The 72089-nt window shown below is 41.6% G+C and overlaps 1 long non-coding RNA gene across 1 annotated transcript; it reads right to left on the minus strand.

Moving 5' to 3' along the window:
- Positions 1-33327: 33327 nt before the first annotated feature.
- LOC137015403 (uncharacterized) lies at positions 33328-35638 on the minus strand. Its single transcript, XR_010893961.1, has 3 exons — positions 34925-35638; positions 34144-34212; positions 33328-33737 (listed from the first exon to the last, which is right to left on the minus strand). It is a non-coding gene; the product is annotated as an uncharacterized lncRNA (long non-coding RNA).
- Positions 35639-72089: the final 36451 nt, after the last annotated feature.

The raw sequence follows: 72089 nt of genomic DNA on the forward strand, positions 1-72089 counted from the left end.
TCTTTTGTTTGCCATGAAGGCTGCCATTTTAGGGGGTGAGGGGAGTTGTTTGCCAGACCTTGTTTAACACAATCCCTATTTATGTTGACATGTTTAACTAAAGCAGAATGATTTAGTGTTTGAAATTGGATGTTTCCTGTACTTCCGAGTTTATATCATAAGTCAAAGAGTTTGAGCATGTATGATGTAGCAAAAAAAAAAAAAAAAAAAAGATATTTTAAAAATTCTACATACCTGTATATTTTGAGATGCAAAAAGGTTCACTTTCTCCTAAGCTATCTGCAGTAACAGCAGTGACACAAAACATGTAATTGACTCCAGCAGTCAGATTAATAATGTGATGGGAAGTGTTAGTAATTTCTGATGCATTTCCAATTGTTTTATCACCAGTCCAAAGAAGTTTAAAGAAAGATCTATTTCCAACTGGTTCTTGCCATGTCAGAATCACAGATGATGTTGTGATGTTTGTTACTGCGAGATTCCTGATCATATTTGGCACTGTGTGGGGGGGAGGAAAAGTAAGTGATAAGTAACTTCTTTACAGAATTTTCAAATACACCAGAGCTCAGTGAGTCTGTGAGCATAAGATGCTGCTGTACAGTGTTCTACTCAAAGCAAAAGGGTGAGGCTTGATCCCCTTGAAGAACATTAAGAAAACTTAGGGAGATGGAGGGGAAGATGTAAAAACTAGCCTGCCACAAAATTTCTGTCAACGGCCCTGTCTATCCCCGAACCAGCACTTGGTGCCCTCATGCCTACCCCAAAAGCCTTACTTGACGTAAACACAGGTATCATTTTTCCGTTTATATAATCCATTTCTCTTTATTTTGAACTGGTTCTGTCTAGTATGACAGACTCCTTGGTTCCACTCATTTCATTCATAGCTCCACATTGTCATTCACTTCCATTTAGTATACAACCTTCACCGGCTTCACTGGCTTGACCAGAGTCACTGTGGTTCTGTTTCTTTGACTCGGCCTAAGATTTCTGATTTTCCGGCACTGCTTTAGCCCTTCAAAACCACAACTCCTTTTCTCTACAATTCCTTGGCTCTACTTTTGTCTTCTACCTTCCGGAAACCACAGCAGTTCCTTGTTCCCCAGACTCCATCTTGGTATATCAATCTACTGGCTCTCCAATACTTTGGCTTCAATTGGGTACTCCACCCACCACCCCCACCCCCCATTTTCACCTTGGTCTTCAGTCACACTGGCTCAGCCTCACTCTTCCAAATTTCCCAGGATCACCTTGGATCTCTGAACACCCATCTCTGTCTTTGTTTTTGGCTCTTCTGGTTCCACCCTGGCCCTTCGATCTTTCTGCTCTCCCTCATTCTCCATTCCCTCCAGCGCACCAATGTTTTTTTTTATTTCTCTAGAGCTGTGATTTGTTCTCCTTCCATGGCCCAGGCCCTCCCTCCCATTACTGCCACCTACAAGCAATGCCCACCTGAACTGATTTATTTTGTTTGACATGCAGGCTGCCATTTTAGGGGGTGAGGGGACTTGTTTGCCAGATCTTGTTTAACATAATCCCTATTTATGTTGACAAGTTTAACTAAAGCAGAATGATTTAGTGTTTGAAATTGGATGTTTCCTGTACTTCCGAGTTTATATCATAAGTCAAAGAGTTTGAGCATGTACGATGTAGCAAAAAAAAATAAAATAAAAAAATTCTACATACCAGTATATTTTGAGATGCAAAAAGGTTCACTTTCTCCTAAGCTATCTGCAGTAACAGCAGTGACACAAAACATGTAATTGACTCCAGCAGTCAGATTAGTGATGTGATGGGAAGTGTTAGTAATTTCTGATGCATTTCCAATTGTTTTATCACCAGTCCAAAGAAGTTTAAAGAAAGATCTATTTCCAACTGGTTCTTGCCATGTCAGAATCACAGATGATGTTGTGATGTTTGTTACTGCGAGATTCCTGATCATATTTGGCACTGTGTGGGGGGGGGAGGAAAAGTAAGTGATAAGTAACTTCTTTACAGAATTTTCAAATACACCAGAGCTCAGTGAGTCTGTGAGCATAAGATGCTGCTGTACAGTGTTCTACTCAAAGCAAAAGGGTGAGGCTTGATCCCCTTGAAGAACATTAAGAAAACTTAGGGAGATGGAGGGGAAGATGTAAAAACTAGCCTGCCACAAAATTTCTGTCAAAGGCCCTGTCTATCCCGGAACCAGCACTTGGTGCCCTCATGCCTACCCCAAAAGCCCTACTTGACGTAAACACAGGTATCATTCTTCCGTTTATATAATCCATTTCTCTTTATTTTGAACTGGTTCTGTCTAGCATGACAGACTCATTGGTTCCACTCATTTCATTCATAGCTCCACATTGTCATTCACTTCCATCTAGTATATAACCTTCACCGGCTTCACTGGCTTGACCAGAGTCACTGTGGTTCTGTTTCTTTGACTCGGCCTAAGATTTCTGATTTTCCAGCACTGCTTTAGCCCTTCAAAACCACAACTCCTTTTCTCTACAATTCCTTGGCTCTACTTTTGTCTTCTACCTTCCTGAAACCACAGCAGTTCCTTGTTCCCCAGACTCCATCTTGGTATATCAATCTACTGGCTCTCCAATACTTTGGCTTCAATTGGGTACTCCACCCACCACCCCCACCCCCCATTTTCACCTTGGTCTTCAGTCACACTGGCTCAGCCTCACTCTTCCAAATTTCCCAGGATCACCTTGGATCTCTGAACACCCATCTCTGTCTTTGTTTTTGGCTCTTCTGGTTCCACCCTGGCCCTTGGATCTTTCTGCTCTCCCTCATTCTCCATTCCCTCCAGCGCACCAATGTTTTTTTTATTTCTCTAGAGCTGTGATTTGTTCTCCTTCCATGGCCCAGGCCCTCCCTCCCATTACTGCCACCTACAAGCAATGCCCACCTGAACTAATTTCTTTTGTTTGCCATGAAGGCTGCCAATTTAGGGGGTGAGGGGAGTTGTTTGCCAGACCTTGTTTAACACAATCCCTATTTATGTTGACAAGTTTAACTAAAGCAGAATGATTTAGTGTTTGAAATTGGATGTTTCCTGTACTTCCGAGTTTATATCATAAGTCAAAGAGTTTGAGCATGTATAATGTAGCAAAAAAAAAAAAAAAAAAAAAAAAAAAAAGATATTTTAAAAATTCTACATACCAGTATATTTTGAGATGCAAAAAGGTTCACTTTCTCCTAAGCTATCTGCAGTAACAGCAGTGACACAAAACATGTAATTGACTCCAGCAGTCAGATTAGTAATGTGATGGGAAGTGTTAGTAATTTCTGATGCATTTCCAATTGTTTTATCACCAGTCCAAAGAAGTTTAAAGAAAGATCTATTTCCAACTGGTTCTTGCCATGTCAGAATCACAGATGATGTTGTGATGTTTGTTACTGCGAGATTCCTGATCATATTTGGCACTGTGTGGGGGGAGGAAAAGTAAGTGATAAGTAACTTCTTTACAGAATTTTCAAATACACCAGAGCTCAGTGAGTCTGTGAGCATAAGATGCTGCTGTACAGTGTTCTACTCAAAGCAAAAGGGTGAGGCTTGATCCCCTTGAAGAACATTAAGAAAACTTAGGGAGATGGAGGGGAAGATGTAAAAACTAGCCTGCCACAAAATTTCTGTCAAAGGCCCTGTCTATCCCGGAACCAGCACTTGGTGCCCTCATACCTACCCCAAAACCCTACTTGACGTAAACACAGGTATCATTTTTCCGTTTATATAATCCATTTCTCTTTATTTTGAACTGGTTCTGTCTAGCATGACAGACTCCTTGGTTCCACTCATTTCATTCATAGCTCCACATTGTCATTCACTTCCATCTAGTATACAACCTTCACCGGCTTCACTGGCTTGACCAGAGTCACTGTGGTTCTGTTTCTTTGACTCGGCCTAAGATTTCTGATTTTCCGGCACTGCTTTAGCCCTTCAAAACCACAACTCCTTTTCTCTACAATTCCTTGGCTCTACTTTTGTCTTCTACCTTCCTGAAACCACAGCAGTTCCTTGTTCCCCAGATTCCATCTTGGTATATCAATCTACTGGCTCTCCAATACTTTGGCTTCAATTGGGTACTCCACCCACCACCCCCACCCCCCATTTTCACCTTGGTCTTCAGTCACACTGGCTCAGCCTCACTCTTCCAAATTTCCCAGGAACACATTGGATCTCTGAACCCCCATCTCTGTCTTCGTTTTTGGCTCTTCTGGTTCCACCCTGGCCCTTCGATCTTTCTGCTCTCCCTCATTCTCCATTCCCTCCAGCGCACCAATGTTTTTTTTTATTTCTCTAGAGCTGTGATTTGTTCTCCTTCCATGGCCCAGGCCCTCCCTCCCATTACTGCCACCTACAAGCAATGCCCACCTGAACTGATTTATTTTGTTTGACATGCAGGCTGCCATTTTAGGGGGTGAGGGGAGTTGTTTGCCAGATCTTGTTTAACATAATCCCTATTTATGTTGACAAGTTTAACTAAAGCAGAATGATTTAGTGTTTGAAATTGGATGTTTCCTGTACTTCCGAGTTTATATCATAAGTCAAAGAGTTTGAGCATGTACGATGTAGCAAAAAAAAAAAAAAAAAAATTAAAAAATTCTACATACCAGTATATTTTGAGATGCAAAAAGGTTCACTTTCTCCTAAGCTATCTGCAGTAACAGCAGTGACACAAAACATGTAATTGACTCCAGCAGTCAGATTAGTGATGTGATGGGAAGTGTTAGTAATTTCTGATGCATTTCCAATTGTTTTATCACCAGTCCAAAGAAGTTTAAAGAAAGATCTATTTCCAACTGGTTCTTGCCATGTCAGAATCACAGATGATGTTGTGATGTTTGTTACTGCGAGATTCCTGATCATATTTGGCACTGTGTGGGGGGGGGAGGAAAAGTAAGTGATAAGTAACTTCTTTACAGAATTTTCAAATACACCAGAGCTCAGTGAGTCTGTGAGCATAAGATGCTGCTGTACAGTGTTCTACTCAAAGCAAAAGGGTGAGGCTTGATCCCCTTGAAGAACATTAAGAAAACTTAGGGAGATGGAGGGGAAGATGTAAAAACTAGCCTGCCACAAAATTTCTGTCAAAGGCCCTGTCTATCCCGGAACCAGCACTTGGTGCCCTCATGCCTACCCCAAAAGCCCTACTTGACGTAAACACAGGTATCATTCTTCCGTTTATATAATCCATTTCTCTTTATTTTGAACTGGTTCTGTCTAGCATGACAGACTCATTGGTTCCACTCATTTCATTCATAGCTCCACATTGTCATTCACTTCCATCTAGTATATAACCTTCACAGGCTTCACTGGCTTGACCAGAGTCACTGTGGTTCTGTTTCTTTGACTCGGCCTAAGATTTCTGATTTTCCGGCACTGCTTTAGCCCTTCAAAACCACAACTCCTTTTCTCTACAATTCCTTGGCTCTACTTTTGTCTTCTACCTTCCTGAAACCACAGCAGTTCCTTGTTCCCCAGACTCCATCTTGGTATATCAATCTACTGGCTCTCCAATACTTTGGCTTCAATTGGGTACTCCACCCACCACCCCCATCCCCCATTTTCACCTTGGTCTTCAGTCACACTGGCTCAGCCTCACTCTTCCAAATTTCCCAGGATCACCTTGGATCTCTGAACACCCATCTCTGTCTTTGTTTTTGGCTCTTCTGGTTCCACCCTGGCCCTTGGATCTTTCTGCTCTCCCTCAGTCTCCATTCCCTCCAGCGCACCAATGTTTTTTTTATTTCTCTAGAGCTGTGATTTGTTCTCCTTCCATGGCCCAGGCCCTCCCTCCCATTACTGCCACCTACAAGCAATGCCCACCTGAACTAATTTCTTTTGTTTGCCATGAAGGCTGCCATTTTAGGGGGTGAGGGGAGTTGTTTGCCAGACCTTGTTTAACACAATCCCTATTTATGTTGACATGTTTAACTAAAGCAGAATGATTTAGTGTTTGAAATTGGATGTTTCCTGTACTTCCGAGTTTATATCATAAGTCAAAGAGTTTGAGCATGTATGATGTAGCAAAAAAAAAAAAAAAAAAAAAAAAGATATTTTAAAAATTCTACATACCTGTATATTTTGAGATGCAAAAAGGTTCACTTTCTCCTAAGATATCTGCAGTAACAGCAGTGACACAAAACATGTAATTGACTCCAGCAGTCAGATTAATAATGTGATGGGAAGTGTTAGTAATTTCTGATGCATTTCCAATTGTTTTATCACCAGTCCAAAGAAGTTTAAAGAAAGATCTATTTCCAACTGGTTCTTGCCATGTCAGAATCACAGATGATGTTGTGATGTTTGTTACTGCGAGATTCCTGATCATATTTGGCACTGTGTGGGGGGGAGGAAAAGTAAGTGATAAGTAACTTCTTTACAGAATTTTCAAATACACCAGAGCTCAGTGAGTCTGTGAGCATAAGATGCTGCTGTACAGTGTTCTACTCAAAGCAAAAGGGTGAGGCTTGATCCCCTTGAAGAACATTAAGAAAACTTAGGGAGATGGAGGGGAAGATGTAAAAACTAGCCTGCCACAAAATTTCTGTCAACGGCCCTGTCTATCCCCGAACCAGCACTTGGTGCCCTCATGCCTACCCCAAAAGCCTTACTTGACGTAAACACAGGTATCATTTTTCCGTTTATATAATCCATTTCTCTTTATTTTGAACTGGTTCTGTCTAGTATGACAGACTCCTTGGTTCCACTCATTTCATTCATAGCTCCACATTGTCATTCACTTCCATCTAGTATACAACCTTCACCGGCTTCACTGGCTTGACCAGAGTCACTGTGGTTCTGTTTCTTTGACTCGGCCTAAGATTTCTGATTTTCCGGCACTGCTTTAGCCCTTCAAAACCACAACTCCTTTTCTCTACAATTCCTTGGCTCTACTTTTGTCTTCTACCTTCCGGAAACCACAGCAGTTCCTTGTTCCCCAGACTCCATCTTGGTATATCAATCTACTGGCTCTCCAATACTTTGGCTTCAATTGGGTACTCCACCCACCACCCCCACCCCCCATTTTCACCTTGGTCTTCAGTCACACTGGCTCAGCCTCACTCTTCCAAATTTCCCAGGATCACCTTGGATCTCTGAACACCCATCTCTGTCTTTGTTTTTGGCTCTTCTGGTTCCACCCTGGCCCTTCGATCTTTCTGCTCTCCCTCATTCTCCATTCCCTCCAGCGCACCAATGTTTTTTTTTATTTCTCTAGAGCTGTGATTTGTTCTCCTTCCATGGCCCAGGCCCTCCCTCCCATTACTGCCACCTACAAGCAATGCCCACCTGAACTGATTTATTTTGTTTGACATGCAGGCTGCCATTTTAGGGGGTGAGGGGACTTGTTTGCCAGATCTTGTTTAACATAATCCCTATTTATGTTGACAAGTTTAACTAAAGCAGAATGATTTAGTGTTTGAAATTGGATGTTTCCTGTACTTCCGAGTTTATATCATAAGTCAAAGAGTTTGAGCATGTACGATGTAGCAAAAAAAAAAAAAATTAAAAAATTCTACATACCAGTATATTTTGAGATGCAAAAAGGTTCACTTTCTCCTAAGCTATCTGCAGTAACAGCAGTGACACAAAACATGTAATTGACTCCAGCAGTCAGATTAGTGATGTGATGGGAAGTGTTAGTAATTTCTGATGCATTTCCAATTGTTTTATCACCAGTCCAAAGAAGTTTAAAGAAAGATCTATTTCCAACTGGTTCTTGCCATGTCAGAATCACAGATGATGTTGTGATGTTTGTTACTGCGAGATTCCTGATCATATTTGGCACTGTGTGGGGGGGGGGGGAAGTAAGTGATAAGTAACTTCTTTACAGAATTTTCAAATACACCAGAGCTCAGTGAGTCTGTGAGCCTAAGATGCTGCTGTACAGTGTTCTACTCAAAGCAAAAGGGTGAGGCTTGATCCCCTTGAAGAACATTAAGAAAACTTAGGGAGATGGAGGGGAAGATGTAAAAACTAGCCTGCCACAAAATTTCTGTCAAAGGCCCTGTCTATCCCGGAACCAGCACTTGGTGCCCTCATGCCTACCCCAAAAGCCCTACTTGACGTAAACACAGGTATCATTCTTCCGTTTATATAATCCATTTCTCTTTATTTTGAACTGGTTCTGTCTAGCATGACAGACTCCTTGGTTCCACTCATTTCATTCATAGCTCCACATTGTCATTCACTTCCATCTAGTATATAACCTTCACCGGCTTCACTGGCTTGACCAGAGTCACTGTGGTTCTGTTTCTTTGACTCGGCCTAAGATTTCTGATTTTCCGGCACTGCTTTAGCCCTTCAAAACCACAACTCCTTTTCTCTACAATTCCTTGGCTCTACTTTTGTCTTCTACCTTCCTGAAACCACAGCAGTTCCTTGTTCCCCAGATTCCATCTTGGTATATCAATCTACTGGCTCTCCAATACTTTGGCTTCAATTGGGTACTCCACCCACCACCCCCACCCCCATTTTCACCTTGGTCTTCAGTCACACTGGCTCAGCCTCACTCTTCCAAATTTCCCAGGAACACATTGGATCTCTGAACCCCCATCTCTGTCTTCGTTTTTGGCTCTTCTGGTTCCACCCTGGCCCTTCGATCTTTCTGCTCTCCCTCATTCTCCATTCCCTCCAGCGCACCAATGTTTTTTTTTATTTCTCTAGAGCTGTGATTTGTTCTCCTTCCATGGCCCAGGCCCTCCCTCCCATTACTGCCACCTACAAGCAATGCCCACCTGAACTGATTTATTTTGTTTGACATGCAGGCTGCCATTTTAGGGGGTGAGGGGAGTTGTTTGCCAGATCTTGTTTAACATAATCCCTATTTATGTTGACAAGTTTAACTAAAGCAGAATGATTTAGTGTTTGAAATTGGATGTTTCCTGTACTTCCGAGTTTATATCATAAGTCAAAGAGTTTGAGCATGTACGATGTAGCAAAAAAAAAAAAAAAAATTAAAAAATTCTACATACCAGTATATTTTGAGATGCAAAAAGGTTCACTTTCTCCTAAGCTATCTGCAGTAACAGCAGTGACACAAAACATGTAATTGACTCCAGCAGTCAGATTAGTGATGTGATGGGAAGTGTTAGTAATTTCTGATGCATTTCCAATTGTTTTATCACCAGTCCAAAGAAGTTTAAAGAAAGATCTATTTCCAACTGGTTCTTGCCATGTCAGAATCACAGATGATGTTGTGATGTTTGTTACTGCGAGATTCCTGATCATATTTGGCACTGTGTGGGGGGGAGGAAAAGTAAGTGATAAGTAACTTCTTTACAGAATTTTCAAATACACCAGAGCTCAGTGAGTCTGTGAGCATAAGATGCTGCTGTACAGTGTTCTACTCAAAGCAAAAGGGTGAGGCTTGATCCCCTTGAAGAACATTAAGAAAACTTAGGGAGATGGAGGGGAAGATGTAAAAACTAGCCTGCCACAAAATTTCTGTCAAAGGCCCTGTCTATCCCGGAACCAGCACTTGGTGCCCTCATGCCTACCCCAAAAGCCCTACTTGACGTAAACACAGGTATCATTCTTCCGTTTATATAATCCATTTCTCTTTATTTTGAACTGGTTCTGTCTAGCATGACAGACTCATTGGTTCCACTCATTTCATTCATAGCTCCACATTGTCATTCACTTCCATCTAGTATATAACCTTCACCGGCTTCACTGGCTTGACCAGAGTCACTGTGGTTCTGTTTCTTTGACTCGGCCTAAGATTTCTGATTTTCCAGCACTGCTTTAGCCCTTCAAAACCACAACTCCTTTTCTCTACAATTCCTTGGCTCTACTTTTGTCTTCTACCTTCCTGAAACCACAGCAGTTCCTTGTTCCCCAGACTCCATCTTGGTATATCAATCTACTGGCTCTCCAATACTTTGGCTTCAATTGGGTACTCCACCCACCACCCCCACCCCCCATTTTCACCTTGGTCTTCAGTCACACTGGCTCAGCCTCACTCTTCCAAATTTCCCAGGATCACCTTGGATCTCTGAACACCCATCTCTGTCTTTGTTTTTGGCTCTTCTGGTTCCACCCTGGCCCTTGGATCTTTCTGCTCTCCCTCATTCTCCATTCCCTCCAGCGCACCAATGTTTTTTTTATTTCTCTAGAGCTGTGATTTGTTCTCCTTCCATGGCCCAGGCCCTCCCTCCCATTACTGCCACCTACAAGCAATGCCCACCTGAACTGATTTATTTTGTTTGCCATGAAGGCTGCCAATTTAGGGGGTGAGGGGACTTGTTTGCCAGATCTTGTTTAACATAATCCCTATTTATGTTGACAAGTTTAACTAAAGCAGAATGATTTAGTGTTTGAAATTGGATGTTTCCTGTACTTCCGAGTTTATATCATAAGTCAAAGAGTTTGAGCATGTACGATGTAGCAAAAAAAAATAAAATAAAAAAATTCTACATACCAGTATATTTTGAGATGCAAAAAGGTTCACTTTCTCCTAAGCTATCTGCAGTAACAGCAGTGACACAAAACATGTAATTGACTCCAGCAGTCAGATTAGTGATGTGATGGGAAGTGTTAGTAATTTCTGATGCATTTCCAATTGTTTTATCACCAGTCCAAAGAAGTTTAAAGAAAGATCTATTTCCAACTGGTTCTTGCCATGTCAGAATCACAGATGATGTTGTGATGTTTGTTACTGCGAGATTCCTGATCATATTTGGCACTGTGTGGGGGGGAGGAAAAGTAAGTGATAAGTAACTTCTTTACAGAATTTTCAAATACACCAGAGCTCAGTGAGTCTGTGAGCATAAGATGCTGCTGTACAGTGTTCTACTCAAAGCAAAAGGGTGAGGCTTGATCCCCTTGAAGAACATTAAGAAAACTTAGGGAGATGGAGGGGAAGATGTAAAAACTAGCCTGCCACAAAATTTCTGTCAAAGGCCCTGTCTATCCCGGAACCAGCACTTGGTGCCCTCATGCCTACCCCAAAAGCCCTACTTGACGTAAACACAGGTATCATTCTTCCGTTTATATAATCCATTTCTCTTTATTTTGAACTGGTTCTGTCTAGCATGACAGACTCATTGGTTCCACTCATTTCATTCATAGCTCCACATTGTCATTCACTTCCATCTAGTATATAACCTTCACCGGCTTCACTGGCTTGACCAGAGTCACTGTGGTTCTGTTTCTTTGACTCGGCCTAAGATTTCTGATTTTCCAGCACTGCTTTAGCCCTTCAAAACCACAACTCCTTTTCTCTACAATTCCTTGGCTCTACTTTTGTCTTCTACCTTCCTGAAACCACAGCAGTTCCTTGTTCCCCAGACTCCATCTTGGTATATCAATCTACTGGCTCTCCAATACTTTGGCTTCAATTGGGTACTCCACCCACCACCCCCACCCCCCATTTTCACCTTGGTCTTCAGTCACACTGGCTCAGCCTCACTCTTCCAAATTTCCCAGGATCACCTTGGATCTCTGAACACCCATCTCTGTCTTTGTTTTTGGCTCTTCTGGTTCCACCCTGGCCCTTGGATCTTTCTGCTCTCCCTCATTCTCCATTCCCTCCAGCGCACCAATGTTTTTTTTATTTCTCTAGAGCTGTGATTTGTTCTCCTTCCATGGCCCAGGCCCTCCCTCCCATTACTGCCACCTACAAGCAATGCCCACCTGAACTAATTTCTTTTGTTTGCCATGAAGGCTGCCAATTTAGGGGGTGAGGGGAGTTGTTTGCCAGACCTTGTTTAACACAATCCCTATTTATGTTGACAAGTTTAACTAAAGCAGAATGATTTAGTGTTTGAAATTGGATGTTTCCTGTACTTCCGAGTTTATATCATAAGTCAAAGAGTTTGAGCATGTATAATGTAGCAAAAAAAAAAAAAAAAAAAAAAAAAGATATTTTAAAAATTCTACATACCAGTATATTTTGAGATGCAAAAAGGTTCACTTTCTCCTAAGCTATCTGCAGTAACAGCAGTGACACAAAACATGTAATTGACTCCAGCAGTCAGATTAGTAATGTGATGGGAAGTGTTAGTAATTTCTGATGCATTTCCAATTGTTTTATCACCAGTCCAAAGAAGTTTAAAGAAAGATCTATTTCCAACTGGTTCTTGCCATGTCAGAATCACAGATGATGTTGTGATGTTTGTTACTGCGAGATTCCTGATCATATTTGGCACTGTGTGGGGGGGAGGAAAAGTAAGTGATAAGTAACTTCTTTACAGAATTTTCAAATACACCAGAGCTCAGTGAGTCTGTGAGCATAAGATGCTGCTGTACAGTGTTCTACTCAAAGCAAAAGGGTGAGGCTTGATCCCCTTGAAGAACATTAAGAAAACTTAGGGAGATGGAGGGGAAGATGTAAAAACTAGCCTGCCACAAAATTTCTGTCAAAGGCCCTGTCTATCCCGGAACCAGCACTTGGTGCCCTCATACCTACCCCAAAACCCTACTTGACGTAAACACAGGTATCATTTTTCCGTTTATATAATCCATTTCTCTTTATTTTGAACTGGTTCTGTCTAGCATGACAGACTCCTTGGTTCCACTCATTTCATTCATAGCTCCACATTGTCATTCACTTCCATCTAGTATACAACCTTCACCGGCTTCACTGGCTTGACCAGAGTCACTGTGGTTCTGTTTCTTTGACTCGGCCTAAGATTTCTGATTTTCCGGCACTGCTTTAGCCCTTCAAAACCACAACTCCTTTTCTCTACAATTCCTTGGCTCTACTTTTGTCTTCTACCTTCCTGAAACCACAGCAGTTCCTTGTTCCCCAGATTCCATCTTGGTATATCAATCTACTGGCTCTCCAATACTTTGGCTTCAATTGGGTACTCCACCCACCACCCCCACCCCCATTTTCACCTTGGTCTTCAGTCACACTGGCTCAGCCTCACTCTTCCAAATTTCCCAGGAACACATTGGATCTCTGAACCCCCATCTCTGTCTTCGTTTTTGGCTCTTCTGGTTCCACCCTGGCCCTTCGATCTTTCTGCTCTCCCTCATTCTCCATTCCCTCCAGCGCACCAATGTTTTTTTTTATTTCTCTAGAGCTGTGATTTGTTCTCCTTCCATGGCCCAGGCCCTCCCTCCCATTACTGCCACCTACAAGCAATGCCCACCTGAACTGATTTATTTTGTTTGACATGCAGGCTGCCATTTTAGGGGGTGAGGGGAGTTGTTTGCCAGATCTTGTTTAACATAATCCCTATTTATGTTGACAAGTTTAACTAAAGCAGAATGATTTAGTGTTTGAAATTGGATGTTTCCTGTACTTCCGAGTTTATATCATAAGTCAAAGAGTTTGAGCATGTACGATGTAGCAAAAAAAAAAAAAAAAAAAAAAAGATATTTTAAAAATTCTACATACCAGTATATTTTGAGATGCAAAAAGGTTCACTTTCTCCTAAGCTATCTGCAGTAACAGCAGTGACACAAAACATGTAATTGACTCCAGCAGTCAGATTAGTGATGTGATGGGAAGTGTTAGTAATTTCTGATGCATTTCCAATTGTTTTATCACCAGTCCAAAGAAGTTTAAAGAAAGATCTATTTCCAACTGGTTCTTGCCATGTCAGAATCACAGATGATGTTGTGATGTTTGTTACTGCGAGATTCCTGATCATATTTGGCACTGTGTGGGGGGAGGAAAAGTAAGTGATAAGTAACTTCTTTACAGAATTTTCAAATACACCAGAGCTCAGTGAGTCTGTGAGCATAAGATGCTGCTGTACAGTGTTCTACTCAAAGCAAAAGGGTGAGGCTTGATCCCCTTGAAGAACATTAAGAAAACTTAGGGAGATGGAGGGGAAGATGTAAAAACTAGCCTGCCACAAAATTTCTGTCAAAGGCCCTGTCTATCCCGGAACCAGCACTTGGTGCCCTCATGCCTACCCCAAAAGCCCTACTTGACGTAAACACAGGTATCATTCTTCCGTTTATATAATCCATTTCTCTTTATTTTGAACTGGTTCTGTCTAGCATGACAGACTCATTGGTTCCACTCATTTCATTCATAGCTCCACATTGTCATTCACTTCCATCTAGTATATAACCTTCACAGGCTTCACTGGCTTGACCAGAGTCACTGTGGTTCTGTTTCTTTGACTCGGCCTAAGATTTCTGATTTTCCGGCACTGCTTTAGCCCTTCAAAACCACAACTCCTTTTCTCTACAATTCCTTGGCTCTACTTTTGTCTTCTACCTTCCTGAAACCACAGCAGTTCCTTGTTCCCCAGACTCCATCTTGGTATATCAATCTACTGGCTCTCCAATACTTTGGCTTCAATTGGGTACTCCACCCACCACCCCCATCCCCCATTTTCACCTTGGTCTTCAGTCACACTGGCTCAGCCTCACTCTTCCAAATTTCCCAGGATCACCTTGGATCTCTGAACACCCATCTCTGTCTTTGTTTTTGGCTCTTCTGGTTCCACCCTGGCCCTTGGATCTTTCTGCTCTCCCTCAGTCTCCATTCCCTCCAGCGCACCAATGTTTTTTTTATTTCTCTAGAGCTGTGATTTGTTCTCCTTCCATGGCCCAGGCCCTCCCTCCCATTACTGCCACCTACAAGCAATGCCCACCTGAACTAATTTCTTTTGTTTGCCATGAAGGCTGCCATTTTAGGGGGTGAGGGGAGTTGTTTGCCAGACCTTGTTTAACACAATCCCTATTTATGTTGACATGTTTAACTAAAGCAGAATGATTTAGTGTTTGAAATTGGATGTTTCCTGTACTTCCGAGTTTATATCATAAGTCAAAGAGTTTGAGCATGTATGATGTAGCAAAAAAAAAAAAAAAAAAAAAAATATATTTTAAAAATTCTACATACCTGTATATTTTGAGATGCAAAAAGGTTCACTTTCTCCTAAGCTATCTGCAGTAACAGCAGTGACACAAAACATGTAATTGACTCCAGCAGTCAGATTAATAATGTGATGGGAAGTGTTAGTAATTTCTGATGCATTTCCAATTGTTTTATCACCAGTCCAAAGAAGTTTAAAGAAAGATCTATTTCCAACTGGTTCTTGCCATGTCAGAATCACAGATGATGTTGTGATGTTTGTTACTGCGAGATTCCTGATCATATTTGGCACTGTGTGGGGGGGAGGAAAAGTAAGTGATAAGTAACTTCTTTACAGAATTTTCAAATACACCAGAGCTCAGTGAGTCTGTGAGCATAAGATGCTGCTGTACAGTGTTCTACTCAAAGCAAAAGGGTGAGGCTTGATCCCCTTGAAGAACATTAAGAAAACTTAGGGAGATGGAGGGGAAGATGTAAAAACTAGCCTGCCACAAAATTTCTGTCAACGGCCCTGTCTATCCCCGAACCAGCACTTGGTGCCCTCATGCCTACCCCAAAAGCCTTACTTGACGTAAACACAGGTATCATTTTTCCGTTTATATAATCCATTTCTCTTTATTTTGAACTGGTTCTGTCTAGTATGACAGACTCCTTGGTTCCACTCATTTCATTCATAGCTCCACATTGTCATTCACTTCCATCTAGTATACAACCTTCACCGGCTTCACTGGCTTGACCAGAGTCACTGTGGTTCTGTTTCTTTGACTCGGCCTAAGATTTCTGATTTTCCGGCACTGCTTTAGCCCTTCAAAACCACAACTCCTTTTCTCTACAATTCCTTGGCTCTACTTTTGTCTTCTACCTTCCTGAAACCACAGCAGTTCCTTGTTCCCCAGACTCCATCTTGGTATATCAATCTACTGGCTCTCCAATACTTTGGCTTCAATTGGGTACTCCACCCACCACCCCCATCCCCCATTTTCACCTTGGTCTTCAGTCACACTGGCTCAGCCTCACTCTTCCAAATTTCCCAGGATCACCTTGGATCTCTGAACACCCATCTCTGTCTTTGTTTTTGGCTCTTCTGGTTCCACCCTGGCCCTTGGATCTTTCTGCTCTCCCTCAGTCTCCATTCCCTCCAGCGCACCAATGTTTTTTTTATTTCTCTAGAGCTGTGATTTGTTCTCCTTCCATGGCCCAGGCCCTCCCTCCCATTACTGCCACCTACAAGCAATGCCCACCTGAACTAATTTCTTTTGTTTGCCATGAAGGCTGCCATTTTAGGGGGTGAGGGGAGTTGTTTGCCAGACCTTGTTTAACACAATCCCTATTTATGTTGACATGTTTAACTAAAGCAGAATGATTTAGTGTTTGAAATTGGATGTTTCCTGTACTTCCGAGTTTATATCATAAGTCAAAGAGTTTGAGCATGTATGATGTAGCAAAAAAAAAAAAAAAAAAAAAGATATTTTAAAAATTCTACATACCTGTATATTTTGAGATGCAAAAAGGTTCACTTTCTCCTAAGCTATCTGCAGTAACAGCAGTGACACAAAACATGTAATTGACTCCAGCAGTCAGATTAATAATGTGATGGGAAGTGTTAGTAATTTCTGATGCATTTCCAATTGTTTTATCACCAGTCCAAAGAAGTTTAAAGAAAGATCTATTTCCAACTGGTTCTTGCCATGTCAGAATCACAGATGATGTTGTGATGTTTGTTACTGCGAGATTCCTGATCATATTTGGCACTGTGTGGGGGGGAGGAAAAGTAAGTGATAAGTAACTTCTTTACAGAATTTTCAAATACACCAGAGCTCAGTGAGTCTGTGAGCATAAGATGCTGCTGTACAGTGTTCTACTCAAAGCAAAAGGGTGAGGCTTGATCCCCTTGAAGAACATTAAGAAAACTTAGGGAGATGGAGGGGAAGATGTAAAAACTAGCCTGCCACAAAATTTCTGTCAACGGCCCTGTCTATCCCCGAACCAGCACTTGGTGCCCTCATGCCTACCCCAAAAGCCTTACTTGACGTAAACACAGGTATCATTTTTCCGTTTATATAATCCATTTCTCTTTATTTTGAACTGGTTCTGTCTAGTATGACAGACTCCTTGGTTCCACTCATTTCATTCATAGCTCCACATTGTCATTCACTTCCATCTAGTATACAACCTTCACCGGCTTCACTGGCTTGACCAGAGTCACTGTGGTTCTGTTTCTTTGACTCGGCCTAAGATTTCTGATTTTCCGGCACTGCTTTAGCCCTTCAAAACCACAACTCCTTTTCTCTACAATTCCTTGGCTCTACTTTTGTCTTCTACCTTCCGGAAACCACAGCAGTTCCTTGTTCCCCAGACTCCATCTTGGTATATCAATCTACTGGCTCTCCAATACTTTGGCTTCAATTGGGTACTCCACCCACCACCCCCACCCCCCATTTTCACCTTGGTCTTCAGTCACACTGGCTCAGCCTCACTCTTCCAAATTTCCCAGGATCACCTTGGATCTCTGAACACCCATCTCTGTCTTTGTTTTTGGCTCTTCTGGTTCCACCCTGGCCCTTCGATCTTTCTGCTCTCCCTCATTCTCCATTCCCTCCAGCGCACCAATGTTTTTTTTTATTTCTCTAGAGCTGTGATTTGTTCTCCTTCCATGGCCCAGGCCCTCCCTCCCATTACTGCCACCTACAAGCAATGCCCACCTGAACTGATTTATTTTGTTTGACATGCAGGCTGCCATTTTAGGGGGTGAGGGGACTTGTTTGCCAGATCTTGTTTAACATAATCCCTATTTATGTTGACAAGTTTAACTAAAGCAGAATGATTTAGTGTTTGAAATTGGATGTTTCCTGTACTTCCGAGTTTATATCATAAGTCAAAGAGTTTGAGCATGTACGATGTAGCAAAAAAAAAAAAAAAAAAAAAAAAAAGATATTTTAAAAATTCTACATACCAGTATATTTTGAGATGCAAAAAGGTTCACTTTCTCCTAAGCTATCTGCAGTAACAGCAGTGACACAAAACATGTAATTGACTCCAGCAGTCAGATTAGTGATGTGATGGGAAGTGTTAGTAATTTCTGATGCATTTCCAATTGTTTTATCACCAGTCCAAAGAAGTTTAAAGAAAGATCTATTTCCAACTGGTTCTTGCCATGTCAGAATCACAGATGATGTTGTGATGTTTGTTACTGCGAGATTCCTGATCATATTTGGCACTGTGTGGGGGGGGGGCCAAGTAAGTGATAAGTAACTTCTTTACAGAATTTTCAAATACACCAGAGCTCAGTGAGTCTGTGAGCCTAAGATGCTGCTGTACAGTGTTCTACTCAAAGCAAAAGGGTGAGGCTTGATCCCCTTGAAGAACATTAAGAAAACTTAGGGAGATGGAGGGGAAGATGTAAAAACTAGCCTGCCACAAAATTTCTGTCAAAGGCCCTGTCTATCCCGGAACCAGCACTTGGTGCCCTCATGCCTACCCCAAAAGCCCTACTTGACGTAAACACAGGTATCATTCTTCCGTTTATATAATCCATTTCTCTTTATTTTGAACTGGTTCTGTCTAGCATGACAGACTCCTTGGTTCCACTCATTTCATTCATAGCTCCACATTGTCATTCACTTCCATCTAGTATATAACCTTCACCGGCTTCACTGGCTTGACCAGAGTCACTGTGGTTCTGTTTCTTTGACTCGGCCTAAGATTTCTGATTTTCCGGCACTGCTTTAGCCCTTCAAAACCACAACTCCTTTTCTCTACAATTCCTTGGCTCTACTTTTGTCTTCTACCTTCCTGAAACCACAGCAGTTCCTTGTTCCCCAGACTCCATCTTGGTATATCAATCTACTGGCTCTCCAATACTTTGGCTTCAATTGGGTACTCCACCCACCACCCCCACCCCCATTTTCACCTTGGTCTTCAGTCACACTGGCTCAGCCTCACTCTTCCAAATTTCCCAGGATCACCTTGGATCTCTGAACACCCATCTCTGTCTTTGTTTTTGGCTCTTCTGGTTCCACCCTGGCCCTTGGATCTTTCTGCTCTCCCTCAGTCTCCATTCCCTCCAGCGCACCAATGTTTTTTTTTATTTCTCTAGAGCTGTGATTTGTTCTCCTTCCATGGCCCAGGCCCTCCCTCCCATTACTGCCACCTACAAGCAATGCCCACCTGAACTAATTTCTTTTGTTTGCCATGAAGGCTGCCATTTTAGGGGGTGAGGGGAGTTGTTTGCCAGACCTTGTTTAACACAATCCCTATTTATGTTGACATGTTTAACTAGAGCAGAATGATTTAGTGTTTGAAATTGGATGTTTCCTGTACTTCCGAGTTTATATCATAAGTCAAAGAGTTTGAGCATGTATAATGTAGCAAAAAAAAAAAAAAAAAAAAAAAAAAGATATTTTAAAAATTCTACATACCTGTATATTTTGAGATGCAAAAAGGTTCACTTTCTCCTAAGCTATCTGCAGTAACAGCAGTGACACAAAACATGTAACTGACTCCAGCAGTCAGATTAATAATGTGATGGGAAGTGTTAGTAATTTCTGATGCATTTCCAATTGTTTTATCACCAGTCCAAAGAAGTTTAAAGAAAGATCTATTTCCAACTGGTTCTTGCCATGTCAGAATCACAGATGATGTTGTGATGTTTGTTACTGCGAGATTCCTGATCATATTTGGCACTGTGGGGGGGGGGGAAAGTAAGTGATAAGTAACTTCTTTACAGAATTTTCAAATACACCAGAGCTCAGTGAGTCTGTGAGCATAAGATGCTGCTGTACAGTGTTCTACTCAAAGCAAAAGGGTGAGGCTTGATCCCCTTGAAGAACATTAAGAAAACTTAGGGAGATGGAGGGGAAGATGTAAAAACTAGCCTGCCACAAAATTTCTGTCAAAGGCCCTGTCTATCCCGGAACCAGCACTTGGTGCCCTCATGCCTACCCCAAAACCCTACTTGACGTAAACACAGGTATCATTTTTCCGTTTATATAATCCATTTCTCTTTATTTTGAACTGGTTCTGTCTAGCATGACAGACTCCTTGGTTCCACTCATTTCATTCATAGCTCCACATTGTCATTCACTTCCATCTAGTATACAACCTTCACCGGCTTCACTGGCTTGACCAGAGTCACTGTGGTTCTGTTTCTTTGACTCGGCCTAAGATTTCTGATTTTCCGGCACTGCTTTAGCCCTTCAAAACCACAACTCCTTTTCTCTACAATTCCTTGGCTCTACTTTTGTCTTCTACCTTCCTGAAACCACAGCAGTTCCTTGTTCCCCAGATTCCATCTTGGTATATCAATCTACTGGCTCTCCAATACTTTGGCTTCAATTGGGTACTCCACCCACCACCCCCACCCCCATTTTCACCTTGGTCTTCAGTCACACTGGCTCAGCCTCACTCTTCCAAATTTCCCAGGAACACATTGGATCTCTGAACCCCCATCTCTGTCTTCGTTTTTGGCTCTTCTGGTTCCACCCTGGCCCTTCGATCTTTCTGCTCTCCCTCATTCTCCATTCCCTCCAGCGCACCAATGTTTTTTTTTATTTCTCTAGAGCTGTGATTTGTTCTCCTTCCATGGCCCAGGCCCTCCCTCCCATTACTGCCACCTACAAGCAATGCCCACCTGAACTGATTTATTTTGTTTGACATGCAGGCTGCCATTTTAGGGGGTGAGGGGACTTGTTTGCCAGATCTTGTTTAACATAATCCCTATTTATGTTGACAAGTTTAACTAAAGCAGAATGATTTAGTGTTTGAAATTGGATGTTTCCTGTACTTCCGAGTTTATATCATAAGTCAAAGAGTTTGAGCATGTACGATGTAGCAAAAAAAAAAAAAATAAAAATTAAAAAATTCTACATACCAGTATATTTTGAGATGCAAAAAGGTTCACTTTCTCCTAAGCTATCTGCAGTAACAGCAGTGACACAAAACATGTAATTGACTCCAGCAGTCAGATTAGTGATGTGATGGGAAGTGTTAGTAATTTCTGATGCATTTCCAATTGTTTTATCACCAGTCCAAAGAAGTTTAAAGAAAGATCTATTTCCAACTGGTTCTTGCCATGTCAGAATCACAGATGATGTTGTGATGTTTGTTACTGCGAGATTCCTGATCATATTTGGCACTGTGTGGGGGGGGGAGGAAAAGTAAGTGATAAGTAACTTCTTTACAGAATTTTCAAATACACCAGAGCTCAGTGAGTCTGTGAGCATAAGATGCTGCTGTACAGTGTTCTACTCAAAGCAAAAGGGTGAGGCTTGATCCCCTTGAAGAACATTAAGAAAACTTAGGGAGATGGAGGGGAAGATGTAAAAACTAGCCTGCCACAAAATTTCTGTCAAAGGCCCTGTCTATCCCGGAACCAGCACTTGGTGCCCTCATGCCTACCCCAAAAGCCCTACTTGACGTAAACACAGGTATCATTCTTCCGTTTATATAATCCATTTCTCTTTATTTTGAACTGGTTCTGTCTAGCATGACAGACTCATTGGTTCCACTCATTTCATTCATAGCTCCACATTGTCATTCACTTCCATCTAGTATATAACCTTCACCGGCTTCACTGGCTTGACCAGAGTCACTGTGGTTCTGTTTCTTTGACTCGGCCTAAGATTTCTGATTTTCCAGCACTGCTTTAGCCCTTCAAAACCACAACTCCTTTTCTCTACAATTCCTTGGCTCTACTTTTGTCTTCTACCTTCCTGAAACCACAGCAGTTCCTTGTTCCCCAGACTCCATCTTGGTATATCAATCTACTGGCTCTCCAATACTTTGGCTTCAATTGGGTACTCCACCCACCAACCCCCCCCCCCCAGTTTCACCTTGGTCTTCAGTCACACTGGCTCAGCCTCACTCTTCCAAATTTCCCAGGATCACCTTGGATCTCTGAACACCCATCTCTGTCTTTGTTTTTGGCTCTTCTGGTTCCACCCTGGCCCTTGGATCTTTCTGCTCTCCCTCATTCTCCATTCCCTCCAGCGCACCAATGTTTTTTTTATTTCTCTAGAGCTGTGATTTGTTCTCCTTCCATGGCCCAGGCCCTCCCTCCCATTACTGCCACCTACAAGCAATGCCCACCTGAACTAATTTCTTTTGTTTGCCATGAAGGCTGCCAATTTAGGGGTGAGGGGAGTTGTTTGCCAGACCTTGTTTAACACAATCCCTATTTATGTTGACAAGTTTAACTAAAGCAGAATGATTTAGTGTTTGAAATTGGATGTTTCCTGTACTTCCGAGTTTATATCATAAGTCAAAGAGTTTGAGCATGTATAATGTAGCAAAAAAAAAAAAAAAAATAAAATGTTATTTTAAAAATTCTACATACCAGTATATTTTGAGATGCAAAAAGGTTCACTTTCTCCTAAGCTATCTGCAGTAACAGCAGTGACACAAAACATGTAATTGACTCCAGCAGTCAGATTAGTAATGTGATGGGAAGTGTTAGTAATTTCTGATGCATTTCCAATTGTTTTATCACCAGTCCAAAGAAGTTTAAAGAAAGATCTATTTCCAACTGGTTCTTGCCATGTCAGAATCACAGATGATGTTGTGATGTTTGTTACTGCGAGATTCCTGATCATATTTGGCACTGTGTGGGGGGAGGAAAAGTAAGTGATAAGTAACTTCTTTACAGAATTTTCAAATACACCAGAGCTCAGTGAGTCTGTGAGCATAAGATGCTGCTGTACAGTGTTCTACTCAAAGCAAAAGGGTGAGGCTTGATCCCCTTGAAGAACATTAAGAAAACTTAGGGAGATGGAGGGGAAGATGTAAAAACTAGCCTGCCACAAAATTTCTGTCAAAGGCCCTGTCTATCCCGGAACCAGCACTTGGTGCCCTCATACCTACCCCAAAACCCTACTTGACGTAAACACAGGTATCATTTTTCCGTTTATATAATCCATTTCTCTTTATTTTGAACTGGTTCTGTCTAGCATGACAGACTCCTTGGTTCCACTCATTTCATTCATAGCTCCACATTGTCATTCACTTCCATCTAGTATACAACCTTCACCGGCTTCACTGGCTTGACCAGAGTCACTGTGGTTCTGTTTCTTTGACTCGGCCTAAGATTTCTGATTTTCCGGCACTGCTTTAGCCCTTCAAAACCACAACTCCTTTTCTCTACAATTCCTTGGCTCTACTTTTGTCTTCTACCTTCCTGAAACCACAGCAGTTCCTTGTTCCCCAGATTCCATCTTGGTATATCAATCTACTGGCTCTCCAATACTTTGGCTTCAATTGGGTACTCCACCCACCACCCCCACCCCCATTTTCACCTTGGTCTTCAGTCACACTGGCTCAGCCTCACTCTTCCAAATTTCCCAGGAACACATTGGATCTCTGAACCCCCATCTCTGTCTTCGTTTTTGGCTCTTCTGGTTCCACCCTGGCCCTTCGATCTTTCTGCTCTCCCTCATTCTCCATTCCCTCCAGCGCACCAATGTTTTTTTTTATTTCTCTAGAGCTGTGATTTGTTCTCCTTCCATGGCCCAGGCCCTCCCTCCCATTACTGCCACCTACAAGCAATGCCCACCTGAACTGATTTATTTTGTTTGACATGCAGGCTGCCATTTTAGGGGGTGAGGGGAGTTGTTTGCCAGATCTTGTTTAACATAATCCCTATTTATGTTGACAAGTTTAACTAAAGCAGAATGATTTAGTGTTTGAAATTGGATGTTTCCTGTACTTCCGAGTTTATATCATAAGTCAAAGAGTTTGAGCATGTACGATGTAGCAAAAAAAAAAAAAAAAATTAAAAAATTCTACATACCAGTATATTTTGAGATGCAAAAAGGTTCACTTTCTCCTAAGCTATCTGCAGTAACAGCAGTGACACAAAACATGTAATTGACTCCAGCAGTCAGATTAGTGATGTGATGGGAAGTGTTAGTAATTTCTGATGCATTTCCAATTGTTTTATCACCAGTCCAAAGAAGTTTAAAGAAAGATCTATTTCCAACTGGTTCTTGCCATGTCAGAATCACAGATGATGTTGTGATGTTTGTTACTGCGAGATTCCTGATCATATTTGGCACTGTGTGGGGGGAGGAAAAGTAAGTGATAAGTAACTTCTTTACAGAATTTTCAAATACACCAGAGCTCAGTGAGTCTGTGAGCATAAGATGCTGCTGTACAGTGTTCTACTCAAAGCAAAAGGGTGAGGCTTGATCCCCTTGAAGAACATTAAGAAAACTTAGGGAGATGGAGGGGAAGATGTAAAAACTAGCCTGCCACAAAATTTCTGTCAAAGGCCCTGTCTATCCCGGAACCAGCACTTGGTGCCCTCATGCCTACCCCAAAAGCCCTACTTGACGTAAACACAGGTATCATTCTTCCGTTTATATAATCCATTTCTCTTTATTTTGAACTGGTTCTGTCTAGCATGACAGACTCATTGGTTCCACTCATTTCATTCATAGCTCCACATTGTCATTCACTTCCATCTAGTATATAACCTTCACCGGCTTCACTGGCTTGACCAGAGTCACTGTGGTTCTGTTTCTTTGACTCGGCCTAAGATTTCTGATTTTCCGGCACTGCTTTAGCCCTTCAAAACCACAATTCCTTTTCTCTACAATTCCTTGGCTCTACTTTTGTCTTCTACCTTCCTGAAACCACAGCAGTTCCTTGTTCCCCAGACTCCATCTTGGTATATCAATCTACTGGCTCTCCAATACTTTGGCTTCAATTGGGTACTCCACCCACCACCCCCATCCCCCATTTTCACCTTGGTCTTCAGTCACACTGGCTCAGCCTCACTCTTCCAAATTTCCCAGGATCACCTTGGATCTCTGAACACCCATCTCTGTCTTTGTTTTTGGCTCTTCTGGTTCCACCCTGGCCCTTGGATCTTTCTGCTCTCCCTCAGTCTCCATTCCCTCCAGCGCACCAATGTTTTTTTTATTTCTCTAGAGCTGTGATTTGTTCTCCTTCCATGGCCCAGGCCCTCCCTCCCATTACTGCCACCTACAAGCAATGCCCACCTGAACTAATTTCTTTTGTTTGCCATGAAGGCTGCCATTTTAGGGGGTGAGGGGAGTTGTTTGCCAGACCTTGTTTAACACAATCCCTATTTATGTTGACATGTTTAACTAAAGCAGAATGATTTAGTGTTTGAAATTGGATGTTTCCTGTACTTCCGAGTTTATATCATAAGTCAAAGAGTTTGAGCATGTATGATGTAGCAAAAAAAAAAAAAAAAAAAAGATATTTTAAAAATTCTACATACCTGTATATTTTGAGATGCAAAAAGGTTCACTTTCTCCTAAGCTATCTGCAGTAACAGCAGTGACACAAAACATGTAATTGACTCCAGCAGTCAGATTAATAATGTGATGGGAAGTGTTAGTAATTTCTGATGCATTTCCAATTGTTTTATCACCAGTCCAAAGAAGTTTAAAGAAAGATCTATTTCCAACTGGTTCTTGCCATGTCAGAATCACAGATGATGTTGTGATGTTTGTTACTGCGAGATTCCTGATCATATTTGGCACTGTGTGGGGGGGAGGAAAAGTAAGTGATAAGTAACTTCTTTACAGAATTTTCAAATACACCAGAGCTCAGTGAGTCTGTGAGCATAAGATGCTGCTGTACAGTGTTCTACTCAAAGCAAAAGGGTGAGGCTTGATCCCCTTGAAGAACATTAAGAAAACTTAGGGAGATGGAGGGGAAGATGTAAAAACTAGCCTGCCACAAAATTTCTGTCAACGGCCCTGTCTATCCCCGAACCAGCACTTGGTGCCCTCATGCCTACCCCAAAAGCCTTACTTGACGTAAACACAGGTATCATTTTTCCGTTTATATAATCCATTTCTCTTTATTTTGAACTGGTTCTGTCTAGTATGACAGACTCCTTGGTTCCACTCATTTCATTCATAGCTCCACATTGTCATTCACTTCCATCTAGTATACAACCTTCACCGGCTTCACTGGCTTGACCAGAGTCACTGTGGTTCTGTTTCTTTGACTCGGCCTAAGATTTCTGATTTTCCGGCACTGCTTTAGCCCTTCAAAACCACAACTCCTTTTCTCTACAATTCCTTGGCTCTACTTTTGTCTTCTACCTTCCGGAAACCACAGCAGTTCCTTGTTCCCCAGACTCCATCTTGGTATATCAATCTACTGGCTCTCCAATACTTTGGCTTCAATTGGGTACTCCCCCCCCCCCCCCCACCCCCCCTTTTCACCTTGGTCTTCAGTCACACTGGCTCAGCCTCACTCTTCCAAATTTCCCAGGATCACCTTGGATCTCTGAACACCCATCTCTGTCTTTGTTTTTGGCTCTTCTGGTTCCACCCTGGCCCTTCGATCTTTCTGCTCTCCCTCATTCTCCATTCCCTCCAGCGCACCAATGTTTTTTTTTATTTCTCTAGAGCTGTGATTTGTTCTCCTTCCATGGCCCAGGCCCTCCCTCCCATTACTGCCACCTACAAGCAATGCCCACCTGAACTGATTTATTTTGTTTGACATGCAGGCTGCCATTTTAGGGGGTCAGGGGAGTTGTTTGCCAGATCTTGTTTAACATAATCCCTATTTATGTTGACAAGTTTAACTAAAGCAGAATGATTTAGTGTTTGAAATTGGATGTTTCCTGTACTTCCGAGTTTATATCATAAGTCAAAGAGTTTGAGCATGTACGATGTAGAAAAAAAAAAAATTAAAAAATTCTACATACCAGTATATTTTGAGATGCAAAAAGGTTCACTTTCTCCTAAGCTATCTGCAGTAACAGCAGTGACACAAAACATGTAATTGACTCCAGCAGTCAGATTAGTGATGTGATGGGAAGTGTTAGTAATTTCTGATGCATTTCCAATTGTTTTATCACCAGTCCAAAGAAGTTTAAAGAAAGATCTATTTCCAACTGGTTCTTGCCATGTCAGAATCACAGATGATGTTGTGATGTTTGTTACTGCGAGATTCCTGATCATATTTGGCACTGTTTGGGGGGGGAGGAAAAGTAAGTGATAAGTAACTTCTTTACAGAATTTTCAAATACACCAGAGCTCAGTGAGTCTGTGAGCATAAGATGCTGCTGTACAGTGTTCTACTCAAAGCAAAAGGGTGAGGCTTGATCCCCTTGAAGAACATTAAGAAAACTTAGGGAGATGGAGGGGAAGATGTAAAAACTAGCCTGCCACAAAATTTCTGTCAAAGGCCCTGTCTATCCCGGAACCAGCACTTGGTGCCCTCATGCCTACCCCAAAAGCCCTACTTGACGTAAACACAGGTATCATTCTTCCGTTTATATAATCCATTTCTCTTTATTTTGAACTGGTTCTGTCTAGCATGACAGACTCATTGGTTCCACTCATTTCATTCATAGCTCCACATTGTCATTCACTTCCATCTAGTATATAACCTTCACCGGCTTCACTGGCTTGACCAGAGTCACTGTGGTTCTGTTTCTTTGACTCGGCCTAAGATTTCTGATTTTCCGGCACTGCTTTAGCCCTTCAAAACCACAACTCCTTTTCTCTACAATTCCTTGGCTCTACTTTTGTCTTCTACCTTCCTGAAACCACAGCAGTTCCTTGTTCCCCAGACTCCATCTTGGTATATCAATCTACTGGCTCTCCAATACTTTGGCTTCAATTGGGTACTCCACCCACCACCCCCACCCCCCATTTTCACCTTGGTCTTCAGTCACACTGGCTCAGCCTCACTCTTCCAAATTTCCCAGGATCACCTTGGATCTCTGAACACCCATCTCTGTCTTTGTTTTTGGCTCTTCTGGTTCCACCCTGACCCTTCGATCTTTCTGCTCTCCCTCATTCTCCATTCCCTCCAGCGCACCAATGTTTTTTTTTATTTCTCTAGAGCTGTGATTTGTTCTCCTTCCATGGCCCAGGCCCTCCCTCCCATTACTGCCACCTACAAGCAATGCCCACCTGAACTGATTTATTTTGTTTGACATGCAGGCTGCCATTTTAGGGGGTGAGGGGAGTTGTTTGCCAGATCTTGTTTAACATAATCCCTATTTATGTTGACAAGTTTAACTAAAGCAGAATGATTTAGTGTTTGAAATTGGATGTTTCCTGTACTTCCGAGTTTATATCATAAGTCAAAGAGTTTGAGCATGTACGATGTAGCAAAAAAAAAAAATTAAAAAATTCTACATACCAGTATATTTTGAGATGCAAAAAGGTTCACTTTCTCCTAAGCTATCTGCAGTAACAGCAGTGACACAAAACATGTAATTGACTCCAGCAGTCAGATTAGTGATGTGATGGGAAGTGTTAGTAATTTCTGATGCATTTCCAATTGTTTTATCACCAGTCCAAAGAAGTTTAAAGAAAGATCTATTTCCAACTGGTTCTTGCCATGTCAGAATCACAGATGATGTTGTGATGTTTGTTACTGCGAGATTCCTGATCATATTTGGCACTGTGTGTGTGGGGGGGGGGGGGGGAGTAAGTGATAAGTAACTTCTTTACAGAATTTTCAAATACACCAGAGCTCAGTGAGTCTGTGAGCCTAAGATGCTGCTGTACAGTGTTCTACTCAAAGCAAAAGGGTGAGGCTTGATCCCCTTGAAGAACATTAAGAAAACTTAGGGAGATGGAGGGGAAGATGTAAAAACTAGCCTGCCACAAAATTTCTGTCAAAGGCCCTGTCTATCCCGGAACCAGCACTTGGTGCCCTCATGCCTACCCCAAAACCCTACTTGACGTAAACACAGGTATCATTTTTCCGTTTATATAATCCATTTCTCTTTATTTTGAACTGGTTCTGTCTAGCATGACAGACTCCTTGGTTCCACTCATTTCATTCATAGCTCCACATTGTCATTCACTTCCATCTAGTATACAACCTTCACCGGCTTCACTGGCTTGACCAGAGTCACTGTGGTTCTGTTTCTTTGACTCGGCCTAAGATTTCTGATTTTCCGGCACTGCTTTAGCCCTTCAAAACCACAACTCCTTTTCTCTACAATTCCTTGGCTCTACTTTTGTCTTCTACCTTCCTGAAACCACAGCAGTTCCTTGTTCCCCAGACTCCATCTTGGTATATCAATCTACTGGCTCTCCAATACTTTGGCTTCAATTGGGTACTCCACCCACCACCCCCACCCCCCATTTTCACCTTGGTCTTCAGTCACACTGGCTCAGCCTCACTCTTCCAAATTTCCCAGGATCACCTTGGATCTCTGAACACCCATCTCTGTCTTTGTTTTTGGCTCTTCTGGTTCCACCCTGGCCCTTGGATCTTTCTGCTCTCCCTCAGTCTCCATTCCCTCCAGCGCACCAATGTTTTTTTTATTTCTCTAGAGCTGTGATTTGTTCTCCTTCCATGGCCCAGGCCCTCCCTCCCATTACTGCCACCTACAAGCAATGCCCACCTGAACTAATTTCTTTTGTTTGCCATGAAGGCTGCCATTTTAGGGGGTGAGGGGAGTTGTTTGCCAGACCTTGTTTAACACAATCCCTATTTATGTTGACATGTTTAACTAGAGCAGAATGATTTAGTGTTTGAAATTGGATGTTTCCTGTACTTCCGAGTTTATATCATAAGTCAAAGAGTTTGAGCATGTATGATGTAGCAAAAAAAAAAAAAAAAAAAAAGATATTTTAAAAATTCTACATACCAGTATATTTTGAGATGCAAAAAGGTTCACTTTCTCCTAAGCTATCTGCAGTAACAGCAGTGACACAAAACATGTAACTGACTCCAGCAGTCAGATTAATAATGTGATGGGAAGTGTTAGTAATTTCTGATGCATTTCCAATTGTTTTATCACCAGTCCAAAGAAGTTTAAAGAAAGATCTATTTCCAACTGGTTCTTGCCATGTCAGAATCACAGATGATGTTGTGATGTTTGTTACTGCGAGATTCCTGATCATATTTGGCACTGTGTGGGGGGGGGGGGAAGTAAGTGATAAGTAACTTCTTTACAGAATTTTCAAATACACCAGAGCTCAGTGAGTCTGTGAGCATAAGATGCTGCTGTACAGTGTTCTACTCAAAGCAAAAGGGTGAGGCTTGATCCCCTTGAAGAACATTAAGAAAACTTAGGGAGATGGAGGGGAAGATGTAAAAACTAGCCTGCCACAAAATTTCTGTCAAAGGCCCTGTCTATCCCGGAACCAGCACTTGGTGCCCTCATGCCTACCCCAAAACCCTACTTGACGTAAACACAGGTATCATTTTTCCGTTTATATAATCCATTTCTCTTTATTTTGAACTGGTTCTGTCTAGCATGACAGACTCCTTGGTTCCACTCATTTCATTCATAGCTCCACATTGTCATTCACTTCCATCTAGTATACAACCTTCACCGGCTTCACTGGCTTGACCAGAGTCACTGTGGTTCTGTTTCTTTGACTCGGCCTAAGATTTCTGATTTTCCGGCACTGCTTTAGCCCTTCAAAACCACAACTCCTTTTCTCTACAATTCCTTGGCTCTACTTTTGTCTTCTACCTTCCTGAAACCACAGCAGTTCCTTGTTCCCCAGACTCCATCTTGGTATATCAATCTACTGGCTCTCCAATACTTTGGCTTCAATTGGGTACTCCACCCACCACCCCCACCCCCCATTTTCACCTTGGTCTTCAGTCACACTGGCTCAGCCTCACTCTTCCAAATTTCCCAGGATCACCTTGGATCTCTGAACACCCATCTCTGTCTTTGTTTTTGGCTCTTCTGGTTCCACCCTGGCCCTTGGATCTTTCTGCTCTCCCTCAGTCTCCATTCCCTCCAGCGCACCAATGTTTTTTTTTATTTCTCTAGAGCTGTGATTTGTTCTCCTTCCATGGCCCAGGCCCTCCCTCCCATTACTGCCACCTACAAGCAATGCCCACCTGAACTAATTTCTTTTGTTTGCCATGAAGGCTGCCATTTTAGGGGGTGAGGGGAGTTGTTTGCCAGACCTTGTTTAACACAATCCCTATTTATGTTGACATGTTTAACTAGAGCAGAATGATTTAGTGTTTGAAATTGGATGTTTCCTGTACTTCCGAGTTTATATCATAAGTCAAAGAGTTTGAGCATGTATGATGTAGCAAAAAAAAAAAAAAAAAAAAAAATGATATTTTAAAAATTCTACATACCAGTATATTTTGAGATGCAAAAAGGTTCACTTTCTCCTAAGCTATCTGCAGTAACAGCAGTGACACAAAACATGTAATTGACTCCAGCAGTCAGATTAGTGATGTGATGGGAAGTGTTAGTAATTTCTGATGCATTTCCAATTGTTTTATCACCAGTCCAAAGAAGTTTAAAGAAAGATCTATTTCCAACTGGTTCTTGCCATGTCAGAATCACAGATGATGTTGTAATGTTTGTTACTGCGAGATTCCTGATCATATTTGGCACTGTGTGGGGGGGGGGAGGAAAAGTAAGTGATAAGTAACTTCTTTACAGAATTTTCAAATACACCAGAGCTCAGTGAGTCTGTGAGCATAAGATGCTGCTGTACAGTGTTCTACTCAAAGCAAAAGGGTGAGGCTTGATCCCCTTGAAGAACATTAAGAAAACTTAGGGAGATGGAGGGGAAGATGTAAAAACTAGCCTGCCACAAAATTTCTGTCAAAGGCCCTGTCTATCCCGGAACCAGCACTTGGTGCCCTCATGCCTACCCCAAAAGCCCTACTTGACGTAAACACAGGTATCATTCTTCCGTTTATATAATCCATTTCTCTTTATTTTGAACTGGTTCTGTCTAGCATGACAGACTCATTGGTTCCACTCATTTCATTCATAGCTCCACATTGTCATTCACTTCCATCTAGTATATAACCTTCACCGGCTTCACTGGCTTGACCAGAGTCACTGTGGTTCTGTTTCTTTGACTCGGCCTAAGATTTCTGATTTTCCGGCACTGCTTTAGCCCTTCAAAACCACAACTCCTTTTCTCTACAATTCCTTGGCTCTACTTTTGTCTTCTACCTTCCTGAAACCACAGCAGTTCCTTGTTCCCCAGACTCCATCTTGGTATATCAATCTACTGGCTCTCCAATACTTTGGCTTCAATTGGGTACTCCACCCACCACCCCCACCCCCATTTTCACCTTGGTCTTCAGTCACACTGGCTCAGCCTCACTCTTCCAAATTTCCCAGGATCACCTTGGATCTCTGAACACCCATCTCTGTCTTTGTTTTTGGCTCTTCTGGTTCCACCCTGGCCCTTGGATCTTTCTGCTCTCCCTCATTCTCCATTCCCTCCAGCGCACCAATGTTTTTTTTATTTCTCTAGAGCTGTGATTTGTTCTCCTTCCATGGCCCAGGCCCTCCCTCCCATTACTGCCACCTACAAGCAATGCCCACCTGAACTAATTTCTTTTGTTTGCCATGAAGGCTGCCAATTTAGGGGGTGAGGGGAGTTGTTTGCCAGACCTTGTTTAACACAATCCCTATTTATGTTGACAAGTTTAACTAAAGCAGAATGATTTAGTGTTTGAAATTGGATGTTTCCTGTACTTCCGAGTTTATATCATAAGTCAAAGAGTTTGAGCATGTATAATGTAGCAAAAAAAAAAAAAAAAAAAAAAAAAAAAAAAGATATTTTAAAAATTCTACATACCAGTATATTTTGAGATGCAAAAAGGTTCACTTTCTCCTAAGCTATCTGCAGTAACAGCAGTGACACAAAACATGTAATTGACTCCAGCAGTCAGATTAGTAATGTGATGGGAAGTGTTAGTAATTTCTGATGCATTTCCAATTGTTTTATCACCAGTCCAAAGAAGTTTAAAGAAAGATCTATTTCCAACTGGTTCTTGCCATGTCAGAATCACAGATGATGTTGTGATGTTTGTTACTGCGAGATTCCTGATCATATTTGGCACTGTGTGGGGGGGAGGAAAAGTAAGTGATAAGTAACTTCTTTACAGAATTTTCAAATACACCAGAGCTCAGTGAGTCTGTGAGCATAAGATGCTGCTGTACAGTGTTCTACTCAAAGCAAAAGGGTGAGGCTTGATCCCCTTGAAGATCATTAACCCTCTGGAGTCTGAGGCTGATTTTGGGCCCTGGAGAAGTTTTGACATGCCCTGACATTTGTGCTTTTATCAGTTGGTTATAAACATATTAATGACAAAAGTGTCATTACACTGTATTCAGCACAAACTAGGCTACCATAATATGTGAGGAACATGTATGTACATGTTTGTGTTTTTAAAGGAATAATGTTTATGCGTGGTTATTGAAAAAACAAAAAAAAAAAGTAACTGAAACAATACCTAAAAATGCATACTAAATGTTTTTTCACAAGACTTTTGAGAATTGTATATTTTAGTGTAGAGTTTTTGCTTCAAAATGATGTGGAAATGATCCTCCCTACTCTGACACATAAAACATTGTATTGATTTTAAATTTCTAAGACACTTTTTGTTTAGGTAGGCCATATGCGAAGAGGTGTGACTCTTCATGAATAATGAAGTGATTTACACCTGGGGAGATTAAGACCCTGCCCCTAATGAGCCGCATAATGAGCCATTCAGTCAGGAATGTGACTGAGTCAACTAAGAAAATGCAAAGACAAGACATATCATTGTTTTTTTCTTTTTTATTTAAAATAAAGTTAACAATATAATCCACATATAAACTAGGGTCAAAGGCACATTTTTTGTGTATACAGGCAAATAAAGGTAAGGTTTATAAAAAAAAGCCCACTTTTACACCCTATACATAACCTGCTTGATCACATATAGATAATCTTTGCAGCCCAATGGTCAGTGAGAGGTGGTGAACAGAGAATCTGAACAGTCACACATCTGTGTGCCATTTTTGAAAACAGTTCAACTGAAGACACAAGTAAATGTCACATGCCTGGCATTTCCAAGGTGTGTCTTGCCTTTTACCAAGCTGTACTTTGCAAAGCATGCAGTTCCGATGACCAGCGGTGGCATTATTCCTTGCATCTGATGTCAGCTCTGCTCCTGGAACCGGTACATGGTCACTTTTGGTCCGTTTTGGAGCTGCTTTCTGTGACGACACACCACAGAGCTCTGCAAATATATTATCATCAAATATGAATCTTATTAATATTATCATCAAATATTATCATCAAATATGATGATTTGCTACTTATGAAACATTTCTGAACAATTGTAAACAATAAATGTTTCTTGAGCTGCAAATCATCATATTAGAATGATTTCTGAAGGATCATGCGACACTGAAGACTGGAGTAATGATGCTGGACATCACAAGAATAAACGACTTTGTGAAATATATTCAAATAGAAAACAGTTATTTTAAATTGTAATAATATTTCACAATATTACTGTTTTTACTGTATTTTTAATTGAATAAATGCAGCCTTGGTGAGCAGACGAAACTTATTTTAAAAACATGAAAAATCTTACAGATTTCAATATAGGCCTACCATATAGTGGGTAAAAGTGTACTTACTCAACTGTGTTGCTGCGTGCCCTCCTAGTGGGAATTGCAGGTGAATGTGAGAGTGATGGATCCACATTCCTAAAAAAAAATGTAAAAAAAACCCTGTTATTATTAGCATATAAGATAATACTCTCATACCATTAGCTATGCATAACTGACAGGAAAGTAACAGGTATACAAGCATGCTGTATATGTCTGTCAATTGGCCATTACCGGACAAAGTGTGCGAATGTGTAAACGTTTACAGTCTGCTATATCAGTTAGCACATTTAGCAAATAGCAACATGTTCGCGCATTTCACAACCAAGCATATTTTAGCACATTCACGCCTATCATATACGGTACTTAGATACGCTATATATATATTTATAGATAGATGTAAATATAAGGCAAATATAGATGTACGCTTGTATATAAAAAAAAAACACGTCAAATAATTTGAGTATATCAACAGAAAAGCATTCTATTTATAAGCATTTTTATGAGATAAAGTTATATATATATATATATATATATATATATATATATATATATATATATATATATATATATATATAGATAGATAGATAGATAGATAGAAGTAAATATAAGGCAAATATAGATGTACGCTTATATAAATAATTTAAGTAGGCCCTATATCAACAGAAAAGCATTCTATTTATAAGCGTTTTTATGAGATAAAGTTATATATATAGTTATATAGATAGATGTAAATATAAGGCAAATATATGTACGCTTATATAGAAAAAAAAAACACGTCAAATAATTTAAGTAAAACTAAATCACTTACTCATCAGAAACTGTATCTTCAGCTGGATCAAGTCGCTCTTCAAAATGCAGACGTTCATCGTCAGAGTCGTGTTCTTCTTCCGAGGAAAGAGTGAACTTCCTCACTGTCCAGGACCATCTGAAGAGCCTGCTCACCTGTGTAGTGTGCCATCTTCCAAACGCGAAGGACAGCGAATGAATCTGATGAAACTTGATGCTTTTTAAGACGCTGTTAGGGGCGTTTACAGTTTGCATAAATCGCCTCAGCACATTATCTTATGAATAGAGCGCTCTGCGCGTGGGCGGGCACACATTAAAGATAATTAGGTCAGACAGGAGAAACAGTACCTCTCTTTACTTTTATACTGATTACATAAAGGGAGAATATTTGTTTTAGAATTTATTTGTTTTGTTTAAAAGTAGACACTTAAAGCTTTCCAAAGACATATCTCTCATGTCCATGTAGCATGTATAAGCCATCTATTTTAGTTACTTTTAGTGACGTTTTAGAACGATGTTTGCAGAGACGGAGACGGCAGGACAGCACACCCTGTATATTTTATTTATTTTTAAAAAGCACAAAGTTTTATTTTGATTGTGAGTGTACACAAAAAAAAGAAGACATTCTATAGTTTCAATTGATATATTACTTATGTCTCTATGACAAAAAATGACGGAGTATTTTAAGTCTGTTTTGCTGCAATGTGAAAAAAAAACTGCAAAACGCGCCGGCGCGTTTTTAGACCTCAGAGTGTTAAGAAAACTTAGGGAGATGGAGGGGAAGATGTAAAAACTAGCCTGCCACAAAATTTCTGTCAAAGGCCCTGTCTATCCCGGAACCAGCACTTGGTGCCCTCATGCCTACCCCAAAAGCCCTACTTGACGTAAACACAGGTATCATTCTTCCGTTTATATAATCCATTTCTCTTTATTTTGAACTGGTTCTGTCTAGCATGACAGACTCCTTGGTTCCACTCATTTCATTCATAGCTCCACATTGTCATTCACTTCCTTCTAGTATACAACCTTCACTGGCTTCACTGGCTTGACCAGAGTCACTGTGGTTCTGTTTCTTTGACTCGGCCTAAGATTTCTGATTTTCCGGCACTGCTTTAGCCCTTCAAAACCACAACTCCTTTTCTCTACAATTCCTTGGCTCTACTTTTGTCTTCTACCTTCCGGAAACCACAGCAGTTCCTTGTTCCCCAGACTCCATCTTGGAATATCAATCTACTGGCTCTCCAATACTTTGGCTCCAATTGGGTACTCCACCCCCCAGCTTCACCTTGGCCTCAGTCACACTGGCTCAGCCTCACTCTTCCAAATTTCCCAGGACCACCTTGGATCTCTGAACCCCCATCTCTGTCTTCGTTTTTGGCTCTTCTGGTTCCACCCTGGCCCTTCGATCTTTCTGCTCTCCCTCAGTCTCCATTCCCTCCAGCGCACCAATGTTTTTTTATTTCTCTAGAGCTGTGATTTGTTCTCCTTCCATGGCCCAGGCCCTCCCTCCCATTACTGCCACCTACAAGCAATGCCCACCTGAACTGATTTCTTTTGTTTGACATGAAGGCTGCCATTTTAGGGGGTGAGGGGAGTTGTTTGCCAGACCTTGTTTAACACAATCCCTATTTATGTTGACATGTTTAACTAAAGCAGAATGATTTAGTGTTTGAAATTGGATGTTTCCTGTAGTTCCGAGTTTATATCACAAGTCAAAGATTTTGAGCATGTATGATGTAGTAAAAAAAAAAAAAAAAAAAAAGATATTTTAAAAATTCTACATACCAGTATATTTTGAGATGCAAAAAGGTTCACTTTCTCCTAAGCTATCTGCAGTAACAGCAGTGACACAAAACATGTAATTGACTCCAGCAGTCAGATTAGTGATGTGATGGGAAGTGTTAGTAATTTCTGATGCATTTCCAATTGTTTTATCACCAGTCCACCAGTTTTATCTCAGTTTTATCACCAGCTTTTGCCTACCCCAAAAGCCCTACTTGACGTAAACACAGGTATCATTCTTCCGTTTATATAATCCATTTCTCTTTATGTTGAACTGGTTCTGTCTAGCATGACAGACTCCTTGGTTCCACTCATTTCATTCATAGCTTAACATTGTCATTCACTTCCATCTAGTATACAACCTTCACCGGCTTCACTGGCTTGACCAGAGTCACCGTGGTTCTGTTTCTTTGACTCGGCCTAAGATTTCTGATTTTCCGGCACTGCTTTAGCCCTTCAAAACCACAACTCCTTTTCTCTACAATTCCTTGGCTCTACTTTTGTCTTCTACCTTCCGGAAACCAAAGCAGTTCCTTGTTCCCCAGGCTCCATCTTGGTATATCAATCTACTGGCTCTCCAATACTTTGGCTCCAATTGGGTACTCCACCCCCCAGATTCACCTTGGTCTTCAGTCACACTGGCTCAGCCTCACTCTTCCAAATTTCCCAGGATCACCTTGGACCTCTGAACCCCCATCTCTGTCTTCGTTTTTGGCTCTTCTGGTTCCACCATGGCCCTTCAATCTCTCTGCTCTCCCTCAGTCTCCATTTATTTACCTAGAGCTGTGATTTGTTCTCCTTCCATGGCCCAGGCCCTCCCTGCCATTACTGCCACCTTCGAGCAATGCCCACCTGAACTGATTTCTTTTGTTTGACATGAAAGCTGCCATTTTAGGGGGTGAGGGGAGTTTTTTGCCAGATCTTGTTTAACACAATCCCTATTTATGTTGACATGTTTAACTAAAGCAGAATGATTTAGAGTTTGAAACTGAATGTTTCATGTACTTCAGAGTTTATGCCATAAGTCAAATAGTTTGAGCAAGTATGATATAGCAAAAGCAAAAGCAAAAAAAATATATATATTTTAAAAATTCTACCTACCAGTATATTTTGAGATGCAAAAAGGTTCACTTTCTCCTAAGTTATCTGCAGTAACAGCAGTGACACAAAATGTGTAATTGACTCCAGCAGTCAGATCAGTGATGTGATGGGAAGTGTTAGTAATTTCTGATGCATTTCCAAATGTTTTATCACCAGTCCAAAGAAGTTTAAAGAAAGATCTATTTCCAACTGGTTCTTGCCATGTCAGAATCACAGATGATGTTGTGATGTTGGTTACTGTGAGATTCCTGATCATATTTGGCACTGTGTGGGGGAGAGAAAAGTAAATGATAAATAACTTCTTTACAGAATTTTCAAATACACCAGAGCTCAGTGAGTCTGTGAGCATAAGATGCTGCTGTACAGTGTTCTACTCAAAGCAAAAGGGTGAGGCTTGATTCCCTTGAAGAACATAAAGAAAACTTAGGGAAATGTAGGGGAAGACGTAAAAAGTAGCCTGACACAGACTTCCGGTCAAAGGCCCTGTCCATCCCGAAACCAGCACTTGGTGCCCTCATGCCTACCCAAAAGCCCTACTTGACATAAACACAGGTATCATGCTTCCTGTTATATAATCCATTTCTCTTTATTTTGAACTGGTTCTGTCTATCATGACAGACTCCTTGGTTCCACTCATTTCATTCATAGCTCCACATTGTCATTCACTTCCATCTAGTATACAACCTTCACCGGCTTCACTGGCTTGACCAGAGTCACTGTGGTTCTGTTTCTTTGACTCGGCCTAAGATTTCTGATTTTCCGGCACTGCTTTAGCCCTTCAAAACCAAAACTCCTTTTCTCTACAATTCCTTGGCTCTACTTTTGTCTTCTACCTTCCGGAAACCACAGCAGTTCCTTGTTCCCCAGACTCCATCTTGGTATATCAATCTACTGGCTCTCCAATACTTTGGCTCCAATTGGGTACTCCACCCCCCAGCTTCACCTTGGCCTCAGTCACACTGGCTCAGCCTCACTCTTCCAAATTTCCCAGGACCACCTTGGATTTCTGAACCCCCATCTCTGTCTTCGTTTTTGGCTCTTCTGGTTCCACCCTGGCCCTTCGATCTTTCTGCTCTCCCTCAGTCTCCATTCCCTCCAGCGCACCAATGTTTTTTTTATTTCTCTAGAGCTGTGATTTGTTCTCCTTCCATGGCCCAGGCCCTCCCTCCCATTACTGCCACCTACAAGCAATGCCCACCTGAACTGATTTCTTTTGTTTGACATGAAGGCTGCCATTTTAGGGGGTGAGGGGAGTTGTTTGCCAGACCTTGTTTAACACAATCTCTATTTATGTTGACATGTTTAACTAAAGCAGAATGATTTAGTGTTTGAAATTGGATGTTTCCTGTAGTTCCGAGTTTATATCACAAGTCAAAGATTTTGAGCATGTATGATGTAGTAAAAAAAAAAAAAAAAAAAAAAGATATTTTAAAAATTCTACATACCAGTATATTTTGAGATGCAAAAAGGTTCACTTTCTCCTAAGCTATCTGCAGTAACAGCAGTGACACAAAACATGTAATTGACTCCAGCAGTCAGATTAGTGATGTGATGGGAAGTGTTAGTAATTTCTGATGCATTTCCAATTGTTTTATCACCAGTCCACCAGTTTTATCTCAGTTTTATCACCAGCTTTTGCCTACCCCAAAAGCCCTACTTGACGTAAACACAGGTATCATTCTTCCGTTTATATAATCCATTTCTCTTTATTTTTAACTGGTTCTGTCTAGCATGACAGACTCCTTGGTTCCACTCATTTCATTCATAGCTTAACATTGTCATTCACTTCCATCTAGTATACAACCTTCACCGGCTTCACTGGCTTGACCAGAGTCACCGTGGTTCTGTTTCTTTGACTCGGCCTACGATTTCTGATTTTCCGGCACTGCTTTAGCCCTTCAAAACCACAACTCCTTTTCTCTACAATTCCATGGCTCTACTTTTGTCTTCTACCTTCCGGAAACCAAAGCAGTTCCTTGTTCCCCAGGCTCCATCTTGGTATATCAATCTACTGGCTCTCCAATACTTTGGCTCCAATTGGGTACTCCACCCCCCAGATTCACCTTGGTCTTCAGTCACACTGGCTCAGCCTCACTCTTCCAAATTTCCCAGGATCACCTTGGACCTCTGAACCCCCATCTCTGTCTTCGTTTTTGGCTCTTCTGGTTCCACCATGGCCCTTCAATCTCTCTGCTCTCCCTCAGTCTCCATTTATTTACCTAGAGCTGTGATTTGTTCTCCTTCCATGGCCCAGGCCCTCCCTGCCATTACTGCCACCTTCGAGCAATGCCCACCTGAACTGATTTCTTTTGTTTGACATGAAAGCTGCCATTTTAGGGGGTGAGGGGAGTTTTTGCCAGATCTTGTTTAACAAAATACCTATTTTTTTTGAAATGTTTAACTAAAGCAGAATGATTTAGAGTTTGAAACTGAATGTTTCATGTACTTCAGAGTTTATGCCATAAGTCAAATAGTTTGAGCAAGTATGATATAGCAAAAGCAAAAAAAAAAAAAAAAAAAAGATAATATTTTAAAAATTCTACCTACCAGTATATTTTGAGATGCAAAAAGGTTCACTTTCTCCTAAGTTATCTGCAGTAACAGCAGTGACACAAAATGTGTAATTGACTCCAGCAGTCAGATTAGTGATGTGATGGGAAGTGTCAGTAATTTCTGATGCATTTTCAATTGTTTTATCGCCAGTCCAAAGAAGTTTAAAGAAATATCTATTTCCAACTGGTTCTTGCCATGTCAGAATCACAGATGATGTTGTGATGTTGGTTACTGTGAGATTCCTGATCATATTTGGCACTGTGTGGGGGAGAGAAAAGTAAATGATAAATAACTTCTTTACAGAATTTTCAAATACACCAGAGCTCAGTGAGTCTGTGAGCATAAGATGCTGCTGTACAGTGTTCTACTCAAAGCAAAAGGGTGAGGCTTGATCCCCTTGAAGAACATAAAGAAAACTTAGGGAAATGTAGGGGAAGACGTAAAAAGTAGCCTGACACAGACTTCCGGTCAAAGGCCCTGTCCATCCCGAAACCAGCACTTGGTGCCCTCATGCCTACCCAAAAGCCCTACTTGACATAAACACAGGTATCATGCTTCCTGTTATATAATCCATTTCTCTTTATTTTGAACTGGTTCTGTCTAGCATGACAGACTCCTTGGTTCCACTCATTTCATTCATAGCTCCACATTGTCATTCACTTCCATCTAGTATACAACCTTCACCGGCTTCACTGGCTTGACCAGAGTCACTGTGGTTCTGTTTCTTTGACTCGGCCTAAGATTTCTGATTTTCCGGCACTGCTTTAGCCCTTCAAAACCAAAACTCCTTTTCTCTACAATTCCTTGGCTCTACTTTTGTCTTCTACCTTCCGGAAACCACAGCAGTTCCTTGTTCCCCAGACTCCATCTTGGTATATCAATCTACTGGCTCTCCAATACTTTGGCTCCAATTGGGTACTCCACCCCCCAGCTTCACCTTGGCCTCAGTCACACTGGCTCAGCCTCACTCTTCCAAATTTCCCAGGACCACCTTGGATCTCTGAACCCCCATCTCTGCCTTCGTTTTTGGCTCTTCTGGTTCCACCCTGGCCCTTCGATCTTTCTGCTCTCCCTCAGTCTCCATTCCCTCCAGCGCACCAATGTTTTTTTATTTCTCTAGAGCTGTGATTTGTTCTCCTTCCATGGCCCAGGCCCTCCCTCCCATTACTGCCACCTACAAGCAATGCCCACCTGAACTGATTTCTTTTGTTTGACATGAAGGCTGCCATTTTAGGGGGTGAGGGGAGTTGTTTGCCAGACCTTGTTTAACACAATCCCTATTTATGTTGACATGCTTAACTAAAGCAGAATGATTTAGTGTTTGAAATTGGATGTTTCCTGTAGTTCCGAGTTTATATCACAAGTCAAAGATTTTGAGCATGTATGATGTAGTAAAAAAAAAAAAAAAAAAAGATATTTTAAAAATTCTACATACCAGTATATTTTGAGATGCAAAAAGGTTCACTTTCTCCTAAGCTATCTGCAGTAACAGCAGTGACACAAAACATGTAATTGACTCCAGCAGTCAGATTAGTGATGTGATGGGAAGTGTTAGTAATTTCTGATGCATTTCCAATTGTTTTATCACCAGTCCACCAGTTTTATCTCAGTTTTATCACCAGCTTTTGCCTACCCCAAAAGCCCTACTTGACGTAAACACAGGTATCATTCTTCCGTTTATATAATCCATTTCTCTTTATTTTTAACTGGTTCTGTCTAGCATGACAGACTCCTTGGTTCCACTCATTTCATTCATAGCTTAACATTGTCATTCACTTCCATCTAGTATACAACCTTCACCGGCTTCACTGGCTTGACCAGAGTCACCGTGGTTCTGTTTCTTTGACTCGGCCTAAGATTTCTGATTTTCCGGCACTGCTTTAGCCCTTCAAAACCACAACTCCTTTTCTCTACAATTCCTTGGCTCTACTTTTGTCTTCTACCTTCCGGAAACCAAAGCAGTTCCTTGTTCCCCAGGCTCCATCTTGGTATATCAATCTACTGGCTCTCCAATACTTTGGCTCCAATTGGGTACTCCACCCCCCAGATTCACCTTGGTCTTCAGTCACACTGGCTCAGCCTCACTCTTCCAAATTTCCCAGGATCACCTTGGACCTCTGAACCCCCATCTCTGTCTTCGTTTTTGGCTCTTCTGGTTCCACCATGGCCCTTCAATCTCTCTGCTCTCCCTCAGTCTCCATTTATTTACCTAGAGCTGTGATTTGTTCTCCTTCCATGGCCCAGGCCCTCCCTGCCATTACTGCCACCTTCGAGCAATGCCCACCTGAACTGATTTCTTTTGTTTGACATGAAAGCTGCCATTTTAGGGGGTGAGGGGAGTTTTTTGCCAGATCTTGTTTAACACAATCCCTATTTATGTTGACATGTTTAACTAAAGCAGAATGATTTAGAGTTTGAAACTGAATGTTTCATGTACTTCAGAGTTTATGCCATAAGTCAAATAGTTTGAGCAAGTATGATATAGCAAAAGCAAAAAAAAAAAAAAAAATGATAATATTTTAAAAATTCTACCTACCAGTATATTTTGAGATGCAAAAAGGTTCACTTTCTCCTAAGTTATCTGCAGTAACAGCAGTGACACAAAATGTGTAATTGACTCCAGCAGTCAGATTAGTGATGTGATGGGAAGTGTCAGTAATTTCTGATGCATTTTCAATTGTTTTATCGCCAGTCCAAAGAAGTTTAAAGAAATATCTATTTCCAACTGGTTCTTGCCATGTCAGAATCACAGATGAGGTTGTGATGTTGGTTACTGTGAGATTCCTGATCATATTTGGCACTGTGTGGGGGAGAGAAAAGTAAATGATAAATAACTTCTTTACAGAATTTTCAAATACACCAGAGCTCAGTGAGTCTGTGAGCATAAGATGCTGCTGTACAGTGTTATACTCAAAGCAAAAGGGTGAGGCTTGATCCCCTTGAAGAACATTAAGAAAACTTAGGGAGATGTAGGGGAAGATGAAAAAAGTAACCTGCCACAAAATTTCTGTCAAAGGCCCTGTCTATCCCGGAAGCAGCACTTGGTGCACTCATGCCTACCCCAAAAGCCCTACTTGACGTAAACACAGGTATCATTCTTCTGGTTATATAATCCATTTCTCTTTATTTTGAACTGGTTCTGTCTAGCATGATAGACTCCTTGGTTCCACTTATTTCATTCATAGCTCCACATTGTCATTCACTTCCATCTAGTATACAACCTTCACCGGCTTCACTGGCTTGATCAGAGTCAATGTGGTTCTGTTTCTTTGACTCAGCCTACGATTTCTGATTTTCCGGCACTGCTTTAGCCCTTCAAAACCACAACCCCTTTTCTCTACAAATCCTTGGCTCTACTTTTGTCCTCTACCTTCCGGAAACCACAGCAGTACCTTGTTCCCCAGACTCCATCTTGGTATATCAATCTACTGACTCTCCGATACTTTGGCTCCAATTGGGTACTCCACCCCCCAGCTTCACCTTGGTCCTCAGTCCCACTGGCTCAGCCTTACTCTTCCACATTTCCCAGGGTCACCTTGGATCTCCGAACCCCCATCTCTGCCTTCGTTTTTGGCTCTTCTGGTTCCACCATGGCCCTTCGATCTTTCTGCTCTCCCTCAGTCTCCATTCCCTCCGGTGCACCAATGTTCTTTATTTACCTAGAGCTGTGATTTGTTCTCTTTCCATGGCCCAGGCCCTCAATGCCATTACTGCCACCTTCAAGCAATGCCCACCTGAACTGATTTCTTTTGTTTGACATGAAAGCTGCCATTTTAGGGGGTGAGGGGAGTTGTTTGCCAGATCTTGTTTAACACAATCCCTATTTATGTTGACATGTTTAACTAAAGCAGAATGATTGAGAGTTTGAAACTGAATGTTTCATGTACTTCAGAGTTTATGCCATAAGTCAAATAGTTTGAGCAAGTATGATATAGCAAAAGCAAAAGCAAAAAAAAAAAAATTATTTTAAAAATTCTACCTACCAGTATATTTTGAGATGCAAAAAGGTTCACTTTCTCCTAAGTTATCTGCAGTAACAGCAGTGACACAAAATGTGTAATTGACTCCAGCAGTCAGATCAGTGATGTGATGGGAAGTGTTAGTAATTTCTGATGCATTTCCAAATGTTTTATCACCAGTCCAAAGAAGTTTAAAGAAAGATCTATTTCCAACTGGTTCTTGCCATGTCAGAATCACAGATGATGTTGTGATATTGGTTACTGTGAGATTCCTGATCATATTTGGTACTGTGTGGGGGAGAGAAAAGTAAGTGATAAGTAACTTCTTTACAGAATTTTCAAATACACCAGAGCTCAGTGAGTCTGTGGGCATAAGATGCTGCTGTACAGTGTTCTACTCAAAGCAAAAGGGTGAGGCTTGATCCCCTTGAAGAACATAAAGAAAACTTAGGGAAATGTAGAGGAAGACGTAAAAAGTAGCCTGACACAGACTTCCGGTCAAAGGCCCTGTCTATCCCGAAACCAGCACTTGGTGCCCTCATGCCTACCCAAAAGCCCTACTTGACATAAACACAGGTATCATGCTTCCTGTTATATAATCCATTTCTCTTTATTTTGAACTGGTTCTGTCTAGCATGATAGACTCCTTGGTTCCACTCATTTCATTCATAGCTCCACATTGTCATTCACTTCCATCTAGTATACAATCTTCACCGGCTTCACTGGCTTGATCAGAGTCAATGTGGTTCTGTTTCTTTGACTTAGCCTACGATTTCTGATTTTCTGGCACTGCTTTAGCCCTTCAAAACCACAACTCCTTTTCTCTACAAATCCTTGGCTCTACTTTTGTCCTCTACATTCCGGAAACCACAGCAGTACCTTGTTCCCCAGACTCCATCTTGGTATATCAATCTACTGACTCTCCGATACTTTGGCTCCAATTGGGTACTCCACCCCCCACCCCCAGCTTCACCTTGGTCCTCAGTCCCACTGGCTCAGCCTTACTCTTCCACATTTCCCAGGGTCACCTTGGATCTCCGAACCCCCATCTCTGCCTTCGTTTTTGGCTCTTCTGGTTCCACCATGGCCCTTCAATCTCTCTGCTCTCCCTCAGTCTCCATTTATTTACCTAGAGCTGTGATTTGTTCTCCTTCCATGGCCCAGGCCCTCCCTGCCATTACTGCCGCCTTCGAGCAATGCCCACCTGAACTGATTTCTTTTGTTTGACATGAAAGCTGCGATTTTAGGGGGTGAGGGGAGTTATTTGCCAGATCTTGTTTAACACAATCCCTATTTATGTTGACATTTTTAACTAAAGCAGAATGATTTAGTGTTTGAAATAGGATGTTTCCTGTACTTCCGAGTTTATATCATAAGTCAAAGAGTTTGAGCATGTATGATGTAGGAAAAATAAAAAGATATTTTAAAAATTCTACCTACCAGTATATTTTGAGATGCAAAAAGGTTCACTTTCTCCTAAGTTATCTGCAGTAACAGCAGTGACACAAAATGTGTAATTGACCCCAGCAGTCAGATTATTGATGTGATGGGAAGTGTCAGTAATTTCTGATGCATTTGCAATTGTTTTATCACCAGTCCAAAGTAGTTTAAAGAAAGATCTATTTCCAACTGGTTCTTGCCATGTCAGAATCACAGATGATGTTGTGATGTTGGTTACTGTGAGATTCCTGATCATATTTGGCACTGTGTGGGGGAGAGAAAAGTAAATGATAAGTAACTTCTTTACAGAATTTTCAAATACACCAGAGCTCAGTGAGTCTGTGAGCATAAGATGCTGCTGTACAGTGTTCTACTCAAAGCAAAAGGGTGAGGCTTGATCCCCTTGAAGAACATTAAGAAAACTTAGGGAGATGGAGGGGAAGATGTAAAAAGTAACCTGCCACAAAATTTCTGTCAAAGGCCCTGTCTATCCCGGAACCAGCACTTGGTGCAGTCATGCCTACCCCAAAAGCCCTACTTGACGTAAACACAGGTATCATTCTTCTGGTTATATAATCCATTTCTCTTTATTTTGAACTGGTTCTGTCTAACATGATAGACTCGTTGGTTCCACTCATGTCATTCATAGCTCCACATTGTCATTCACTTCCATCTAGTATACAACCTTCATCGGCTTCACTGGCTTGACTAGAGTCACTGTGGTTCTGTTTCTTTGACTCAGCCTAAGATTTCTGATTTTCCGGCACTGCTTTAGCCCTTCAAAACCACAACTCCATTTCTCTACAATTCTTTGGCTCTACTGTTGTCCTCTGCCTTCCAGAAACCACAGCAGTTCCTTGATCCCCAGACTCCATCTTGGTATATCAATCTACTGGCTCTCCGATACTTTGGCTCCAATTGGGTACTCCACCCCCCAGCTTCGCCTTGGTCTTCAGTCACACTGGCTCAGCCTCACTCCTCCAAATTTCCCAGGATCACCTTGGATCTCTGAACCCCCATCTCTGTCTTTGTTTTTGGCTCTTTTGGTTCCACCCTGGCCCTTCGATCTTTCTGCTCTCCCTCAGTCTCCATTCCCTCCAGCGCACCAATGTTTTTTTTATTTCTCTAAATCTGTGATTTGGTCTCCTTCCATGGCCCATGCCCTCCCTCCAATTACTGCCACCTACAAGCAATGCCCACCTGAACTGATTTCTTTTGTTTGACATGAAGGCTGCCATTTTAGAAGGTGAGGGGAGTTGTTTGCCAGATCTTGTTTAACACAATCCCTGTTTATGTTGACATGTTTAACTAAAGCAGAATGATTTAGTGTTTGAAATTGGATGTTTCCTGTACTTCCGAGTTTATATCATAAGTCAAAGAGTTTGAGCATGTATGATGTAGGAAAAATAAAAAGATATTTTAAAAGTTCTACCTACCAGTATATTTTGAGATGCAAAAAGGTTCACTTTCTCCTAAGTTATCTGCAGTAACAGCAGTGACACAAAATGTGTAATTGACTCCAGCAGTAAGATCAGTGATGTGATGGGAAGTGTTAGTAATTTCTGATGCATTTCCAAATGTTTTATCACCAGTCCAAAGAAGTTTAAAGAAAGATCTATTTCCAACTGGTTCTTGCCATGTCAGAATCACAGATGATGTTGTGATATTGGTTACTGTGAGATTCCTGATCATATTTGGTACTGTGTGGGGGAGAGAAAAGTAAGTGTATGTGGGCATAAGATGCTGCTGTACAGTGTTCTACTCAAAGCAAAAGGGTGAGGCTTGATCCCCTTGAAGAACATAAAGAAAACTTAGGGAAATGTAGGGGAAGACGTAAAAAGTAGCCTGCCACAGACTTTCTGTCAAAGGCCCTGTCTATCCCGAAATCAGCACTTGGTGCCCTCATGCCTACCCCAAAAGCCCTACCTGACGTAAACACAGGTATCATTCTTCTGGTTATATAATCCATTTCTCTTTATTTTGAACTGGTTCTGTCTAGCATGATAGACTCCTTGGTTCCACTTATTTCATTCATAGCTCCACATTGTCATTCACTTCCATCTAGTATACAACCTTCACCGGCTTCACTGGCTTGATCAGAGTCAATGTGGTTCTGTTTCTTTGACTCAGCCTACGATTTCTGATTTTCCGGCACTGCTTTAGCCCTTCAAAACCACAACCCCTTTTCTCTACAAATCCTTGGCTCTACTTTTGTCCTCTACCTTCCGGAAACCACAGCAGTACATTGTTCCCCAGACTCCATCTTGGTATATCAATCTACTGACTCTCCGATACTTTGGCTCCAATTGGGTACTCCACCCCCCACCCCCCAGCTTCACCTTGGTCCTCAGTCCCACTGGCTCAGCCTTACTCTTCCACATTTCCCAGGGTCACCTTGGATCTCCGAACCCCCATCTCTGCCTTCGTTTTTGGCTCTTCTGGTTCCACCATGGCCCTTCGATCTTTCTACTCTCCCTCAGTCTCCATTCCCTCCGGTGCACCAATGTTCTTTATTTACCTAGAGCTGTGATTTGTTCTCTTTCCATGGCCCAGGCCCTCACTGCCATTACTGCCACCTTCAAGCAATGCCCACCTGAACTGATTTCTTTTGTTTGACATGAAAGCTGCCATTTTAGGGGGTGAGGGGAGTTGTTTGCCAGATCTTGTTTAACACAATCCCTATTTATGTTGACATGTTTAACTAAAGCAGAATGATTGAGAGTTTGAAACTGAATGTTTCATGTACTTCAGAGTTTATGCCATAAGTCAAATAGTTTGAGCAAGTATGATATAGCAAAAGCAAAAGCAAAAAAAATATATATATTTTAAAAATTCTACCTACCAGTATATTTTGAGATGCAAAAAGGTTCACTTTCTCCTAAGTTATCTGCAGTAACAGCAGTGACACAAAATGTGTAATTGACTCCAGCAGTCAGATCAGTGATGTGATGGGAAGTGTTAGTAATTTCTGATGCATTTCCAAATGTTTTATCACCAGTCCAAAGAAGTTTAAAGAAAGATCTATTTCCAACTGGTTCTTGCCATGTCAGAATCACAGATGATGTTGTGATGTTGGTTACTGTGAGATTCCTGATCATATTTGGCACTGTGTGGGGGAGAGAAAAGTAAATGATAAATAACTTCTTTACAGAATTTTCAAATACACCAGAGCTCAGTGAGTCTATGAGCATAAGATGCTGCTGTACAGTGTTCTACTCAAAGCAAAAGGGTGAGGCTTGATTCCCTTGAAGAACATAAAGAAAACTTAGGGAAATGTAGGGGAAGACGTAAAAAGTAGCCTGACACAGACTTCCGGTCAAAGGCCCTGTCTATCCCGAAACCAGCACTTGGTGCCCTCATGCCTACCCAAAAGCCCTACTTGACATAAACACAGGTATCATGCTTCCTGTTATATAATCCATTTCTCTTTATTTTGAACTGGTTCTGTCTAGCATGACAGACTCCTTGGTTCCACTCATTTCATTCATAGCTCCACATTGTCATTCACTTCCATCTAGTATACAACCTTCACCGGCTTCACTGGCTTGACCAGAGTCACTGTGGTTCTGTTTCTTTGACTCGGCCTAAGATTTCTGATTTTCCGGCACTGCTTTAGCCCTTCAAAACCAAAACTCCTTTTCTCTACAATTCCTTGGCTCTACTTTTGTCTTCTACCTTCCGGAAACCACAGCAGTTCCTTGTTCCCCAGACTCCATCTTGGTATATCAATCTACTGGCTCTCCAATACTTTGGCTCCAATTGGGTACTCCACCCCCCAGCTTCACCTTGGCCTCAGTCACACTGGCTCAGCCTCACTCTTCCAAATTTCCCAGGACCACCTTGGATCTCTGAACCCCCATCTCTGTCTTCGTTTTTGGCTCTTCTGGTTCCACCCTGGCCCTTCGATCTTTCTGCTCTCCCTCAGTCTCCATTCCCTCCAGCGCACCAATGTTTTTTTATTTCTCTAGAGCTGTGATTTGTTCTCCTTCCATGGCCCAGGCCCTCCCTCCCATTACTGCCACCTACAAGCAATGCCCACCTGAACTGATTTCTTTTGTTTGACATGAAGGCTGCCATTTTAGGGGGTGAGGGGAGTTGTTTGCCAGACCTTGTTTAACACAATCCCTATTTATGTTGACATGTTTAACTAAAGCAGAATGATTTAGTGTTTGAAATTGGATGTTTCCTGTAGTTCCGAGTTTATATCACAAGTCAAAGATTTTGAGCATGTATGATGTAGTAAAAAAAAAAATAAATAAAAAGATATTTTAAAAATTCTACATACCAGTATATTTTGAGATGCAAAAAGGTTCACTTTCTCCTAAGCTATCTGCAGTAACAGCAGTGACACAAAACATGTAATTGACTCCAGCAGTCAGATTAGTGATGTGATGGGAAGTGTTAGTAATTTCTGATGCATTTCCAATTGTTTTATCACCAGTCCACCAGTTTTATCTCAGTTTTATCACCAGCTTTTGCCTACCCCAAAAGCCCTACTTGACGTAAACACAGGTATCATTCTTCCGTTTATATAATCCATTTCTCTTTATTTTTAACTGGTTCTGTCTAGCATGACAGACTCCTTGGTTCCACTCATTTCATTCATAGCTTAACATTGTCATTCACTTCCATCTAGTATACAACCTTCACCGGCTTCACTGGCTTGACCAGAGTCACCGTGGTTCTGTTTCTTTGACTCCGCCTAAGATTTCTGATTTTCCGGCACTGCTTTAGCCCTTCAAAACCACAACTCCTTTTCTCTACAATTCCTTGGCTCTACTTTTGTCTTCTACCTTCCGGAAACCAAAGCAGTTCCTTGTTCCCCAGGCTCCATCTTGGTATATCAATCTACTGGCTCTCCAATACTTTGGCTCCAATTGGGTACTCCACCCCCAGATTCACCTTGGTCTTCAGTCACACTGGCTCAGCCTCACTCTTCCAAATTTCCCAGGATCACCTTGGACCTCTGAACCCCCATCTCTGTCTTCGTTTTTGGCTCTTCTGGTTCCACCATGGCCCTTCAATCTCTCTGCTCTCCCTCAGTCTCCATTTATTTACCTAGAGCTGTGATTTGTTCTCCTTCCATGGCCCAGGCCCTCCCTGCCATTACTGCCACCTTCGAGCAATGCCCACCTGAACTGATTTCTTTTGTTTGACATGAAAGCTGCCATTTTAGGGGGTGAGGGGAGTTTTTTGCCAGATCTTGTTTAACACAATCCCTATTTATGTTGACATGTTTAACTAAAGCAGAATGATTTAGAGTTTGAAACTGAATGTTTCATGTACTTCAGAGTTTATGCCATAAGTCAAATAGTTTGAGCAAGTATGATATAGCAAAAGCAAAAAAAAAAAAAAAAGATAATATTTTAAAAATTCTACCTACCAGTATATTTTGAGATGCAAAAAGGTTCACTTTCTCCTAAGTTATCTGCAGTAACAGCAGTGACACAAAATGTGTAATTGACTCCAGCAGTCAGATTAGTGATGTGATGGGAAGTGTCAGTAATTTCTGATGCATTTTCAATTGTTTTATCGCCAGTCCAAAGAAGTTTAAAGAAATATCTATTTCCAACTGGTTCTTGCCATGTCAGAATCACAGATGATGTTGTGATGTTGGTTACTGTGAGATTCCTGATCATATTTGGCACTGTGTGGGGGAGAGAAAAGTAAATGATAAATAACTTCTTTACAGAATTTTCAAATACACCAGAGCTCAGTGAGTCTGTGAGCATAAGATGCTGCTGTACAGTGTTCTACTCAAAGCAAAAGGGTGAGGCTTGATCCCCTTGAAGAACATAAAGAAAACTTAGGGAAATGTAGGGGAAGACGTAAAAAGTAGCCTGACACAGACTTCCGGTCAAAGGCCCTGTCCATCCCGAAACCAGCACTTGGTGCCCTCATGCCTACCCAAAAGCCCTACTTGACATAAACACAGGTATCATGCTTCCTGTTATATAATCCATTTCTCTTTATTTTGAACTGGTTCTGTCTAGCATGACAGACTCCTTGGTTCCACTCATTTCATTCATAGCTCCACATTGTCATTCACTTCCATCTAGTATACAACCTTCACCGGCTTCACTGGCTTGACCAGAGTCACTGTGGTTCTGTTTCTTTGACTCGGCCTAAGATTTCTGATTTTCCGGCACTGCTTTAGCCCTTCAAAACCAAAACTCCTTTTCTCTACAATTCCTTGGCTCTACTTTTGTCTTCTACCTTCCGGAAACCACAGCAGTTCCTTGTTCCCCAGACTCCATCTTGGTATATCAATCTACTGGCTCTCCAATACTTTGGCTCCAATTGGGTACTCCACCCCCAGCTTCACCTTGGCCTCAGTCACACTGGCTCAGCCTCACTCTTCCAAATTTCCCAGGACCACCTTGGATCTCTGAACCCCCATCTCTGCCTTCGTTTTTGGCTCTTCTGGTTCCACCCTGGCCCTTCGATCTTTCTGCTCTCCCTCAGTCTCCATTCCCTCCAGCGCACCAATGTTTTTTTATTTCTCTAGAGCTGTGATTTGTTCTCCTTCCATGGCCCAGGCCCTCCCTCCCATTACTGCCACCTACAAGCAATGCCCACCTGAACTGATTTCTTTTGTTTGACATGAAGGCTGCCATTTTAGGGGGTGAGGGGAGTTGTTTGCCAGACCTTGTTTAACACAATCCCTATTTATGTTGACATGCTTAACTAAAGCAGAATGATTTAGTGTTTGAAATTGGATGTTTCCTGTAGTTCCGAGTTTATATCACAAGTCAAAGATTTTGAGCATGTATGATGTAGTAAAAAAAAAAAAAAAAAAAAAGATATTTTAAAAATTCTACATACCAGTATATTTTGAGATGCAAAAAGGTTCACTTTCTCCTAAGCTATCTGCAGTAACAGCAGTGACACAAAACATGTAATTGACTCCAGCAGTCAGATTAGTGATGTGATGGGAAGTGTTAGTAATTTCTGATGCATTTCCAATTGTTTTATCACCAGTCCACCAGTTTTATCTCAGTTTTATCACCAGCTTTTGCCTACCCCAAAAGCCCTACTTGACGTAAACACAGGTATCATTCTTCCGTTTATATAATCCATTTCTCTTTATTTTTAACTGGTTCTGTCTAGCATGACAGACTCCTTGGTTCCACTCATTTCATTCATAGCTTAACATTGTCATTCACTTCCATCTAGTATACAACCTTCACCGGCTTCACTGGCTTGACCAGAGTCACCGTGGTTCTGTTTCTTTGACTCGGCCTAAGATTTCTGATTTTCCGGCACTGCTTTAGCCCTTCAAAACCACAACTCTTTTTCTCTACAATTCCTTGGCTCTACTTTTGTCTTCTACCTTCCGGAAACCAAAGCAGTTCCTTGTTCCCCAGGCTCCATCTTGGTATATCAATCTACTGGCTCTCCAATACTTTGGCTCCAATTGGGTACTCCACCCCCCAGATTCACCTTGGTCTTCAGTCACACTGGCTCAGCCTCACTCTTCCAAATTTCCCAGGATCACCTTGGACCTCTGAACCCCCATCTCTGTCTTCGTTTTTGGCTCTTCTGGTTCCACCATGGCCCTTCAATCTCTCTGCTCTCCCTCAGTCTCCATTTATTTACCTAGAGCTGTGATTTGTTCTCCTTCCATGGCCCAGGCCCTCCCTGCCATTACTGCCACCTTCGAGCAATGCCCACCTGAACTGATTTCTTTTGTTTGACATGAAAGCTGCCATTTTAGGGGGTGAGGGGAGTTTTTTGCCAGATCTTGTTTAACACAATCCCTATTTATGTTGACATGTTTAACTAAAGCAGAATGATTTAGAGTTTGAAACTGAATGTTTCATGTACTTCAGAGTTTATGCCATAAGTCAAATAGTTTGAGCAAGTATGATATAGCAAAAGCAAAAAAAAAAAAAAAATGATAATATTTTAAAAATTCTACCTACCAGTATATTTTGAGATGCAAAAAGGTTCACTTTCTCCTAAGTTATCTGCAGTAACAGCAGTGACACAAAATGTGTAATTGACTCCAGCAGTCAGATTAGTGATGTGATGGGAAGTGTCAGTAATTTCTGATGCATTTTCAATTGTTTTATCGCCAGTCCAAAGAAGTTTAAAGAAATATCTATTTCCAACTGGTTCTTGCCATGTCAGAATCACAGATGAGGTTGTGATGTTGGTTACTGTGAGATTCCTGATCATATTTGGCACTGTGTGGGGGAGAGAAAAGTAAATGATAAATAACTTCTTTACAGAATTTTCAAATACACCAGAGCTCAGTGAGTCTGTGAGCATAAGATGCTGCTGTACAGTGTTCTACTCAAAGCAAAAGGGTGAGGCTTGATCCCCTTGAAGAACATTAAGAAAACTTAGGGAGATGTAGGGGAAGATGTAAAAAGTAACCTGCCACAAAATTTCTGTCAAAGGCCCTGTCTATCCCGGAAGCAGCACTTGGTGCACTCATGCCTACCCCAAAAGCCCTACTTGACGTAAACACAGGTATCATTCTTCTGGTTATATAATCCATTTCTCTTTATTTTGAACTGGTTCTGTCTAGCATGATAGACTCCTTGGTTCCACTTATTTCATTCATAGCTCCACATTGTCATTCACTTCCATCTAGTATACAACCTTCACCGGCTTCACTGGCTTGATCAGAGTCAATGTGGTTCTGTTTCTTTGACTCAGCCTACGATTTCTGATTTTCCGGCACTGCTTTAGCCCTTCAAAACCACAACCCCTTTTCTCTACAAATCCTTGGCTCTACTTTTGTCCTCTACCTTCCGGAAACCACAGCAGTACCTTGTTCCCCAGACTCCATCTTGGTATATCAATCTACTGACTCTCCGATACTTTGGCTCCAATTGGGTACTCCACCCCCCAGCTTCACCTTGGTCCTCAGTCCCACTGGCTCAGCCTTACTCTTCCACATTTCCCAGGGTCACCTTGGATCTCCGAACCCCCATCTCTGCCTTCGTTTTTGGCTCTTCTGGTTCCACCATGGCCCTTCGATCTTTCTGCTCTCCCTCAGTCTCCATTCCCTCCGGTGCACCAATGTTCTTTATTTACCTAGAGCTGTGATTTGTTCTCTTTCCATGGCCCAGGCCCTCACTGCCATTACTGCCACCTTCAAGCAATGCCCACCTGAACTGATTTCTTTTGTTTGACATGAAAGCTGCCATTTTAGGGGGTGAGGGGAGTTGTTTGCCAGATCTTGTTTAACACAATCCCTATTTATGTTGACATGTTTAACTAAAGCAGAATGATTGAGAGTTTGAAACTGAATGTTTCATGTACTTCAGAGTTTATGCCATAAGTCAAATAGTTTGAGCAAGTATGATATAGCAAAAGCAAAAGCAAAAAAAAAAAAATTATTTTAAAAATTCTACCTACCAGTATATTTTGAGATGCAAAAAGGTTCACTTTCTCCTAAGTTATCTGCAGTAACAGCAGTGACACAAAATGTGTAATTGACTCCAGCAGTCAGATCAGTGATGTGATGGGAAGTGTTAGTAATTTCTGATGCATTTCCAAATGTTTTATCACCAGTCCAAAGAAGTTTAAAGAAAGATCTATTTCCAACTGGTTCTTGCCATGTCAGAATCACAGATGATGTTGTGATATTGGTTACTGTGAGATTCCTGATCATATTTGGTACTGTGTGGGGGAGAGAAAAGTAAGTGATAAGTAACTTCTTTACAGAATTTTCAAATACACCAGAGCTCAGTGAGTCTGTGGGCATAAGATGCTGCTGTACAGTGTTCTACTCAAAGCAAAAGGGTGAGGCTTGATCCCCTTGAAGAACATAAAGAAAACTTAGGGAAATGTAGAGGAAGACGTAAAAAGTAGCCTGACACAGACTTCCGGTCAAAGGCCCTGTCTATCCCGAAACCAGCACTTGGTGCCCTCATGCCTACCCAAAAGCCCTACTTGACATAAACACAGGTATCATGCTTCCTGTTATATAATCCATTTCTCTTTATTTTGAACTGGTTCTGTCTAGCATGATAGACTCCTTGGTTCCACTCATTTCATTCATAGCTCCACATTGTCATTCACTTCCATCTAGTATACAATCTTCACCGGCTTCACTGGCTTGATCAGAGTCAATGTGGTTCTGTTTCTTTGACTTAGCCTACGATTTCTGATTTTCTGGCACTGCTTTAGCCCTTCAAAACCACAACTCCTTTTCTCTACAAATCCTTGGCTCTACTTTTGTCCTCTACATTCCGGAAACCACAGCAGTACCTTGTTCCCCAGACTCCATCTTGGTATATCAATCTACTGACTCTCCGATACTTTGGCTCCAATTGGGTACTCCACCCCCAACCCCCCAGCTTCACCTTGGTCCTCAGTCCCACTGGCTCAGCCTTACTCTTCCACATTTCCCAGGGTCACCTTGGATCTCCGAACCCCCATCTCTGCCTTCGTTTTTGGCTCTTCTGGTTCCACCATGGCCCTTCAATCTCTCTGCTCTCCCTCAGTCTCCATTTATTTACCTAGAGCTGTGATTTGTTCTCCTTCCATGGCCCAGGCCCTCCCTGCCATTACTGCCGCCTTCGAGCAATGCCCACCTGAACTGATTTCTTTTGTTTGACATGAAAGCTGCGATTTTAGGGGGTGAGGGGAGTTATTTGCCAGATCTTGTTTAACACAATCCCTATTTATGTTGACATTTTTAACTAAAGCAGAATGATTTAGTGTTTGAAATAGGATGTTTCCTGTACTTCCGAGTTTATATCATAAGTCAAAGAGTTTGAGCATGTATGATGTAGGAAAAATAAAAAGATATTTTAAAAATTCTACCTACCAGTATATTTTGAGATGCAAAAAGGTTCACTTTCTCCTAAGTTATCTGCAGTAACAGCAGTGACACAAAATGTGTAATTGACCCCAGCAGTCAGATTATTGATGTGATGGGAAGTGTCAGTAATTTCTGATGCATTTGCAATTGTTTTATCACCAGTCCAAAGTAGTTTAAAGAAAGATCTATTTCCAACTGGTTCTTGCCATGTCAGAATCACAGATGATGTTGTGATGTTGGTTACTGTGAGATTCCTGATCATATTTGGCACTGTGTGGGGGAGAGAAAAGTAAATGATAAGTAACTTCTTTACAGAATTTTCAAATACACCAGAGCTCAGTGAGTCTGTGAGCATAAGATGCTGCTGTACAGTGTTCTACTCAAAGCAAAAGGGTGAGGCTTGATCCCCTTGAAGAACATTAAGAAAACTTAGGGAGATGGAGGGGAAGATGTAAAAAGTAACCTGCCACAAAATTTCTGTCAAAGGCCCTGTCTATCCCGGAACCAGCACTTGGTGCAGTCATGCCTACCCCAAAAGCCCTACTTGACGTAAACACAGGTATCATTCTTCTGGTTATATAATCCATTTCTCTTTATTTTGAACTGGTTCTGTCTAACATGATAGACTCGTTGGTTCCACTCATGTCATTCATAGCTCCACATTGTCATTCACTTCCATCTAGTATACAACCTTCATCGGCTTCACTGGCTTGACTAGAGTCACTGTGGTTCTGTTTCTTTGACTCAGCCTAAGATTTCTGATTTTCCGGCACTGCTTTAGCCCTTCAAAACCACAACTCCATTTCTCTACAATTCTTTGGCTCTACTGTTGTCCTCTGCCTTCCAGAAACCACAGCAGTTCCTTGATCCCCAGACTCCATCTTGGTATATCAATCTACTGGCTCTCCGATACTTTGGCTCCAATTGGGTACTCCACCCCCCAGCTTCGCCTTGGTCTTCAGTCACACTGGCTCAGCCTCACTCCTCCAAATTTCCCAGGATCACCTTGGATCTCTGAACCCCCATCTCTGTCTTTGTTTTTGGCTCTTTTGGTTCCACCCTGGCCCTTCGATCTTTCTGCTCTCCCTCAGTCTCCATTCCCTCCAGCGCACCAATGTTTTTTTTATTTCTCTAAATCTGTGATTTGGTCTCCTTCCATGGCCCATGCCCTCCCTCCAATTACTGCCACCTACAAGCAATGCCCACCTGAACTGATTTCTTTTGTTTGACATGAAGGCTGCCATTTTAGAAGGTGAGGGGAGTTGTTTGCCAGATCTTGTTTAACACAATCCCTGTTTATGTTGACATGTTTAACTAAAGCAGAATGATTTAGTGTTTGAAATTGGATGTTTCCTGTACTTCCGAGTTTATATCATAAGTCAAAGAGTTTGAGCATGTATGATGTAGGAAAAATAAAAAGATATTTTAAAAGTTCTACCTACCAGTATATTTTGAGATGCAAAAAGGTTCACTTTCTCCTAAGTTATCTGCAGTAACAGCAGTGACACAAAATGTGTAATTGACTCCAGCAGTAAGATCAGTGATGTGATGGGAAGTGTTAGTAATTTCTGATGCATTTCCAAATGTTTTATCACCAGTCCAAAGAAGTTTAAAGAAAGATCTATTTCCAACTGGTTCTTGCCATGTCAGAATCACAGATGATGTTGTGATATTGGTTACTGTGAGATTCCTGATCATATTTGGTACTGTGTGGGGGAGAGAAAAGTAAGTGTATGTGGGCATAAGATGCTGCTGTACAGTGTTCTACTCAAAGCAAAAGGGTGAGGCTTGATCCCCTTGAAGAACATAAAGAAAACTTAGGGAAATGTAGGGGAAGACGTAAAAAGTAGCCTGCCACAGACTTTCTGTCAAAGGCCCTGTCTATCCCGAAATCAGCACTTGGTGCCCTCATGCCTACCCCAAAAGCCCTACCTGACGTAAACACAGGTATCATTCTTCTGGTTATATAATCCATTTCTCTTTATTTTGAACTGGTTCTGTCTAGCATGATAGACTCCTTGGTTCCACTTATTTCATTCATAGCTCCACATTGTCATTCACTTCCATCTAGTATACAACCTTCACCGGCTTCACTGGCTTGATCAGAGTCAATGTGGTTCTGTTTCTTTGACTCAGCCTACGATTTCTGATTTTCCGGCACTGCTTTAGCCCTTCAAAACCACAACCCCTTTTCTCTACAAATCCTTGGCTCTACTTTTGTCCTCTACCTTCCGGAAACCACAGCAGTACATTGTTCCCCAGACTCCATCTTGGTATATCAATCTACTGACTCTCCGATACTTTGGCTCCAATTGGGTACTCCACCCCCCACCCCCCAGCTTCACCTTGGTCCTCAGTCCCACTGGCTCAGCCTTACTCTTCCACATTTCCCAGGGTCACCTTGGATCTCCGAACCCCCATCTCTGCCTTCGTTTTTGGCTCTTCTGGTTCCACCATGGCCCTTCGATCTTTCTACTCTCCCTCAGTCTCCATTCCCTCCGGTGCACCAATGTTCTTTATTTACCTAGAGCTGTGATTTGTTCTCTTTCCATGGCCCAGGCCCTCACTGCCATTACTGCCACCTTCAAGCAATGCCCACCTGAACTGATTTCTTTTGTTTGACATGAAAGCTGCCATTTTAGGGGGTGAGGGGAGTTGTTTGCCAGATCTTGTTTAACACAATCCCTATTTATGTTGACATGTTTAACTAAAGCAGAATGATTGAGAGTTTGAAACTGAATGTTTCATGTACTTCAGAGTTTATGCCATAAGTCAAATAGTTTGAGCAAGTATGATATAGCAAAAGCAAAAGCAAAAAAAATATATATATTTTAAAAATTCTACCTACCAGTATATTTTGAGATGCAAAAAGGTTCACTTTCTCCTAAGTTATCTGCAGTAACAGCAGTGACACAAAATGTGTAATTGACTCCAGCAGTCAGATCAGTGATGTGATGGGAAGTGTTAGTAATTTCTGATGCATTTCCAAATGTTTTATCACCAGTCCAAAGAAGTTTAAAGAAAGATCTATTTCCAACTGGTTCTTGCCATGTCAGAATCACAGATGATGTTGTGATGTTGGTTACTGTGAGATTCCTGATCATATTTGGCACTGTGTGGGGGAGAGAAAAGTAAATGATAAATAACTTCTTTACAGAATTTTCAAATACACCAGAGCTCAGTGAGTCTATGAGCATAAGATGCTGCTGTACAGTGTTCTACTCAAAGCAAAAGGGTGAGGCTTGATTCCCTTGAAGAACATAAAGAAAACTTAGGGAAATGTAGGGGAAGACGTAAAAAGTAGCCTGACACAGACTTCCGGTCAAAGGCCCTGTCTATCCCGAAACCAGCACTTGGTGCCCTCATGCCTACCCAAAAGCCCTACTTGACATAAACACAGGTATCATGCTTCCTGTTATATAATCCATTTCTCTTTATTTTGAACTGGTTCTGTCTAGCATGACAGACTCCTTGGTTCCACTCATTTCATTCATAGCTCCACATTGTCATTCACTTCCATCTAGTATACAACCTTCACCGGCTTCACTGGCTTGACCAGAGTCACTGTGGTTCTGTTTCTTTGACTCGGCCTAAGATTTCTGATTTTCCGGCACTGCTTTAGCCCTTCAAAACCAAAACTCCTTTTCTCTACAATTCCTTGGCTCTACTTTTGTCTTCTACCTTCCGGAAACCACAGCAGTTCCTTGTTCCCCAGACTCCATCTTGGTATATCAATCTACTGGCTCTCCAATACTTTGGCTCCAATTGGGTACTCCACCCCCCAGCTTCACCTTGGCCTCAGTCACACTGGCTCAGCCTCACTCTTCCAAATTTCCCAGGACCACCTTGGATTTCTGAACCCCCATCTCTGTCTTCGTTTTTGGCTCTTCTGGTTCCACCCTGGCCCTTCGATCTTTCTGCTCTCCCTCAGTCTCCATTCCCTCCAGCGCACCAATGTTTTTTTATTTCTCTAGAGCTGTGATTTGTTCTCCTTCCATGGCCCAGGCCCTCCCTCCCATTACTGCCACCTACAAGCAATGCCCACCTGAACTGATTTCTTTTGTTTGACATGAAGGCTGCCATTTTAGGGGGTGAGGGGAGTTGTTTGCCAGACCTTGTTTAACACAATCCCTATTTATGTTGACATGTTTAACTAAAGCAGAATGATTTAGTGTTTGAAATTGGATGTTTCCTGTAGTTCCGAGTTTATATCACAAGTCAAAGATTTTGAGCATGTATGATGTAGTAAAAAAAAAAATAAATAAAAAGATATTTTAAAAATTCTACATACCAGTATATTTTGAGATGCAAAAAGGTTCACTTTCTCCTAAGCTATCTGCAGTAACAGCAGTGACACAAAACATGTAATTGACTCCAGCAGTCAGATTAGTGATGTGATGGGAAGTGTTAGTAATTTCTGATGCATTTCCAATTGTTTTATCACCAGTCCACCAGTTTTATCTCAGTTTTATCACCAGCTTTTGCCTACCCCAAAAGCCCTACTTGACGTAAACACAGGTATCATTCTTCCGTTTATATAATCCATTTCTCTTTATTTTTAACTGGTTCTGTCTAGCATGACAGACTCCTTGGTTCCACTCATTTCATTCATAGCTTAACATTGTCATTCACTTCCATCTAGTATACAACCTTCACCGGCTTCACTGGCTTGACCAGAGTCACCGTGGTTCTGTTTCTTTGACTCGGCCTAAGATTTCTGATTTTCCGGCACTGCTTTAGCCCTTCAAAACCACAACTCCTTTTCTCTACAATTCCTTGGCTCTACTTTTGTCTTCTACCTTCCGGAAACCAAAGCAGTTCCTTGTTCCCCAGGCTCCATCTTGGTATATCAATCTACTGGCTCTCCAATACTTTGGCTCCAATTGGGTACTCCACCCCCAGATTCACCTTGGTCTTCAGTCACACTGGCTCAGCCTCACTCTTCCAAATTTCCCAGGATCACCTTGGACCTCTGAACCCCCATCTCTGTCTTCGTTTTTGGCTCTTCTGGTTCCACCATGGCCCTTCAATCTCTCTGCTCTCCCTCAGTCTCCATTTATTTACCTAGAGCTGTGATTTGTTCTCCTTCCATGGCCCAGGCCCTCCCTGCCATTACTGCCACCTTCGAGCAATGCCCACCTGAACTGATTTCTTTTGTTTGACATGAAAGCTGCCATTTTAGGGGGTGAGGGGAGTTTTTTGCCAGATCTTGTTTAACACAATCCCTATTTATGTTGACATGTTTAACTAAAGCAGAATGATTTAGAGTTTGAAACTGAATGTTTCATGTACTTCAGAGTTTATGCCATAAGTCAAATAGTTTGAGCAAGTATGATATAGCAAAAGCAAAAAAAAAAAAAAAAAAAGATAATATTTTAAAAATTCTACCTACCAGTATATTTTGAGATGCAAAAAGGTTCACTTTCTCCTAAGTTATCTGCAGTAACAGCAGTGACACAAAATGTGTAATTGACTCCAGCAGTCAGATTAGTGATGTGATGGGAAGTGTCAGTAATTTCTGATGCATTTTCAATTGTTTTATCGCCAGTCCAAAGAAGTTTAAAGAAATATCTATTTCCAACTGGTTCTTGCCATGTCAGAATCACAGATGAGGTTGTGATGTTGGTTACTGTGAGATTCCTGATCATATTTGGCACTGTGTGGGGGAGAGAAAAGTAAATGATAAATAACTTCTTTACAGAATTTTCAAATACACCAGAGCTCAGTGAGTCTGTGAGCATAAGATGCTGCTGTACAGTGTTCTACTCAAAGCAAAAGGGTGAGGCTTGATCCCCTTGAAGAACATAAAGAAAACTTAGGGAAATGTAGGGGAAGACGTAAAAAGTAGCCTGACACAGACTTCCGGTCAAAGGCCCTGTCTATCCCGAAACCAGCACTTGGTGCCCTCATGCCTACCCAAAAGCCCTACTTGACATAAACACAGGTATCATGCTTCCTGTTATATAATCCATTTCTCTTTATTTTGAACTGGTTCTGTCTAGCATGACAGACTCCTTGGTTCCACTCATTTCATTCATAGCTCCACATTGTCATTCACTTCCATCTAGTATACAACCTTCACCGGCTTCACTGGCTTGACCAGAGTCACTGTGGTTCTGTTTCTTTGACTCGGCCTAAGATTTCTGATTTTCCGGCACTGCTTTAGCCCTTCAAAACCAAAACTCCTTTTCTCTACAATTCCTTGGCTCTACTTTTGTCTTCTACCTTCCGGAAACCACAGCAGTTCCTTGTTCCCCAGACTCCATCTTGGTATATCAATCTACTGGCTCTCCAATACTTTGGCTCCAATTGGGTACTCCACCCCCAGCTTCACCTTGGCCTCAGTCACACTGGCTCAGCCTCACTCTTCCAAATTTCCCAGGACCACCTTGGATCTCTGAACCCCCATCTCTGTCTTCGTTTTTGGCTCTTCTGGTTCCACCCTGGCCCTTCGATCTTTCTGCTCTCCCTCAGTCTCCATTCCCTCCAGCGCACCAATGTTTTTTTATTTCTCTAGAGCTGTGATTTGTTCTCCTTCCATGGCCCAGGCCCTCCCTCCCATTACTGCCACCTACAAGCAATGCCCACCTGAACTGATTTCTTTTGTTTGACATGAAGGCTGCCATTTTAGGGGGTGAGGGGAGTTGTTTGCCAGACCTTGTTTAACACAATCCCTATTTATGTTGACATGCTTAACTAAAGCAGAATGATTTAGTGTTTGAAATTGGATGTTTCCTGTAGTTCCGAGTTTATATCACAAGTCAAAGATTTTGAGCATGTATGATGTAGTAAAAAAAAAAAAAAAAAAGATATTTTAAAAATTCTACATACCAGTATATTTTGAGATGCAAAAAGGTTCACTTTCTCCTAAGCTATCTGCAGTAACAGCAGTGACACAAAACATGTAATTGACTCCAGCAGTCAGATTAGTGATGTGATGGGAAGTGTTAGTAATTTCTGATGCATTTCCAATTGTTTTATCACCAGTCCACCAGTTTTATCTCAGTTTTATCACCAGCTTTTGCCTACCCCAAAAGCCCTACTTGACGTAAACACAGGTATCATTCTTCCGTTTATATAATCCATTTCTCTTTATTTTTAACTGGTTCTGTCTAGCATGACAGACTCCTTGGTTCCACTCATTTCATTCATAGCTTAACATTGTCATTCACTTCCATCTAGTATACAACCTTCACCGGCTTCACTGGCTTGACCAGAGTCACCGTGGTTCTGTTTCTTTGACTCGGCCTAAGATTTCTGATTTTCCGGCACTGCTTTAGCCCTTCAAAACCACAACTCCTTTTCTCTACAATTCCTTGGCTCTACTTTTGTCTTCTACCTTCCGGAAACCAAAGCAGTTCCTTGTTCCCCAGGCTCCATCTTGGTATATCAATCTACTGGCTCTCCAATACTTTGGCTCCAATTGGGTACTCCACCCCCAGATTCACCTTGGTCTTCAGTCACACTGGCTCAGCCTCACTCTTCCAAATTTCCCAGGATCACCTTGGACCTCTGAACCCCCATCTCTGTCTTCGTTTTTGGCTCTTCTGGTTCCACCATGGCCCTTCAATCTCTCTGCTCTCCCTCAGTCTCCATTTATTTACCTAGAGCTGTGATTTGTTCTCCTTCCATGGCCCAGGCCCTCCCTGCCATTACTGCCACCTTCGAGCAATGCCCACCTGAACTGATTTCTTTTGTTTGACATGAAAGCTGCCATTTTAGGGGGTGAGGGGAGTTTTTTGCCAGATCTTGTTTAACACAATCCCTATTTATGTTGACATGTTTAACTAAAGCAGAATGATTTAGAGTTTGAAACTGAATGTTTCATGTACTTCAGAGTTTATGCCATAAGTCAAATAGTTTGAGCAAGTATGATATAGCAAAAGCAAAAAAAAAAAAAAAATGATAATATTTTAAAAATTCTACCTACCAGTATATTTTGAGATGCAAAAAGGTTCACTTTCTCCTAAGTTATCTGCAGTAACAGCAGTGACACAAAATGTGTAATTGACCCCAGCAGTCAGATTATTGATGTGATGGGAAGTGTCAGTAATTTCTGATGCATTTTCAATTGTTTTATCACCAGTCCAAAGTAGTTTAAAGAAAGATCTATTTCCAACTGGTTCTTGCCATGTCAGAATCACAGATGATGTTGTGATGTTGGTTACTGTGAGATTCCTGATCATATTTGGCACTGTGTGGGGGAGAGAAAAGTAAATGATAAGTAACTTCTTTACAGAATTTTCAAATACACCAGAGCTCAGTGAGTCTGTGAGCATAAGATGCTGCTGTACAGTGTTCTACTCAAAGCAAAAGGGTGAGGCTTGATCCCCTTGAAGAACATTAAGAAAACTTAGGGAGATGTAGGGGAAGATGTAAAAAGTAACCTGCCACAAAATTTCTGTCAAAGGCCGTCTATCCCGGAACCAGCACTTGGTGCACTCATGCCTACCCCAAAAGCCCTACTTGACGTAAACACAGGTATCATTCTTCTGGTTATATAATCCATTTCTCTTTATTTTGAACTGGCTCTGTCTAACATGATAGACTCGTTGGTTCCACTCATGTCATTCATAGCTCCACATTGTCATTCACTTCCATCTAGTATACAACCTTCATCGGCTTCACTGGCTTGACTAGAGTCACTGTGGTTCTGTTTCTTTGACTCAGCCTAAGATTTCTGATTTTCCGGCACTGCTTTAGCCCTTCAAAACCACAACTCCATTTCTCTACAATTCTTTGGCTCTACTGTTGTCCTCTGCCTTCCAGAAACCACAGCAGTTCCTTGATCCCCAGACTCCATCTTGGTATATCAATCTACTGGCTCTCCGATACTTTGGCTCCAATTGGGTACTCCACCCCCCAGCTTCGCCTTGGTCTTCAGTCACACTGGCTCAGCCTCACTCCTCCAAATTTCCCAGGATCACCTTGGATCTCTGAACCCCCATCTCTGTCTTTGTTTTTGGCTCTTTTGGTTCCACCCTGGCCCTTCGATCTTTCTGCTCTCCCTCAGTCTCCATTCCCTCCAGCGCACCAATGTTTTTTTTATTTCTCTAAATCTGTGATTTGGTCTCCTTCCATGGCCCATGCCCTCCCTCCAATTACTGCCACCTACAAGCAATGCCCACCTGAACTGATTTCTTTTGTTTGACATGAAGGCTGCCATTTTAGAAGGTGAGGGGAGTTGTTTGCCAGATCTTGTTTAACACAATCCCTGTTTATGTTGACATGTTTAACTAAAGCAGAATGATTTAGTGTTTGAAATTGGATGTTTCCTGTACTTCCGAGTTTATATCATAAGTCAAAGAGTTTGAGCATGTATGATGTAGGAAAAATAAAAAGATATTTTAAAAGTTCTACCTACCAGTATATTTTGAGATGCAAAAAGGTTCACTTTCTCCTAAGTTATCTGCAGTAACAGCAGTGACACAAAATGTGTAATTGACTCCAGCAGTAAGATCAGTGATGTGATGGGAAGTGTTAGTAATTTCTGATGCATTTCCAAATGTTTTATCACCAGTCCAAAGAAGTTTAAAGAAAGATCTATTTCCAACTGGTTCTTGCCATGTCAGAATCACAGATGATGTTGTGATATTGGTTACTGTGAGATTCCTGATCATATTTGGTACTGTGTGGGGGAGAGAAAAGTAAGTGTATGTGGGCATAAGATGCTGCTGTACAGTGTTCTACTCAAAGCAAAAGGGTGAGGCTTGATCCCCTTGAAGAACATAAAGAAAACTTAGGGAAATGTAGGGGAAGACGTAAAAAGTAGCCTGACACAGACTTCTGGTCAAAGGCCCTGTCTATCCCGAAACCAGCACTTGGTGCCCTCATGCCTACCCAAAAGCCCTACTTGACATAAACACAGGTATCATGCTTCCTGTTATATAATCCATTTCTCTTTATTTTGAACTGGTTCTGTCTAGCATGACAGACTCCTTGGTTCCACTCATTTCATTCATAGCTCCACATTGTCATTCACTTCCATCTAGTATACAACCTTCACCGGCTTCACTGGCTTGACCAGAGTCACTGTGGTTCTGTTTCTTTGACTCGGCCTAAGATTTCTGATTTTCCGGCACTGCTTTAGCCCTTCAAAACCAAAACTCCTTTTCTCTACAATTCCTTGGCTCTACTTTTGTCTTCTACCTTCCGGAAACCACAGCAGTTCCTTGTTCCCCAGACTCCATCTTGGTATATCAATCTACTGGCTCTCCAATACTTTGGCTCCAATGGGGTACTCCACCCCCAGCTTCACCTTGGCCTCAGTCACACTGGCTCAGCCTCACTCTTCCAAATTTCCCAGGACCACCTTGGATCTCTGAACCCCCATCTCTGTCTTCGTTTTTGGCTCTTCTGGTTCCACCCTGGCCCTTCGATCTTTCTGCTCTCCCTCAGTCTCCATTCCCTCCAGCGCACCAATGTTTTTTTATTTCTCTAGAGCTGTGATTTGTTCTCCTTCCATGGCCCAGGCCCTCCCTCCCATTACTGCCACCTACAAGCAATGCCCACCTGAACTGATTTCTTTTGTTTGACATGAAGGCTGCCATTTTAGGGGGTGAGGGGAGTTGTTTGCCAGACCTTGTTTAACACAATCCCTATTTATGTTGACATGCTTAACTAAAGCAGAATGATTTAGTGTTTGAAATTGGATGTTTCCTGTAGTTCCGAGTTTATATCACAAGTCAAAGATTTTGAGCATGTATGATGTATTAAAAAAAAAAAAAAAAAAAAAAAGATATTTTAAAAATTCTACATACCAGTATATTTTGAGATGCAAAAAGGTTCACTTTCTCCTAAGCTATCTGCAGTAACAGCAGTGACACAAAACATGTAATTGACTCCAGCAGTCAGATTAGTGATGTGATGGGAAGTGTTAGTAATTTCTGATGCATTTCCAATTGTTTTATCACCAGTCCACCAGTTTTATCTCAGTTTTATCACCAGCTTTTGCCTACCCCAAAAGCCCTACTTGACGTAAACACAGGTATCATTCTTCCGTTTATATAATCCATTTCTCTTTATTTTTAACTGGTTCTGTCTAACATGACAGACTCCTTGGTTCCACTCATTTCATTCATAGCTTAACATTGTCATTCACTTCCATCTAGTATACAACCTTCACCGGCTTCACTGGCTTGACCAGAGTCACCGTGGTTCTGTTTCTTTGACTCGGCCTAAGATTTCTGATTTTCCGGCACTGCTTTAGCCCTTCAAAACCACAACTCCTTTTCTCTACAATTCCTTGGCTCTACTTTTGTCTTCTACCTTCCGGAAACCAAAGCAGTTCCTTGTTCCCCAGGCTCCATCTTGGTATATCAATCTACTGGCTCTCCAATACTTTGGCTCCAATTGGGTACTCCACCCCCAGATTCACCTTGGTCTTCAGTCACACTGGCTCAGCCTCACTCTTCCAAATTTCCCAGGATCACCTTGGACCTCTGAACCCCCATCTCTGTCTTCGTTTTTGGCTCTTCTGGTTCCACCATGGCCCTTCAATCTCTCTGCTCTCCCTCAGTCTCCATTTATTTACCTAGAGCTGTGATTTGTTCTCCTTCCATGGCCCAGGCCCTCCCTGCCATTACTGCCACCTTCGAGCAATGCCCACCTGAACTGATTTCTTTTGTTTGACATGAAAGCTGCCATTTTAGGGGGTGAGGGGAGTTTTTTGCCAGATCTTGTTTAACACAATCCCTATTTATGTTGACATGTTTAACTAAAGCAGAATGATTTAGAGTTTGAAACTGAATGTTTCATGTACTTCAGAGTTTATGCCATAAGTCAAATAGTTTGAGCAAGTATGATATAGCAAAAGCAAAAAAAAAAAAAAAAATGATAATATTTTAAAAATTCTACCTACCAGTATATTTTGAGATGCAAAAAGGTTCACTTTCTCCTAAGTTATCTGCAGTAACAGCAGTGACACAAAATGTGTAATTGACTCCAGCAGTCAGATTAGTGATGTGATGGGAAGTGTCAGTAATTTCTGATGCATTTTCAATTGTTTTATCGCCAGTCCAAAGAAGTTTAAAGAAATATCTATTTCCAACTGGTTCTTGCCATGTCAGAATCACAGATGAGGTTGTGATGTTGGTTACTGTGAGATTCCTGATCATATTTGGCACTGTGTGGGGGAGAGAAAAGTAAATGATAAATAACTTCTTTACAGAATTTTCAAATACACCAGAGCTCAGTGAGTCTGTGAGCATAAGATGCTGCTGTACAGTGTTCTACTCAAAGCAAAAGGGTGAGGCTTGATCCCCTTGAAGAACATTAAGAAAACTTAGGGAGATGTAGGGGAAGATGTAAAAAGTAACCTGCCACAAAATTTCTGTCAAAGGCCCTGTCTATCCCGGAAGCAGCACTTGGTGCACTCATGCCTACCCCAAAAGCCCTACTTGACGTAAACACAGGTATCATTCTTCTGGTTATATAATCCATTTCTCTTTATTTTGAACTGGTTCTGTCTAGCATGATAGACTCCTTGGTTCCACTTATTTCATTCATAGCTCCACATTGTCATTCACTTCCATCTAGTATACAACCTTCACCGGCTTCACTGGCTTGATCAGAGTCAATGTGGTTCTGTTTCTTTGACTCAGCCTACGATTTCTGATTTTCCGGCACTGCTTTAGCCCTTCAAAACCACAACCCCTTTTCTCTACAAATCCTTGGCTCTACTTTTGTCCTCTACCTTCCGGAAACCACAGCAGTACCTTGTTCCCCAGACTCCATCTTGGTATATCAATCTACTGACTCTCCGATACTTTGGCTCCAATTGGGTACTCCACCCCCCAGCTTCACCTTGGTCCTCAGTCCCACTGGCTCAGCCTTACTCTTCCACATTTCCCAGGGTCACCTTGGATCTCCGAACCCCCATCTCTGCCTTCGTTTTTGGCTCTTCTGGTTCCACCATGGCCCTTCAATCTCTCTGCTCTCCCTCAGTCTCCATTTATTTACCTAGAGCTGTGATTTGTTCTCCTTCCATGGCCCAGGCCCTCCCTGCCATTACTGCCGCCTTCGAGCAATGCCCACCTGAACTGATTTCTTTTGTTTGACATGAAAGCTGCGATTTTAGGGGGTGAGGGGAGTTATTTGCCAGATCTTGTTTAACACAATCCCTATTTATGTTGACATTTTTAACTAAAGCAGAATGATTTAGTGTTTGAAATAGGATGTTTCCTGTACTTCCGAGTTTATATCATAAGTCAAAGAGTTTGAGCATGTATGATGTAGGAAAAATAAAAAGATATTTTAAAAATTCTACCTACCAGTATATTTTGAGATGCAAAAAGGTTCACTTTCTCCTAAGTTATCTGCAGTAACAGCAGTGACACAAAATGTGTAATTGACCCCAGCAGTCAGATTATTGATGTGATGGGAAGTGTCAGTAATTTCTGATGCATTTTCAATTGTTTTATCACCAGTCCAAAGTAGTTTAAAGAAAGATCTATTTCCAACTGGTTCTTGCCATGTCAGAATCACAGATGATGTTGTGATGTTGGTTACTGTGAGATTCCTGATCATATTTGGCACTGTGTGGGGGAGAGAAAAGTAAATGATAAGTAACTTCTTTACAGAATTTTCAAATACACCAGAGCTCAGTGAGTCTGTGAGCATAAGATGCTGCTGTACAGTGTTCTACTCAAAGCAAAAGGGTGAGGCTTGATCCCCTTGAAGAACATTAAGAAAACTTAGGGAGATGTAGGGGAAGATGTAAAAAGTAACCTGCCACAAAATTTCTGTCAAAGGCCGTCTATCCCGGAACCAGCACTTGGTGCACTCATGCCTACCCCAAAAGCCCTACTTGACGTAAACACAGGTATCATTCTTCTGGTTATATAATCCATTTCTCTTTATTTTGAACTGGTTCTGTCTAACATGATAGACTCGTTGGTTCCACTCATGTCATTCATAGCTCCACATTGTCATTCACTTCCATCTAGTATACAACCTTCATCGGCTTCACTGGCTTGACTAGAGTCACTGTGGTTCTGTTTCTTTGACTCAGCCTAAGATTTCTGATTTTCCGGCACTGCTTTAGCCCTTCAAAACCACAACTCCATTTCTCTACAATTCTTTGGCTCTACTGTTGTCCTCTGCCTTCCAGAAACCACAGCAGTTCCTTGATCCCCAGACTCCATCTTGGTATATCAATCTACTGGCTCTCCGATACTTTGGCTCCAATTGGGTACTCCACCCCCCAGCTTCGCCTTGGTCTTCAGTCACACTGGCTCAGCCTCACTCCTCCAAATTTCCCAGGATCACCTTGGATCTCTGAACCCCCATCTCTGTCTTTGTTTTTGGCTCTTTTGGTTCCACCCTGGCCCTTCGATCTTTCTGCTCTCCCTCAGTCTCCATTCCCTCCAGCGCACCAATGTTTTTTTTATTTCTCTAAATCTGTGATTTGGTCTCCTTCCATGGCCCATGCCCTCCCTCCAATTACTGCCACCTACAAGCAATGCCCACCTGAACTGATTTCTTTTGTTTGACATGAAGGCTGCCATTTTAGAAGGTGAGGGGAGTTGTTTGCCAGATCTTGTTTAACACAATCCCTGTTTATGTTGACATGTTTAACTAAAGCAGAATGATTTAGTGTTTGAAATTGGATGTTTCCTGTACTTCCGAGTTTATATCATAAGTCAAAGAGTTTGAGCATGTATGATGTAGGAAAAATAAAAAGATATTTTAAAAGTTCTACCTACCAGTATATTTTGAGATGCAAAAAGGTTCACTTTCTCCTAAGTTATCTGCAGTAACAGCAGTGACACAAAATGTGTAATTGACTCCAGCAGTAAGATCAGTGATGTGATGGGAAGTGTTAGTAATTTCTGATGCATTTCCAAATGTTTTATCACCAGTCCAAAGAAGTTTAAAGAAAGATCTATTTCCAACTGGTTCTTGCCATGTCAGAATCACAGATGATGTTGTGATATTGGTTACTGTGAGATTCCTGATCATATTTGGTACTGTGTGGGGGAGAGAAAAGTAAGTGTATGTGGGCATAAGATGCTGCTGTACAGTGTTCTACTCAAAGCAAAAGGGTGAGGCTTGATCCCCTTGAAGAACATAAAGAAAACTTAGGGAAATGTAGGGGAAGACGTAAAAAGTAGCCTGACACAGACTTCCGGTCAAAGGCCCTGTCTATCCCGAAACCAGCACTTGGTGCCCTCATGCCTACCCAAAAGCCCTACTTGACATAAACACAGGTATCATTCTTCCTGTTATATAATCCATTTCTCTTTATTTTGAACTGGTTCTGTCTAGCATGATAGACTCCTTGGTTCCACTCATTTCATTCATAGCTCCACATTGTCATTCACTTCCATCTAGTATACAACCTTCACCGGCTTCACTGGCTTGATCAGAGTCAATGTGGTTCTGTTTCTTTGACTCAGCCTACGATTTCTGATTTTCCGGCACTGCTTTAGCCCTTCAAAACCACAACCCCTTTTCTCTACAAATCCTTGGCTCTACTTTTGTCCTCTACCTTCCGGAAACCACAGCAGTACCTTGTTCCCCAGACTCCATCTTGGTATATCAATCTACTGACTCTCCGATACTTTGGC

Source organism: Chanodichthys erythropterus, chromosome 24 (genome assembly GCF_024489055.1).
Source record: "Chanodichthys erythropterus isolate Z2021 chromosome 24, ASM2448905v1, whole genome shotgun sequence".
Classification (NCBI taxonomy): Eukaryota; Metazoa; Chordata; class Actinopteri; order Cypriniformes; family Xenocyprididae; genus Chanodichthys; species Chanodichthys erythropterus.